The sequence below is a fragment of the Amphibalanus amphitrite genome, unplaced genomic scaffold, assembly GCF_019059575.1.
Source record: "Amphibalanus amphitrite isolate SeventyFive unplaced genomic scaffold, NRLGWU_Aamphi_draft 001317F_arrow, whole genome shotgun sequence".
NCBI lineage: Eukaryota > Metazoa > Arthropoda > Thecostraca > Balanomorpha > Balanidae > Amphibalanus > Amphibalanus amphitrite.
In genome coordinates, this window is record NW_024882810.1 from 93,209 (window position 1) to 164,202 (window position 70,994).

Below are 70,994 nucleotides of genomic sequence, written 5' to 3' on the forward strand. Positions count from 1 at the left end.
CCAGGTCGTATAGGTCACCACGTCACATTGGATCGGCCTGTGCCACACTTCTACTAATTCTACCCATACCACTACTCCTACCACTACCCCTACCACTACCCCTACCACTACCACTACCACCACCCTACCACTACCCCTACCACCACCCTACCACTACCACTACCCCCTACCACTACCCCTACCACTACTCCCAACACTACCCCTACCACTACCCCTACCACTACCCCTACCCCTACCCTACCCCTACTACTACCACTACCCTACTACTACCCCTACCACTACCCCTACCACTACCCCTACTACTACCCCTAACACTACCCCTACCACTACCCTTACCCCTAATACTACCACTACCCCTACCGCTACTCCTACCAATGCTACTACCACTACACCTACCACTACCACTGGGTCATCTGAGGTCACAGACTATCAGATAAACTGATAAACTAAAAAAGTGTTCCTAGCCTTGCTCCTAATCTTGTCGCTCCACTATTCTTGATCATATTTGGTGGAAATGTCGCTTTGTGACAAATGTGGCGCATTACGACAAAGTGGTGCATTTTTAATTGTCGTTTTGTCATGCATCCTTCCACCGAATTGCACGTTTGTCGGACCATATTTGACAAAGTTGTGCGATTTGCGACAAAAATGGCACATCGTGACAAATGTGGCGCATTGCGTCAAACGCGGTGCATTTGTGTAAGCGCATTGAAAACTGTCTTTATTTACCGAAAATCAACACCTTCATTCGCCTCTGTTTATCAAAATAAATAAGCTGCCAATCCGGAAATGAGAGGCACCCGCCGCCGATCGTCATGCATTTTAGTTGCAAAGTCCATCAAACCCGGCTGCCGATGCCTTGAAGACCGAGCAAATGTTTGAGGAAATGCGCCTTTTTCCAGCGCGTGCCACGTGCAAACCATCCACCCCCGAGCTTCGAAACACGCCACTGCACGTGCGCGTGACATCATCAACACCCTGTGAAAATTTCAGCCTCATCGACCGCACCGTTTGGCCTGCGCACGGCGTCAAAGCACCCCTCTGCACGGTGCAAACACACACACAGAAAGACAGAGTTTCATTCTACAAATAGTATACTATATAGGGCCTTGATAGTATAGTAGATTTCAGTAACCCGTGGTGTCACTAGGCAGCTTTACCACTCCATTTGTAAGCTCCCCTCCCGAAATCACTATTCGAAACCGTTATCGCGACGTAAAATAAATACATTTATAGAAAGAACACCTTTCTAATTTTTCGAATACTTCTTAACAATAAGCCAAATATTTTTTTTTAAAGAAATAGAAAATTAAATTAATCCTGGAATTGTTAAAGGTGGATTCAGAGCCCCTGATGACCCTTGAGACCAAATCTCGTCAAATTCCGAGAGATGAGGGTGTCAAATTGGAAAAAGTGGTACGATCTATCGTGGAATGCCCCAACAGTTAAGTAACAATTAAGTAAAAATTTTACCGATTGTTTTGGCTTTCCGAACTAAGAAAGAAACTACAGCGCCCTTGAACAACAAATTGTTTCAATTGACTACTCTGATAATGCATAGCACCTCCTACTACTCTTTCCGTTATTTCTGTGAACCCGCCTCGTCTCGTCGGTTTACGTCCACGGAAGTCCACAGGAGCAGCGGCGGGACGGACGGCCGTCTTGGCCGTCAGCTACCGCTCATACCAGAACGGGACCGAGCCAAGATTACTTTACTACCTCAGAGCTGTACTGCAAGTGCAGGGACCGAGTTGACCGGGGTCGAGGGGAAAAACCAAAACAGAATAAGGATTAAATCGCGCAGAGGCACACACTGGCGGATATAGAAAGGCGCTATTGGACGCTGTAGGGGCATATCCCCACTTCACTTCAAATTCCAAAAACTCCTCTATCGCAAAGTGGACAGGGGACATCTAGGGAATGGTCAAGAGCCTTGCGCCTGTTAACATTTTAGTACGTTAGGCCCTATCAACACTCAGTAAACATTGAACAAGGATACAGATGGATACATACCTATATCCTGCGGATTCATATGCTATCTTTATCATGCCTCCATCCCCCATCTACGCAGTATTTTGGTGATAAAGCTAATCATCCCTAACCATACCTGACCACTACCTATGACTAACCAAGTTCAACCGGTTGACTTCTATCAACTAATTAGCAATCTTTAGAAACACTCAAGGCTTGTAATGTTGTGCGGCGATATTGCAGCCAATAGTCAAGCAATTGTTTGAAGTCAATGGATGCTTTTTTGTTCCCCCGAATATTGTGAGCTCGGGCCTTACTGAACTGCTCCATTTCCCCCTCAATGTAAACCACAGCCCATCGTCAGGACCAGGGTCTCCCGTGATATAACCCGTTTCTGTGTTCGTGGTCTAACCACACACGCAGAGACATATAGTGCCGCGGGCGGTATGGCGCCGGCATGGTGCACCGAGACAGGTCACCACGAACGGCCGGACGGTAATGCAACGGCAATGTGCACCACGGCTGTCCAGCCGTATAGAGAGACTGTATTGGATAGACTGGTTTACCACAGCCAATGGTATGCGAACGGCATGTTTGAAACGGCCGAGATGTGCAAACACAAAACTGTATTGAACAGATGAAACTATAAAACATCAATACAACGCTCCATGAGACATACCATTGCAATATGAGCGAGCCATTTATCGATAGGGTCCAGTAATATAATGAATAAAACTAATCACAAAATAACTCAATAACGTAGCGCAATGCCATCGAGTTGCGTGCGTGCGATTAAATCCAAAATTGATCAATTAGCGGCATGCACCAACGCCCCCAATCAACGATCACAGCCAACAGTGACTTTGTCATAATAAGTTGATCCAGAGGCAGTTACATGCATTATAAAATCACAATAAATTCGTAACAATCACCCCGCCAGCACAGCTGCGCACACATCAGCTGGTCACCGAACACCTCTCACTGTGTTTCCTCAGTAGATCAGGTCTCACAAATCCCTTACCACACCGCTCACACCTGTGTCGGTAGTCGTGTGTGTGCCGGGCGGTGACGTGTTTCCTCATGACCGACTGATCCGTGAACCGTGCCGGGCAGAAGGAGCACCCGTACGGCCGCTCCCCCGTGTGAGTCCGCATGTGTGTGGTAAGGTTCGCCTGGCTGACGAACCGGGCCGAGCACACCTGGCACCGGTGCGGCTTCACACCGTTGTGTGACTGCATATGTTTGGTGTAATTAGACAGGACGTTAAACACGGCGCCACACTGCTCACACTGACGCACCTTCTCCCCGGTGTGGATCCGTTTGTGGTTCGTTAGGTTAACGTTCTGTGTGAACGCCTTCCCACAGACGTCACACACGTACGGTCTCTGGCCGGTGTGTATACGGCGGTGGTCGGTCAGATGACCGCGCAGAGTAAACGCCCTGCCGCACTCATCACAGCGGTGGGGCCGCTCTCCCGTGTGGGTGAGGCGATGGTTATTGAAATGATGTATATCGTTCGTCGAGTACTCACACCACTCACACTTGTGCCGTCCGTTCCTGCCGATGTGATCGTGCCATGTCTTCACATGCCTGTCCACCAGCCGCTCCTGTCCCAGACAGGCGTAGTCGCAGTGGACGCAGCGGACCGTGGAGCCACCTGGCGAATGACACTGATTACCATATACCAACATACATGGATGTGCGTGCTATCAAAATGTGACTTTATGTGCAGTTTGTTGAAGCTGTGCGCTTGTCTGTCTACTTATCTATTAGATGAGACGGCCAGTAACATAGATGTCGCCCCAGCCAGTCTGCCTTTGGGGATGGCAGTCAACCAGTTATGCCTCGCAGAAATATAACGTTTTCCAAGTGTTTTACTGATTGGCCAACTACTGAGCATTTTGTAATATATCTATTCTATCGGAAATGCTATATTCGGTCGTTCACCTGACACGAAGGCTGCTGGCGGCGGGGCGGCGGCCGGAGCCTTCCTGAACGTCTGCACGTTGATGTTGAGCTCCCGGGCGTAGGCGTCTCCGTAGTAGACCAGCAGCTCGGAGCCCTTCACAATCGGCTTGTACGTTCTGTGGCGATAGCAAACGGTGAAACTATGAGTCAGAAAAATGACGCGCGAGCACTGAATTTTGAATCTTGTGCGCACTTACGCTAACTAACAATCACGTACCGAATGAAATCACCTGCCAAAAAGGGTCACAGTGCAATACAAATTGACACATCACGAATGACCACAATGGAAAGAGCAGTTATACAGCTCAGCTGTTATATTACCGAGTAATGTTCCAATAATTCAACAGTTGTTTCTGATTGCAAAGAACCAACACCCACTGACCAATGAGGCCGATAACTGTAGAGCTGAATGACGGCAGCCGTGAGAGGCAGCCAACAAGTTTCTATGGGGCAAGGTCTGCGCTAGACACGTTCACCGTATTTACCTGTAGTACATCTGGCCCTTGTACTGGAAGGCGATCAGGTTCTGCTCCTGCTCGAAGCGGGCACAGTTGACCAGCCGCAGCCAGTTGCTGGAGCTCGAGTCGCCGGCGTTCACGTAGTGGTGCACGCGGCGACACTTTTTGATCTGCGAAACCGTTGGTGTGCGTCAGTCATTGGCCGTTTAGCGTTTAATTGCGTATTTACAACACAAGAAGTTAACCCGGCCCCAGTAAACATGCCGACGTCGGCCCGACGTCGGCCGACGTCGGGGTGACGTCGGCAACTCGGCATCAGCATGCCGACGTCGGCCCGACGTCGGTCCAACCTCGGCACGACGTCGGCTGGATGTCGGATATGCCCGCATGTTCCGACGTCCAGCCGAGGTCCAGCCGACGTCGGGCCGACGTCGGACCGAGATCAATTGCTGAGGTCCAGCCGACGTCGGGCCGACGTCGGGGCGACGTCGGACCGACATCGGCCGCTGTTTTGACCGCTAAAATAATATAAGATACATGTTTCATGTTTCATAAAGAGCTTCTGTATTCAAAATATCCTCAGGAAACTCAAATCTTCCTCCACGCCGCAACCCCCTGATCCGGACTGGACGGGAAACTTTATCCCATTTGGGATTGCCCGTAAGCCGAGCTCGCCCGTAACCGGGTGCGGTGAGTGCTTGGGGGCTGCTCGGCCTATCCTTTGGTCAGGCTCAGCCCCGGCAACTCACCAGGGCCGGGCCCAGTTCATATAGAAAGGCTAGTCGGCAAGTGTCACTTTGCCAAAGTGCCACTTATCAAAGGGACACTTTGGGAAACGTTGGTGCAGGTGTGTAAGAGTGGCTATATGAATCCATTGTGGGGTCGCCCTTTCCAATAAGTGTCACATAACAGCAATGGGACCAGGGACTCTATATGAACTGGACCCAGGGTGCTCGCCAAGAAGACCAATGTCTCCATCCTATGATCCTTCCGGCTCTGAAATGGTCTTGTCAGACCGAAAGGGGATAAGCCAACAAAACAAACCAAACACGTCAGCTGGCTGCGTGGTGTAGTGGTTAGCGCACTATCCTCGCATACGAATGACAAGGGGTTCGAATCCCATCGCCGGCTAATGCTTTTGGCGTGTTGTCCCAGTAAACATGCCGACGTCGGCTACTGGGGGGCTCGAATCCCGCCGCCGGTTGATATTTTTGGCGCGTTGTCCCAATAAACATGCCGACGTCGGCCCCGTCGGTCCAACGACAAACGATCTCGTCAACCTCGGCAAACGATCTCGGCCCGACGTCGGCTCGACGTCGGCTGGACTTCGGCTGGACGTCGGAACATGCGGGCATATCCGACGTCCAGCCGATGTCGGGCCGAGGTTGAACCGACGCTGGGCCGACGTCGGGCCGAGCCTCGGCCCGACGTCGGGCCGACGTCGGCATGTTTACTGGGGCAGTTGCTGGGGTATTTCGCCACCCACCGTTTGCTGGGGGGGGGGGGGGGGGCGTTAAACGCCCCCAGCCCATAACTCGAGAACCAATAGGCGCAGCGAAACGCACGAGGCGGCAAACGAAAGAACGCGACGAGACGCTTCAGATGAGTACTTTAAAGTTGAATTTTGAGGTCACAGGTCAGGTCAAGGTCAGGTCAAACACCTGAAATCGGGCTTTCAGTAGCATGGACTTCAACTTCGCAATGGGCGCCTCTCGTCATAAACTCTGTTAAAACGGTGCACAATCCATCATATTATGCCTACGAGAGTGACAGCTCCATGTAGGGGTCAGTCAAGCATAGGTCAGGGTCAAGGTCAGGTCAACCGGGTAGGCACATATCCCCGAAAATCAAAACTGATATTCGCAGCCTGTGACACATGTTTTATGGGTAATTTGGGGCGTAGAACACGTTGGTCACATTCATTTTATCATACGAGTACGTGTTTGGCTCAAAAAGTTCAATTTAAGAAATGCATGTACCATGGTCGTGAAGTAGTCACGAGAAATTGCCAAGATTCAGTTCAAGATTTTGGAAAATGCGGAACAATAATCAATAATCGAAGATAGCCATTTGATTGGTCATGGTATTGGCAGTCTAATGGCGTTTACCGCATATCTGTATGTCTATTCTGTGATTTTATATGATTTTTTTAGCATGTGCCGTTTTTGGTTGAAAACTGAGAAATCATGACGTCACTAAAACCTCGATATCTCAAAAATTTTCCGACCGATTTTTTTTTTTGAAACTTCGTCACAATAACCTTCAATCAATTCCCTACAGGTACCCAAAATTTGTAGGCGCGCCGTTTTTATGCTATGGCCCGGCGAAAAAAGTGGGGGCGTTTAACGCCCCCCCCCCCCAGCAACTCGCGGGTTAAGAGTTACTAGTTATCGAGGGTGTCAGCATCACAGAGATGTCGAAGACTGTACTTCCTCATCCATGACAGCAATGTCAATCTGGCACCAGCTTTTCTAAGCTTTTCTAACATCAAATCAGTAACACGACGTGGGGATTTGATATTTCATTTCATTCTGTTCATAAACCACACTAAAGACTGAAACAGACTCTTTCCGCAGTCAGGAAATCGCATGCGGATGCGATTGATGCGGGAAGAACCAAGAACTATAATGTAGTTGAATAGGCTCTCGCATGCGATTTCTTGAATGCGGAAAGTCTGTTTCAGCCTTAACCGGCGCCCTGCTGGGGGGGGGGGGTGTTTGAACACCCCCCCCCTTGTGTTTTTTTGCAAATATCTCAAAAACGGCGGCGCGGAGCGCCGCCGTTTTGGGTACACCTTATCATACATCAATTCTACACATGTTGTGAAAATTTCAGACCAAGGTCATTCAAGGTCAGGTCACCAGGTCACTTGAAGTGACCTCACCTCATAAAAAGTTTCAATGTCTGTCATAGCTACACAGAGTGACCGATCGCTTTGAAACTTTCAGCGATTGCTAAGAGCAATAGGATGAGCAAAATGTATATCTCAGAATTTTGATATCGATGACCTAAGGTCAGGTCAATTTTGCGACCTCCCCATTATAAGTCAATGGGAGAAAATTGAAATGCGCCGCTTTTGGACGAAAGCCATTATAAACACTCCAAAACACCGAATTACAAGTGGTTTAGACACGCTGAACATGAAAATGGTGTCCGTGACCCTTGTTTATGCCCTGAGGTCATCTTAGGTCACGAATGGTATCTAAGTTTTTCGCAAATAACTTTTGATAGAGGCATGCTAGAGCGATGAAAACGCCTTAGATGTGTTCAGCTCGACGATACAAATCGACTGATATGCAACATGACCCTTTCCGGTCAGGTCATGACCTTGACCTGAGGTCAAATTTTCAAGTTGACCTTTCAAGGTCAAGTAATAGTTCATTCGATGCGTCTTGACGAGAGGAACACGATGCCGGTGAAAGTAAGCTCGTACAAGGCTTGGGTCAAAAGTTATTGCAGAAAAACTGTTTCCGAAAAAATCGGCTATTTTTGCAGTTTTTGCCCCCTGTAGGCAAAACCGTTGAAGTTAGGTCAAATCTGAGAGAATTACTCAGAAAGGGCGTTATTAGGGCTATCGAATGCGCTTTTCCGCAGCGCTGTAGCTCTATTGGTTCCCGAGTTATGCGTTGGCTTCTTGGAAATTGTCGACATTCGACCTGGAAATCGGCGAAATTTTGCCTTAAATGACCTCTGGTGACCTGACCTTTGACCTGACCAAAAAATTTACCGAAGTGATTTCGTCATTATTTTTGACGCTCTTTCGAACGCCGCCTTCCGCGTATCGCTACGTAGCCCAGGAGCCGAGTTACAAGGGGGGTGTTCAAACACCCCCCCCCCCCCCAGCAGGGCGTGGAAATCCAGGACCCCCAGCCGGGCGCGGTTAATGCAAATATCTGAGTTGGTTCAAAAATGCTTTTCTCTCAATTTCCCTGGCTGGTTCCGTTTTTGTTGTTTCCCAATAGGCTCGATCGAAATTTAGTTTCAAAAATACATCCCACGCAGACTCACCACAGACCCGCGGCTGGCTCTCACCTCCCAGCTGTAGCCCGAGTCGGTGGCCTGGCGTCGGTCGGCGGTGACGATACCCTCGTAGGGTCCGAACCTCAGCCGCGCCGGCAGGTCCTTCTCCGTCCAAATACCTGTGTGGACCGTGGGAATACAGGAGTAACATAGGTGAGCTGTCATAGACTAAACACAGCTGCAGCTCAGTCTGGTGAGGGCGGAATGGAAGCAGTCGGAACGCCATAAGGAATACAATATGACAGCAACAGGAATCCAATACGGTGGTACGGAATTGAGTGAGAAACTAAGGAAACTGCATGACAGCGACTTATTGACGCTCTATTAGAGCAATATCTATCAAAACAGCCATAAAATATCGCAAGGCATAAATCAGGGGATCGAAATGAGTAGGATAAATAATGAGGATTTTACCGGTGTTGGCTCCGGGAATTTTGGACCGGCCCGGGTTGAGGAACTCGGGACGGGTCTTGATGTCTCTCTCAGGATCGCCAGTGTCGAACGGGACCTGTGCAGTGTGCAAGCGTGTTGCGGTGATCACAATAAGTAGTTAACCGCTGAATTGCTCAATGATTGCGTAAAGAATGATACGGAACACTTTTCAATTGAAATAGTTTAGCGGCCATTGGAGCATGACAAAAAGAGTAACTACCACTCGAACCACTTTTTACGGCAAGATGAGAGAAAATAATGAACGGTAGCTCGAGCTGTAGCTTACTTAAAAACACATCGCATGATTTATGAAGTGATCGACCGGAGTTCAAAGCTACACAATTAATGCCAACAGACGTAACAAACGGAGCGAGAGCAATTAGCGGTCCCCTCCCGAGTTCCGTACCTTGTTGTCGGGTACGACCTCCAGCGGACCGTGCACAGGACAGTCGCCCTCCCACTCGCGGTCACACTCGTCACAGACTGGAACAACACGAAATAGAGGTTATCTCTACTTGTAAAAAGACTGAAGACTCGGAAAACAAGAACACGTATTGCGGCCGATATGACCGTATAATACACAGCAGAATGTGGAGGCTGACAGGTTTAGTGTAATTTGTTGATGAGACGGTAGCTGGTTCCTCACAGATGTAGTCGTCGTCGTCCAGGTCCTCCTCCTCCCGGTAGTTGACCGTGTTCCGGCGGCGTTTGAACACCTCCCGCTCGGGAGGCTCTGTGGAATTTGACATTACATCACGTCATGCCCGCACACTCAATATTGTAACATTCATGGCCACAACAGCACCAGCTGGAATAACATCCAATTGCTATCGCATAAAGTGAAGGACAAAGCTTTTGGTCTCACGATAAACGCCAAAACCGATAGTGACCGTAAATGGTGTCTTTTCTAGGACATGCTATTCATACCAGTGACAATGGTGATTACGATCATTACCTTCTCCCAAGTCCTTGAACTCGGCGATGATGTGGTTCCACAGCAGTTCAGCTTTCGTGTCCACAGCGTGCCGGGCCCTGAAAGTCGCGTCAAACCATATATAAAGTGGTATTGGAGGTTCACTTATTGGCGATAAAAGGCTCTTGAATCTTGCCTTGCAGAAGGTGTGCGGAAAGTAAACCGGCCGCCAAACAAACAGTAGATATCCGACCACAAACGATACGCTAAAATGCAAATCTTAAGTGCCAGTCGTTGTAATTACAGCAAAATATTGCTAGTTTTATAGGTATCGCTAGATATAGATAGGTATCTTGAAATTTTCACAATAGGTAACACTCGCTGTCGTCACTTACTTGAACTGATCCTCGAGCGTAAAGCCGATGAAATCGTACGGCGGCGACGGCGGCCGGTGCGGAGACTGGTCCGCCTCCTTTGCTGCCTCCTCTGTGGTGACCCGCCGCCGCTCCTCTGACTGGACGTGCTCACCGCACACGGCCGAGGAAGCAGCGGGCGCCGTCTGAAATATAGTGACAGGTGCTGATAAGATACTCCAAGAAAGCCAAGCGATGACCCTCCAGCCTCGGGTATATTATTGAACGGGAAATGACTCGATACCTAGCAAGTAGGAGCGTAAATTACTACACAATTAAATACTACCTAATAATTACTACCATGTCCCACAATTATCACAAGCGTGTAAAATGCTACTGTACCTCACTGGAGAGAAATGTTACATGTCCCGTGTTTTGCAGAGAAGACAGCCACCATCACCCCAACAGTTCCCCACCAACCTCAGCCGATGTCACCGTCGCCGTCCTCTTCGCCGGCGGCTGGAACCTGCTCTTGGCGGCGCCACGTCGCACGGTGGAACGCGACCGCCGCTGGGCCGGCCGGACGCATCGCGACGGGCTCCAGTCATCGTCGCCGTCATCGGCTGACTTCGCTGGTCGAGAACGCTTCGGTCGGGCCGGCCGGGGCGGCGGCGGCGGTGCGCGCATGAACGATGGCGGCTGGCCCGCGATGCCTGTGTGGGGACCGACACAAGCACTCAGCCGACAATGGAACACTTAACTGCTTCTCCTGGATTTCTGGCGGAGTCGTCAGCCATAAATGGAGGGCTGGGGCCGTGCTCTAACCAAATGACAGCAGTCTTCGTGTGTATAGGTATGGGGGGGGGGGAATTACAGGGCGCGGTAACACCTTTACGGCGTGGCGGACATAGTGCATACTGCATACCTTCCTTTCTCATAGCTACGACTGCCGCACCGTTCCAGTGGCAACGCCGATGAACAGTTTGGCTAATCGTACACAAAACGGGGCTTAATGGGCATCAGCTCCTAGGCACGCCTATCTTGGTGGTGTAACTATGCGTAGCCAAACGCCGAATCAGATCACCACGGTGGTCAAATACTAAATAGAGCCGGGAAATCAAACCAAATCCTGTTACCAGTGGCGCAGCCAGGATTTCGTTTCGGGGGGGTCATCGCCTTCAAAGCGGGCCCCCTAGTGTGCGGGCCCCCCACCCATTTTTTCAGAATCTCCATATTTCATACGCATTCTGCTGAGCGGGCCCCTTTAACTGCACGATAACCCTGAGCGACTTTGAATCAGAAAATTTGGATGCAACCATAGCTTGGTAATCACCCGGTGTTCCATTTTTGCGCAAATTGACCACGACAGAAATATGCTACTATGACGTATAAATTCGCATCTTTCGAGGCCGAGATGTGCCCCTTCCACAATATGCATAGCATATAGGCAATCGGAATTCGGAACTGTTGCCTGCTTCTGTCGGACAAGATTTAACCCTATTCCTGGCGGGGGGGGGGGCCTCAGGAGCCCCCCCCCCCTGAGGTTTTTTGGTTATATCTCCCAAACGCGTTGAGCTAGGAAGCTCAAACTTTCTGACTTTTCCTAAAAGGCTTCTACGCAACATGTCTGAAAATTTTGAGTTGATCTGACCTCAGGTCAGGTCACCAGAGGCGGTTTGGTGACGCTACCTCAGAAAAGTTTGCAATCACGCCAGAGCTAGAGTTTTTGACCGATCAATTTCTTCTCTTCAGGGTTTAGTTAGGGTACCAGTATGTGCAATTTGTATATCTCGGAATTTTGATATCGGTGACCTAAGGTCAGGTCAATTTCGCGACCTCCCCATTATAAGTCAATGGGGGAAAAATCAACTCCCTGTTTTTACCACTAAAACGGGTCGGAATGGCCCCATATACCATACATGACTTCATATACGATCAACCTTCACTACCTTGAGGTCTGTTTTGCTGTTGGGCAGCTGTGAGGTCATGTGACGTCATCAAAGGTCACCAAAGGTTTTTGGCCAATAACTCCGTACAGGAACAAGATACAGACGCGTGGATGGTATCATTGTGTTCAGCTCGTCAAGACGCATCGAATGATATACATGATGACCTCGAGGTCACGTGACCTGAGGTCAACCTTTGACCTTGACCTTTCGAGGTCAACATATATATTATTCGATGCGGATTGACGAGAGGATCACGATGATGCCCTTAGTTTGTTCCTATCTTGACTAATTCGAAAGTTATTCGAGAAAAACTCTCTCCATATCTAGTGCCGCCATTTTGACTTTTTCGACCCCTGTGACGTCATCTTTGACCTGACCTGAAAATGACCTTTGTAAAAATTGTAGATCTTGGCCGTGCGTATCCGATGCCGTTTACCGCTTGTCGCTATCTTACTTCGTTCTCGAGATCTCAGGGGGGGGGCCGAATCGGCCCCCCCCCCCCGCCAGTTTCTTGTCCCGGCGGAGCCCGCCAGGAATAGGGTTAAGTAGTCCGATGTGCCTGTCCTAAATCATCTATTAGCTGCTGTAGTAGATTGTGCCTTTATTCTTCTTCATTACGTGAGTTCGCTCATATAAGAAGTTTTAACCCTCGCCGGCACAGAGGAGGGGGAGGGGTTGATGCAACCCCTAAGGCTTTTTCACGAATAACTCGCGTAAAAAGCGGCTGATCGCGACGTAACTTTCAGTACCCTCGCGTTGATCAATTTTACACCTACCAAGGAAATTTAATGACTCTGACCCAAATGACCTATGACCTACTTTCCGAGACCATGTTTGGCCAGAATCGCGGTTCGGCGTATGCCGGCTCGCATTAGCCGCACGTTTGCAGTCCTTTCGTGGTTTCAAGCGTTCAAACATGTGCTTTGATGTTGCTCCCATGCATAAGGGTGATGTCAATGTCACCTGAAGGTCAGGTCAGGTCATTGACATCTGATGACCTCGCTACACTTTTTCAAGTTATGCATGTTTCTAAGCTAGTTTTTTGGAGCTGAGTTCGATTTTAGCAACCATTTGAACATTTAAGAAGTGGTTTTGGTGACTTCGTAACATGGTACTACGAATACCCGGCAGGACCCCTACTGGTTGACCTGACCCGACCTGAATGAACTTCAATATCAGGATATGGATTTTATTATAACCATCCGGAGTCACGGAGTTGGAGTTGGAGTCGGAGTCGGAGACGATTTTTGAAGCCGGAGTTGGAGTCGGAGTCGGAGTCACCCTAAAATCCATCGACTCCGTAGCCCTGGGCCAGACCGTTGCACCTAGTCCGCTGAAATTTGCGCAACTTATAGAACAAGGATGGGCAACGTGCCTGTGAGGGGTCTCAGTTCGATCGGGCTGCTGGTGGTGAGCACATGGCGCGTGCTCAAAAAGTGCGAATTCGCGTCATAGACTTTACATGTATAAATCGGCTTGCAAAATTGAGCGAAAATGGCTAAATTTGCCCGACACGAGTCCGGTCTCCGTGCAGTATCTCGGTAACCGTGGGTCCGATCGGCATGGGAAACACAGTATCGTGTATGAGAATCGAACGGGCTATCGAATGGTGAGCGGTGCAGGGATGGCACGCGCCACGTGCACCCATGAGGGCACTTATGCTTGAAAAATTGACGTTTCGGACGTATTTTGGACTTAATGCTATTTTCGGGTGACTGTCAGACGGAGCGGGTGCCGGGTTCAAACACCACCTGTTGGCAAGAGAAATGTACCGCCTCTCATGGATATTGCGAAAAGCTAATTGATCAAAAACAAGGTGGAACAAATCGCTGGAGAAAATGGTATTTGTTCATGACTTACTTAATTACACGGGTATTGCTGCACAACCTGGTACGTTTGACAATTGAAAATCGCATAGTTGGAAATAACATTCAACTTTGTCCAATATCCAATCATCGCTTTTGCATGACGAGCAAGTAGCAACAATATTCTTACAAATAGGTATAAATGTTTCAAACCTCTACATAGTAATTCATCAATGGCTTTCATTTTTGAATAACCTACGTCAACCTATGTTATAATACACTTGGCATGTTCTATGTAGTAGAACGCATGGTTATCAGATACGAGCACCTCGATGCGATGGATATTTTTTTCCCAAACCAAAATGCTTAGCTGTCAAAAAGCAATCGACCGAAATGGATACATAACCCACGGACACGACCAACCAAACGCCCACCATAAAAAATACCCCTTATTCGCGTTGCAGAGCAAGCGGGTCACCCTATGCGGGCCCCATTCACCCGGGGGCCCGGGCCCTATCCACACGGGGCCCCGAGCCCTATCCACACGGGGGCCCGTGCCCTATCCACACGGGGGCCCGGGTCACGTCCACCTGGGCTCCGGGCCCCGTCCACCCGGTGCTCCGGGGCCGGACCCATCCACCGGGGGCCCGGGCCCCGTCCACCCGGGGCCCCGAGTCCCATCCACCCAGGGGGCCCGGGCCTGTTCTCCCAAGGGCCCGGGCCCGTTCTCCCGAGGGCCGGGCCCCATCCTCCCAGGGGGCTCGGGCCCATTCTCCCGGGGGCCCGGGCCCCATCCACCCGGGGGGCCCGGACCCGTTCTCTCGGGGGCTCGGGGCCCGTTCTCCCGGGGACCCGGAGCCCCGGACCCATCTGGCGGGGGCCCGGGCCCGTTCTCCCGGGCCCCATCCACCCGGGGGCCCGGACCCGTTCTCCCGGGGGCCCCATCCACCCAGGGGGCCCAGACCCGTTCTCCCGGGGCCCGGGCCTCATCCACCCGCAGGGCCGGGCCCCATCCACCCAGGGGACCCAGACCCGTTCTCCCGGGGCCCGGGCCCCATCCACCCGGGGGCTCGGGCCCATCCACCCAGGGGGCCCGGGCCCGTTCTCCCGGGGGCCCCGGGCCCCATCCACCCGGGGGAGCCCAGGCCTGTTCTCCCGGGGGCTCGGGGCCCGTTCTCCCGGGCCCGGACCCCATCCACCGGGGGCCCGGGCCCTATCCACCCGGGGGCCCGGACACATCCACGGGAGGCCCGGGCCCATCCACCCGGGGCCCGGGCCCCGTCCACCTGGGGCCCTAGACCGACCCCTCACCCGTGGTGTCCCAGTAGGCATTTCTCGAAGCGGGCTCGTCCGATTAGATTAGGACCTCTCTCCCCCTCTCTCTCTCTCTCTCTCTCTCTCTCTCTCTCTCTCTCTCTCTCTCTCTCTCTCTCTCTCTCTCGAGCGGGCCCCTGACAGAAATTTCGGGGGGGTCAGCTGACCCTCTGACCCCCCCCTGGCTGCGCCACTGCCTGTTACACAGCCAGTCCCGGGCCGACACAACAGCAAACTCTCATGCCTGAGATATGCATAAAATAGACGATTATAATCTTACTCTCGCTTGCCTAGACGTTTTCACAGCCGCTGACGCATAGGCGGGCGATTGGCCGCCGGCACCTAAGCTCACTTAAAGCAATTTGACCCTTGTCCGATGGGTGGATGGGGGGGGGGGGGTCAAACGGACCCTCCCTCGGTTTTCGCGAATAACTCGCGTAAAGAACGGCCGATCGCGACACAACTTCTAGTACCCTCGCGCTAAACAATTTCACTCCTACCCTGAAAATTTCATGACCCTGACCCAAATGACCTGTGTCCGACGGTTTTTTTCTATTTGATTTTATCAGACTCATTTAGCAGTCTATTGGCTTTACGGTGGTTTAATCCTATTGACCCAATCGTTCAGGACATTTTAACTCGGGTAACTTCGGTGGAGCAGTCCGGAAAAACTATCCGTTTTTGCTGGATTCCCACTCATGTTGGAATCCAAGGCAATGAGCTTGCTGACGCCACCGCGAGACGCGCTGCCGCAGCGCCCTACACTCGGCGATTTTCTCTGCCTGCCCGGGATTACTATCCCGTCGTACGATCTTCCATACTCTCGCAGTGGCAGGCAGAGTGGGACTCGCGCGCGAGCCGTAAGCTGAGAGATATCAAGCCAACTCTCGAGCCTTGGTCGTCATGCATGCAAAGTAACAGACATAACGAAGTCGTCTTATGTAGGCTGCACATCGGCCATACGTATGCCACGCATGGTCATCTCCTCCGCGGAGAAGAGCAGCCCACCTGTCGCAGGTGTACCGTGCCTCTCACTGTCTCTTACGTGCTTTTATCTTGTCCTCTCGCTGAACCGAATCGAACACGCTACATCGGGCGCATCGCTCCGGGTATGTACCACTATCCGCCGCCTACTGGGTGACGAGTCACACTGGGTTTTATCCGGCAATATTGTTTCCTTTATCCATTCGATCAACGTCCATGTGATTTACTCGACCTGACCCCAATCCAACTAGTCCTCTATAGTCCTTACATCTAGTCAGTTGTCTTGGACGACACCTTTGCGCTGTTTTTTTCTTACGTTGCTGTTTTATATCGAGTCTTTTACTTTTTAGTGTTCGTATCTAGAAGGTTCTTTCATTTGACACACTTGTTTTATTAGTACGACGTTATGGGCGCAAAATGACATTAGAAGTCGGCGCGCCCTTAAGCCTCAATTAACAACAAAAAGACCCAAATGACCTGTGACCTACTTTTCGAGACCATGTTTGGCCGGAATCGCGATTCGGCGTATGTCGGGCCGACATACGTCGCATTAGCCGCGCGTTTGCAGTCTTTTCGTGGTTTCAAGCATTCAAACATGTGATATGATGCTGCTCCCATGCATTAGGGTGGGTGTCAACTGTCAAGGTCACCTGAAGGTCAGGTCAGGTCATTGACCTTTGATGACCAAGGTCCACTTTTTCGAGTTTTATATGTTTTTAGGCTGCGTTTGGGAGCTGAATTCGAATTCAACCATTTGAACCATATGAAGTACTTTGGTGTCTTCATAATATGTTACGAAGCTGTCAGATGCGGTTGACACCTACTACGAGACTCGGCAGGACCCCTCCTAGTTGAACTGACCTGACCCGACCTGGCCTAAATGCATGAAGACATTATCTGTGATCAAAACAAACATGACATTCGTGATAAGCACCCCGAAAAAACCCTTAGCAGCCACACTTAACGACGCTTTAACAGGTCCCGATCTTCCCTGCTGTTGGGTCACTTAGTTAATGTTCAATTCAAATGGTTGCTAAATTCAAATTCAGCTTCTAAAACTAGCTTAGAAACATGTCAAACTGGAAAAAAGAACCGAGGTAATCAAAGACCAGTGACCTGACCTGACCTTCAGGCGACCTTGACACCCACCCTAATGCATGTCACAGCATCATATCACATGTCTGAACGCTTGAAACTACGAAAAGACTGCAAACGCGCGGCTAATGCGAACCGACATCCACCGAATCGCGATTTCGGCCAAACACGGTCTCGAAAAATAGGTCATAGGTCAAAGGTCATTGGGGTGGTCAGCCGGGTCATGACATTTACAGAGTAAGTGCAAAATTGATTGACGCGAGGGTATTGAAAGTTTCATCGCGATCGGCCGCTTTTTACATGAGTTATCCGCGCAAACCAGAGGGGGGGGAGAGTACGTTCGACCTCCCCCCCTATATACGGGCGAGGATAAACTTGGGTTCTCCAAATAGCCGTTCCGTATGGATGGATTACACTTTAAAGCAGCTCCATCCTCCCGCTAGAGATACAAACTACCGAATAATGCACGTTTAATTCATACCATAATTTAATTCATGCTGAATACCGGTAACATGTAAACAGCTTGCTTAAAGGTAGACTGTCACCTTTTTTTCACTTACCGGTTTTCGTAAGAGGTGCCCGCCCTCACCACAGATGTCCAGTCCATTTTCCGTTATCCTCACCCTGTAACGCGCAATCGCCTCCCAAAGTTCCATTTGATGCCATCTTTTTCGCCGGTGAAAATGCTCATCACTACGATAGCATGTATGACACTTTTCATTACATTTTGGCATCATAGAGATTCATTGTTATTTTTCTTGAATGTTGTGACAAATTTCGTAATACCAATATTAATTTCAACAGCAAAGACGTACATTTAGCAAATTAATGTTGAAGGTTTCCTAGTATACTAGCATGAAGAAAGGCCGATCTCTTAGCATTGTGAAGGATTTCAGGGAAAGGAAAAACTTTGTCGAATTTAATTAAGAGCATTTTATACAAATTTTAAGGAAGAACTCGTCAAAAGGGTTTTATTTATCTTTTCTTATTCACACATATTCAATTCAAAGGCGATAAATTGTTAATTAGCAAATTTGTGGTAGAAGACAATGCTTTTTTTTACTTGAAGGGAAGTGGTAAAGGGAAGACCTGAGGTCCGATCTCTTCAACACTAGTGAAGGGAGCAGACCCTATGACAAAGGTAAGTGGTAAAGGATTTTTGGTTTGCTACCATGTTCTGCATGTTTCCACCTCTGTTTCAAACACGACGCGATAAAATTGAAGACTTTTTCGGGGCACGTGTCAAATGTATTGCTAATTCATAGGCGATGCTGAAAGTGGTTTCATCCTCATTTCTACGGTCTCTGTGCGCTAATATTTAATGGTTTTCATCGTGGTAAGTTGATATACAACGGTGCCGGAATCTCTCAAGTAACAAGTAACGGGTGTGCACTTAGTTTTGGAAAAAGATCGATTATCTCTTTTTTGAACTTGAAGTTATAAATACAAATGCTGGCATAGTGAATACCTAATCATGCAATTGAGGATGAGCATGCCAAAATTCAAATTTATACAATTGACTTGGGGAAACTACCCATGCTGGAAACTGCCAGTCTGCAAGGTATGGCAATTTCGACAAGATCTGGTCGGTGCGGGCTTGTTCAGCTGTTGCGGCGTGGTGCGGATTTCGCTTGGTGTGCAGATTTAGTGGATCACAGTGCAGATTTGGCTTGGCGATGGACTTGACGGACAAGACGATATTGATGAGGCAAATCGAAAAACATTGCTGGAGCTTTTATGTGTAATTCAGTGTCCCCTGGGTTTAAATGAGTGTGCAACTGCTGGTCATTTTTGGGTTCTGTGCGGATCTTTTACCCTCAGCCCACATTGGGGTGGATTTTCCGGTTTTGAAGGGTTGGTGCGGATTGTGAACTTGGGCTAGTGCCCTTCGTCGACATGCGAGCGATACTTTGCAGCATGGCTGCGCACGGCTGCAAAGTATGGCTTCAGCTTCAGCAATGTTTTTCAATTTTCCTCATATATCTTGTCTGGTCTGTCATGTCCATCAACAAGCAAATCTGCAATGTGCTACACCAGTGTCCCAAAATTAGGGATATTTTGGCTTGGGTGTTCGAGGGTAAAATTCCTCACTACAAAGAGGACTGAAAGTGGAAAATTGCCAGTCAGAAAGATACAAAGAAGAATGAAAACATGATCACCATTTTCTATGTGAATGTTACAGGATGTGGGAGCTGCGATGATTTAATGGAATTTGAATGTAGGTACAAGCCAGCCAGCAAATGTACATGCGGATGATCTTAGTTGTTAAAGTTGGGAGGGCAACTTGTCCTGGAAAATTAAAGGTGAGAGTGGACCAAGTGGACTATTCAATTTCACAAGGATTTCACTTTCCACCCAAATCTTGGGACACTGGGCTACACTAGATCTGCACCCTACCAGCCAAATCTGCACCACGCCGCATCAGATCAGCACCAGCTGAACAAGCCTGCACCGACAAGCTTTTGTCAAAATTGCAATGCTTTGCAGACTGGGAAACTACTAGGCGCAAATCCAAATATTGATCGACCAATAAACAGTTGAAGTGAGCAGGGCTATGACCAAACTAGGAATAAATAATTTAAATATGAATGCTTATAATTATAAATAGTTATAAAAAATTAGTATTTGTCAATCACCATTCAGCGACCGTTGACCTGACTCAGTCTGAAAAACGTGGCAGCCACGTTTTTCAGACATGCTGAAAGCTGTCATGCTGCACCTCTTAATATTAATTGTATAACAACTTTAAATGACAAATACAGCTTTTCTTTTACAGCAGCAACATGGTAAACCATTGTTGTGTCAAGACATGCAAGCAACACTTTGATTACAAGCCCCAACATAAGCAGGGTGCAAAATGGAAACTACACAGGTATGTGATCTCGCCACCGTCATTGCAGTATTTGAAATGCAGTATCATGAGGGTTATATTTTACCAGATAAACGCCTTTTGGGCGAAGACCGAACGAGCGAGAGAACTGTAGCTTTTCTTGACAAGGGGTCCTCTGACTTCGGGAATTTTTCAGCTATCGACACAAAATTGGCACACTGCTAGAACTAGACACACTCTACAGTATGTTATGAAAATGAATGAACCGGGGTGCTTGGGACATTCACTTTGCACGTGCAATGAATTCATATCCTATACTGTAGGTTGATTTCCATATCAATTTCACGTGCTTTCAATAATTCTTTAGACGTTTCAGTTCGTTACAGTCTCAAAAGGTCTCGGTTATCTCTCAGTCTACCCCCAAGACCTAACTTATTGTTTTTTCCCTGGCCCGGCATGCTCTCGGCACCATCCCTCCAATTCTGGCCCAAGGCAACGCACGAGCGCTGCCTGCATCTAGTATTGAAAAGACTTCGCTTCGCTTGCTTGCTCGTAACAACCTATGTAGGCTGTCGCCATTTATTGTGGCACAAATGTAAATGCACAGAGAAACCACCTGCTTTATTACCAAGAATTTGAGAAATCAAGCGATTACACCCCAAATCGCTTCCTCCAGCCGGAGGCTGTACCCTCGAAGGTAAGCGCGCTCCGTGGCCGAGAGAATTCCAGCGGTAGTGTTAGACGCGAAAGCAGCTGGTGCGGACGGCCATATTTTGCTCGAACGCGTAATCGCGTGCCGGTGGGGTGGTTCTATTATTTGTCTGAGTGAGAGGCGGCTTACCCATGGGGCGGTATATGGTGCAGAGCTGGGCGCCACTGACAAAGAGAAGGACGCTTATAATGTGACACAATGTGTTCTAATGTTATAATATCTTTTTTCGGCATGGGCCAAGTGCATGTGACCTTGGGGTGGTGCGTCAGTCAATAGTATGGAGATGAGTGCCTGTGGGCTGTGACGTTATGACGTTGTGCGTTGTTTTGTAATTGTGCCGTCTTTTGATGGGGCGAAGGCTTGCAAATCCGCCCCATTGGAACAAAAAGACATTATTGGCACGCCCCCCCCCCCCCCCCCAGCAGGGCACGGGTAAACACTCTGGTAGTTCACCAACCTCTCTCTGCACTGTGATTTCAGAACCTTGGTACGTCACCTGCGACGGCGACGTCACCTGCGAGTTCCGCGGAACCCCTGACGCCGTCACCAGCTGGACCATCCGCGGCACTGGACCATCCAGCGACGGCCGTGACGCCGTCACCAGCTGGACCATCCGTGGCACTGGACCATCCAGCGAAGGCCGTGACGCCGTCACCAGCTGGACCATCCGCGGCACTGGACCATCCAGCGACGGCCGTGACGCTGTCACCAGCTGGACCATCCGCGGCCCTGGACCATCCAGCGACGGCCGTGACGCCGTCACCAGCTGGACCATCCGCGGCCCTGGGCCATCCAGCGACGGCCGTGACGCCGTCACCAGCTGGACCATCCGCGGCACTGGACCATCCAGCGACGGCCGTGACGCCGTCACCAGCTGGACCATCCGCGGCACTGGACCATCCAGCGACGGCCGTGACGCCGTCACCAGCTGGACCATCCGCGGCCCTGGACCATCCAGCGACGGCCGTGACGCCGTCACCAGCTGGACCATTCGCGGCACTGGACCATCCAGCGACGGCCGTGGCGTCGACTCTGCCAGTGCCGGAGACGACGGCGACGTCACCTGCGAGTTCCGCGGAACCCCTGACGCCGTCACCAGCTGGACCATCCGCGGCCCTGGACCATCCAGCGACGGCCGTGACGCCGTCACCAGCTGGACCATCCGCGGCACTGGACCATCCAGCGACGGCCGTGGCGTCGACTCTGCCGGTGCCGGAGAGGTCGGCGACGTCACCTGCGCCGCTGGTGTCAACACCGCATGGACACCAGCTGCGAGCTGGTAAACGGCGGTGGAGTGGAAGCAGGTGAGAACTGGCAACCTATTTATGACAAACTTTTCTTTTTTGCTTGAGGGGTGATTCTGGTGTCTTTCTGCTAGAATTATTCAAATTGGGCTTTATCTATTATTTTGACCATGGACGTGCCTCAAGCATACTGCAGCAAAATTTTTACATTTATACCCCCCAAAACCCCCCTAAATATTGACCTAGAGCAACCAAATTTGCGCAGGGGCGAGAACTCCAGGGGGCCCACCTACCTACCAAATTTGGTGTTTCTAGGTGCCATAGGAGCCAATCGCGAGGGGGGTCGCATCACCCCCCCCCCTGCCAGGCCGTGTTATGAAAAATGTCCTGCCAGGGCGAGGGTTAATGTAGGAGCTATGCACACATAAAGCATGTGTTGTTTACAGCATGGTACTTCGGCTGCAGGCTTGAAATGGAACAGACTTTAGTCTTATCTGCATGTGGTAGCTCGAGCAGAGGTATTACATCTGCTTACGTGTCCCGTAGCAGCATTTTACACCTTGTCCTGCTCTCCCACAGAGCGCGCAAGCCACCAGCCAGCTGACTCAGAGCCCAGGGGGCGTTCGCCACCAACATCCGCACGGCGCAGCTGCAGAGGTGATTTCTGCCATGGAGCAGCATCCGCGGCTCCATGACATCATCCTTCCATCATTCTCCATCATCATTTCCGGAGCTCACCCGACGGCGGAGCTGGCCTTTTGGTGTTTTGTATGATGGTAAAACGTGCTTATACCTTTTCTCTGTTACCAATGGGCCCTATTAGGTACTGCATCTCCTGCATTATTAGGTAGAGATGCAGTACCATTATTAGGTACTGCATTATTAGGTACTGAAGGAGATGCAGTACCTAACAGATGCTTTCAGTGAACTTGTAGAGTCGAGATTTAACGTCAGGTGTTTGGCGTATTTAGATGATTTTCTTTTCATGTCCAAGGACGCTGAATGGTATCGCTGCGTTTCTGACTAGTGTTGGGTTGTGTATTAATTTCAATAAATGAGTTCTCGTTCCGTTGCATGTTTTTACGTTTCTTGGTGTGTCGATTGACTTTGGGCGTGATTCTGCGCGTGTTCAGGATAATGCCTTGTCTTGTCACTATTGCGGGATGGCCGTGGTCCAAGCACAGTCGCTGTGACAGACGGTTCGATGTGTCGACCAATCATGTTGCTTCGTTTTTGGCGCCTTGTGTGTTGTCCGGTCTGTCAAGACTCAGCTGGCTCAGTCTCGACTCTGGCTCTGGCTGGCTCAGTCTCAGTCTCATCAGAGAGCGAAAGGAGCTGCGCGCGCGGCTGCAGCAATTCATCGGCGGCGGCGCTGTGAACGCTGTGTCGGCGGCGCGCGAACAGGAGAGCTGATCGCGCTAAACGAGGACCGCCAGCAGCTTGTCCATCTGCAGCAGCTGGTGTTGCAGCTGATGGGCGGCCAGCAGCTGGCGGCGGTCGCTACCCCCCCCCCCGCCGGTCCTGTGTGCGGGGACCGCCGCGCCCGGCAGTGATGGAGGGTACTATGGCGGTGTTACATTCCTAACTGTTGTCACATATCAACTGAGAACCGTCCGGCCGGAGGCAGTTAACGCCGGCCGGCACCTACTCACCGTGGCCGTATTTTTTATATGGAGAGAGGAGAGAGGAGAGAGAGGACATCAGGTTGTCAGAGAAATAAAGTGTATATTTATTATTTGAATCGAGCGAGTCGCGTGTTCCACGAGCGGGACTTGGAGCAAAAAGCTGGCATTGAGATACAACGAACAGAACGTGGCGTCGAGCAGGAACGCCCCCGGCTATGTACACGGTGCTGCTGGGCGCGCGACCAACAAAACACGAGAATGCATCAACATCAAAGACACACGGTACATCAAAGCCCTCCGCGCCATCGCTGGGTCCGTCGGCACCGCTAGCGCTTCTACAAAACAAGCACGCACATAGAGACGCCATTTCCAAACGCACGCATACACAGAACAAAAACGCACATGCACGTCCATTCGTTTCGCTCAGTCACCCATGAACGGCTTGGGTTTCCGGACGGTCACCAGCCGGCGGGGCCGCGCCGCGGCAATAGGCGTGAGTCTCCTCGTTGAGCTTGCTGAGCGCGCTGCCACCGGAGGCGGACGGGGCGCCGCCGGCCGCGCCGTCCTTCGCGTCGCTCACCTCCACCTCGACCCCACTGTCGGAGTCCTCGGCGGCGGCGCGCCGGCGCAGCTGCTCGCAGATCTCCTCTGTGACGAAGGTGGCGCACTTGGGGTCGCGCATCAGCGGCGTGAACTCGAGCTCTGGCCGGCCCTGGTGCAGGCTCCGTCAGCGGCCGCGGCTGCACCACGGCAGCGCGCGATGCTCGCACAGCTCGCACTCACGCTCCACAGGAGCCGGCGCCGACTCCGGTCGCCGCCGCTTCACCGGCGTCGAGCTGGCCTGAGACGAGCCCTTTGCCGCACCGCCCGAGCCCGTGTGAGGGATGATTGTGAATTGTGATCTCGTTGTTGATTTTGATGGGCTGTCCGGTGGCGGCCGCCGCCGCAGCTGCCTTCCTACGGCCAAACGACTCCATAATCTTCTTGGCGACGACAGAGTGAGGGCTGTAGACGTCATTCTCGAACTGTTTGTATACATATGCGAATGTGGCCGTACAGACGGTGCACTTGTAGGGAAAGGTGCACCGGGTTCAGCATCACAAGGTGGTCCTTAAAGACGTGGTGCAGGAGCTTCCACTGGTACACCTGGCGCACACAGAGAAAACACGTCACCGGTAAATCCCAGTTTGAAGTGAAGGAAGATGTGCATGAAATCCTAGGACCAGACAACTCGCAGGGGGGAAGTCCACAAATGACGCAACATCACTAGGTACAACCTCGTATCGCACAGCAATGTAAAATCTTAATGGTACCTAATGGTCTCCCTAATAACCAGTGTACGTGTATCTCCAACCCGAGCCGCCTCCCACGATAAGATCAAGACTTGTGTCAAGACATGTGTCCTAAGTATTAAGTAATAAGTTCACCTGTATCAAGTTCACCTAGCACCACTTTTCTGAAAGAAAAGTGGTTCATGTTTTAGTGCCATCTTTCATTATTGAAAGACAATGATGTTGAATGTGTTTTCTGATGAACCACAAAGTGAAAATCAGTGATTTATGGGTGCATTGTATTTAAGAATTCCTTTTGAATTATCATGAGCAGAGTTGAATACCTCCTTTTGCACTCTTTAGAAAATGAAGAGACTCAAAAATTAAAACATGATTAGAAAGAACACATCCTTAGAAATGTTTTGTGTACTAACCATATTTTTTTCACAAAACATTTATAACTTCCACCAAACCACACAATGAGTCAGGTGAGATTATCTTACATTAGGTAAGGTTAGGTAAGGTTAGATTAGGTTGTATTATTTCTGCTTGTAGTGTACCTGACTTTTCAAGGTAGGTACATGATAATTTTAATTGCAATAATCACCTTAAAATATATATTGGCTAGCAACCTAGATAAAGGCTAGGCCACACATGGCAATTAAATAAATATTAACAATTGTTTCATACTTTCACATCGCATCGTAAGAAACATTCAGTTATTTACCTTTGGGGCTCGGGCTGGGCGGTGGGTGAAAAGTTGAGAATTCTTCTTGCCCCTCGACCACCTCCTCTCCTCACCCGTCCTCGTCCTCTCCCTCGCTCACCAGGCATCTTCACCTGGAAGGTAGGCATACAGAAATGGGCCAGTCTGCAAAACGTGGCAGGTCTTGACAATATGTTGTCAGGGCACACACCACAGGTTGTGGCAGGGCAGGTTTGAGGAATTTTGGGGCAGAAGCAAGGAAATCTGGGGCAGAAGTTGAAAGCTTGTCACAGCATTGATTCATTTCGCTTCTCATACTTATTAAATGATGCACTTCATCATTATATCATTTTCATCATATTCATGAGGGGCCCTCATGAAAGGAATTGGGTTGCCCAGGTCTCGGCATTCCGCTTGGGGCAATGTTTTGACTGTCCCAAACATCTTGTCACGGATTGAGCTCCCTGCCACACTTTGAAGACTGGGAAATTGGTGCTGGAATGGAAACACTATCAGATTCATGACAATTTTTCCAAAACCATAGGTATTTGTTATTCAAATAGCACTTGTCTCAACTTAGTCTATCACTATTCATATAAACCTGGAAATAGTCTAGCTTTTAATATCACATGCCAAAATACATGTATATATATACCTATCAGATGAATCAGAATTGGAATATTTTAAGATATAGATAACATAACTCATTAAAACAGGCAATTCCAAAAGCGTAAACACGACATACATAACCAAAGCAAGGATCATTGTATATTTCAATTGTAACATGCGCGCCGTTTATGGCGACAAAACCCGCTTCCATATCTTATGACCTTGAAGTCTAGTGATGTGTCAACATTGCCGCTAGACATTATCCGATTGATAATTTATGATAATCGATAATTTTTTTACGCGATTCACGTGATGATAGCTTGCCAGGTGAATTCTAAAATTTCGTTTTATCCAGGGAAAAAATCATGGGCCGATCTGAGAAAACTTTTTGAAGGTGGCAGTCTTCCTTTAATCCGTAATCCTAGCACACCTTTTCCGTGGATTAACCCTCGCCCGTGTTGGTGTTTTTCCAGCCGTGAACGTATAAGGGGGGGGGGGCGTTGGACCCTCCTTGCCGTTTCGCCCCTGATCGAGCTAGAGCTTCGCGGTAAAAACGAGCGTGTTGCCCATGACGAGAAGCCGATGATACCCAATTTTAAGGTCCTAGGTCATTGTTTGACCTTCCAGGTCAGGTCAATGACCCAAAAGTCGGGAAAATCGGGACCTGTTAGAACGCCGTAGTGTGGCTGCTATGGGGTTTTTCGGGGCGCTGATCACGAATATCATGTTAGTTTTGATCACATGCATTTAGGCCAGGTCGGGTCAGGTCAGGTAAGGTCAGCCAGTAGGGGTCCTGCCGGGTAGTCACAGGTCAAGTGTCATTTGGGTCAGGGTCATGAAATTTTAGGGTAGGTGTAAAATTGATTAACGCCAGGGTACTGAATGTTTCGTCACGGTCAGCCGCTTTTTACGCGAGTTATTTGCGAAAAACCGAGAGGGGGGTCCGTTCGAACCCCTCCCTATTATACTGATACGGGCGAGGGAGGGTTAACGACACCTCTATACTGATACCTTTCAAGATTCCTCGTTGATGGAGCCAGGGGTAGCCAGTAACAGTTGGTAGCATTAGGCCAAATGGGCGCTCAAAAACTACTACCCCATAGGGTTTCCATGTTAAATCGACCTTTTACAAGCGAGCCTCACACGTAAGCTGAAAGATAAAGTGCCAATATTATTGTGGGGAAAGGTAGCCTCAAGCTTCCTCTACAACCTTTTTATCTAGCGTTTTTTGATGCAGAGGCCATAACAGGTCCAAAAAGCATTGGGCGCTGCCCGAGGTACCAAAAGCCTCTCCATGAAAGCACAATTTCCTGCGCATGCGCACATTGCCTCAACCCTGTACTGGCGTACATTAGTGATACTGCTCACGGACTTCGTCAGCCAATCAGCGTCGCCGATCACATTAATAGATGTCGCTAGCATCACGCAAATCCTGCTTGCGAACACATTTAAAGAATGAAACAGCTGCGCCATTTCCGCCTTCCGTTGATTCCTTCCATCTTAGTATCAACTATACGCTTTTCAACTAACTTTAGACTAAGTTTTAAACTATGGTCAGTATGCTATTTCTGGTACATATAATTTAAAAATAACTGCTTTATGAATTTGGCTTTACTCGTCAGAATAGAATACTTTATTTTTTCCATATTCAAAAAATATATCACCTACCATGTAACTCATCCAGGTAAAATGGGCGCTTTCCGCGTCGTTGGTGTACCCGTTGTTCTATATACCCTGGATGGAGCTACACAGCACACATTACCCGGCCAGAAACTGACGGGGTGTTTGCCATTGGTTTTGTTTTGTAGGGTTAAATCTTTCGGTTCGACGAGACATTCAGCATACGTATACTGCGCGTATACAGCAATACGGAGCCTTCATTAAACATATAAAAACGTAAAAAATGGGTAGCTCTGACTCACCGAGTTCAGATAACTTGTCATAGTTGGACTTCATGTTACAATAAACTTGCTTCTCGAGATCACTTAGGGCTTCCCAGGCGTCCTCGGCAAAAAACTGTCGTATGTGTCTAAACTTCCCATCTTCGACTTCCATCTTACGATATAATCAACGGTCGCAGCAGCCAGCAAGGGCGAAAACAACACAATCGCGATATTATAGGAGCTTAAATATCAATATGTTGCTTTCCAATATATATCCAAGCGATCTAATTTAATTATATCCTTTGTTTCAAAACCCTCTTCTTGGCCCTTGGCTTCCTGCCCAAAGCGGCCAAAGCCATATATTTCCTGCCACTTCCTGCTTCTTGTTTGTTGCTGTTTAGTGTTTACATTCATCTTCTGCTTGGGACCGGAAGATACATTCAAGGTTTCATAGAAATAAATCAAATATTTATTGAGGCAAGATTCCTTTTCTACTCCATTAAGTAAATATTTAATTTATTATCCTGTAATTTTGTCAAGATGATGTAGTAAAATTTAAAATAAGGATGAAAAATTCACAAGGAATATCACAAGAAAGATTGTAAATTTGTCATGAATAAAGTTATCAAAAAGTTTTACGACAAAATTGCACATGCTATTACAACTTTTGCAATTTTTAAAAGAGCATATGTACTTTAAACTAGTTTTTCCTATATTACCTGGCTGCTTTTTGACTTGAAGTATGCATCAAATGGCATCAAATCATAAAAAACCTCGCATAGTCTTTAATGACGTCATTTATGTTTGACAAATTCAATGTGCATTTCACGCAAATTTCACGCCAGGTTTGATCAGGGTATGAACAACGGTTTGATGGGTTTGATGCCAAGTTGATGCCAAGTCAAGTTGATGATAACAACGCGTTTTGAGTGGTGTTTTGGGCGCGCGTGTTGGTGGTTATTGTTGTATGTGGGTGTAGTGGGTGTTTCTCGATGATTGTTGTGAATGGCAAGAGTCTTTTTATTTCTCAGTTCGTATTTCCGAGCCGTATGTTAATTTTTACCAGCTAAAATTCAAAGGTAACCCATGGAGCATCCGTCAAATTGCGCTGCAAATGTCGCGGTTGCGTCATATATATCTGAGGGCTGTTCACGGGCTCCTGTGTGCGGTCGGACCGTACACAGCCTCCAAGCTCCACCCACTGTGTCCCTATGTCAGCCTTCCGTCACCGCTCATGGCCGGTCGGGACCGGCCACAGCGGACTGTCCACCGCACGCAGCCGTGACGTCAGAACCGCCTACCCATCCCCTACCCCCGGCCCCACGCCTGCCGAACACAACGCACACACCGCACTCAGCAGTTTGCGGTGCCCGTGAACACCCCCTATGCTAGCTCAGTTGTTTTGCTTCTTAGTTTTTACATAAAAATATAAGCACACCCAGAGCACGGTATTACCGTATTAGTATATAAAAACGTTTTTTTTTGCTTTACTTCTTACTTTAAGTACCTTACCAGTACAGGAATTTTGATGGCCACCATGGCCATTGGCCTCAGGCCTGTAGGGTCCCTATGGCATCGAGCTCCTGAACTGAGGACTCTGGTGGGAGCTAATCTAGGAATTAGGATAGAGTATCTGATTCGGTTTCAGTAATTGTCCAGTCTGGTCTTGAATTGGTTGAGAGTGGATACCAGGATCACAGAAGGAACCAAATCACAACCAAACTGAACAAACCAGAACAGAACAAATCACCTCTCATGAATTAACCAATTGCTGCCTTGCCCCTGCTCCACAGCTGTCCAGGATGGACTCTAAGAAGTTCTGCCTCAAATGGGACTGGTTCCAGGGCAGCGTCACGTTTGTGTTTGACCAGCTCTGCTGTGGAAGGGAGCTGCTGGATGTCATGCTCTGCTGTGAGGGACAGCGTGTCCGGGCCCACAGATGATGCTGTCTGCCTGCAGTCTGTACTTCAGGGAACTGCTCAAGGTGGGTGATGGGGCAATGCACCTACTAAAGTCCTGGAGAGTCATATGGGGCTGATGACACTGACAATTGACTTAAAAACTTTGAATGTAATGATTATTGTCAGTCGAATATGATAGCAGTGGCATTTAGTTATAATACTGACAAAATACCTAAAAGGCTTTGAACTTTGAAGTGTAATTGTAGTTTACCTTGCAGTTGTTGCGCCCCTAACCCCCAGCAAACAAACAAATGCAATTGTAGTTTTGCTTTAAAGAGTAAAAGACATGCTTTAAATCTAGCAGAGGAATGCATTTTCTTCATAGGCATCCTGAATAACTTAAATAGCGATTCGGGACGTCAAAATAACAAATATTACGCTTGTTTAGTAGAACAAGAGCAGAACGTTCCTTCCTTGGGCGGGCAGGCGGGCCGAGAGTGGCGGGGTCTGCAAGCCAATAAGGGTCATTTCATGCTTCTCTGGGTGGCTGCCTATGTTCTTGCAGGTAGTGGTCTTGCACCTGCAGCTCAGTGCTAATCCATAATGATAATTAAGTAGTACCTATAGCCGTAAAAACACTGACGCTCATTCCCCTTCCCTCTCAGGCTCGGCGGCTAATGCTCCGGGCTCCTTACCGGTGACGGAGGAGGGTCCTTCTCTCCGCCTCTGAAGGAGCTCACTCAACTACCCTCTCGCCCCGCGCCATCTGCGCCGTCCTCACCGCCGGCCGACCCGACCAACGGGAATGACAGACGCCCTCCGGCACTGCTGTGAGAGGAAACTGAAGGAGAGCGTCGCTGCCAGACTACCCGGTGAGTGCGGGTTCGAATCTCGAGAGGAGCGGAATTTTTAAGAGTGATTTTGGATTAGGGCGTAGCTCGCCACCGGTCTATATTGATAGGTGGCCGGCTTGTTAGTGTTGGTAGAAAAAGCAGTCTATTTGCAATCAACTGAAATACCACACCATGGTCCTGGATTTGAGTAGTTTTGTTCTGTGTCGCTGTGCTAAGATTTTACCATCGCGATTGAAATCGAGAGACTTTAGACGGTTTGAATTCCCAGCAATGTGGATATTTGATAGCTTTCGTTCGTAATGCTACTGGTGTTTGTGTTTCGAGTGAACCGTTTTAATTTACGTGTGATTTGCGAGAGTTATTTATCAGATTAATGGCTGTTACTGGCGTCTTCAACTGCCCGTAGTCGGGTGCCTGGCGCCGCCCATGGCGCCTCCCGGTGGGGCGTGCCTGGCACCGCCCCTGCCGCGTGGCCCGGGGCGGGGTCAGCGGTCGGCGGTCGAGGCACGGGCGTGTGGATGGCTTTGATTAACGGCTCGCTCCCCCGTGCTCTTGGGGCGTCCCGTCAGAAATAAATTCACCACATTGAGTGCAGGTGTTATTGGCTCCCACTATCAACATGTTTTAATTTGTATGTGTATGGGCGTGTAACATGGTGGTACGTGATTTCCTCGCTACGTGTTTTCCTGATGGACGCCTTTTATTTTGAATGATATTGAGGGTTTGTTTGAAAATTGTGTGGAGCCCCATTATGATTAAAAAATAAGGAAGTAATAGCCTTTGGCTCATTGTGTAATTGACAATGAGGACGCCTTTTCTCTTCAACAGAGGGCGCCTATCTGCACCAGCCGCCGTCCCGGTACATTTTCCCCGGAATGGAGGTGCTGGTCGACCCGATGACTCGGGCAGTGACGCTGGGCTCGGAGCGCGGCAGCGACGATGAGGTGAGTTACTGCGAGTGAGTGTGTTCGATTCTAACCACAGGATGTTGTGTTGTACGATTTTTTCGTATTGCGACAGTTTTTATTCAAGTTTAAAGAATCAGCGTTGTTAAATGCTGTCATTCATATCGAATGCTGACTTTCAACTCCTGAGTTGCGTTAAATATGTTCGTGTTCGGGACTTTTTATGTTGGAAAACGGAAATAAATCTTTTCGCATTCCATATGTTTGTAGGATTCCTATCAATATTTTCGTTTTATTATGGTTCGTTTTTTTTTCTTCTAAGTTTGACCCTCACTGTAAACATATTTTTGAACACAGCACGAATTACGGTCGTGTATTTTGTGTCATATTAGGTCCACTGTATTGATCGGTCTTATTAGGTGTCTTTTATGAAGTGTTCATTGTGTGCCCATATTGCATTGTATATGACGAAGGTCGCAGAATAGCCCTGCACCAGTGGAGCGACCTTATTCGGTAAATACATACATACATACATACATACATACGAGAATTGCTAGCTGAATTACTGAGAAAACTGGTCAGCGCGCATTGTATGGAAGATCTAAATGATATATTCAAAATATGGTTTGAACACCGATGATGGATCGTTATGTTATACGCCGTGCGATTTCTTAATTAGTTCAGTAATAGTTCCTGACAAGTGTTATATCCCTGTGGGGTCATAAATAAGGCCAAATACGAGCTACGAGCCTGGGAAATGTGAGCCAGGTATAACTAATTTTGATCAGGTTGATCGTCTGTGAAATCAATGTGCGCCAATCAGTTTTCTCAGTAATTCAGCTAGCAATTCTCGTGCCGTGTTCAAAAAGATGTTTACAGTGGGGGTCAAAGAAAGAAAAACAAACGAACTATAGCATGCAGCTTCATCATCAGAGCGCATAATCTCTCGGAAGCGCATCATCTCTGGACACATCAGGGCACGTCGGGACAATAACACTCCGCCCCTTCTCTCTCTGTCTGCAGTTGGTGACCGCTGACGACCATCTAAACCACTCCTCGGACACTCCAGAGACGGACGTCACGCCTCCACACACCGACTCATGTCCTCCAACTCCTCCCGGACGGGTTACTCCCTCTGCGGCATCATCAGGAGCGGCGTCTTCAACATCGGCTGCTGCAGTGGAGACTTCAGCCAGACGGACGGTGACAAACCTTTGTCGGAGGATGCCGGAGTCGGAGCCAGTCATGGTGGGTTGTTGGGGGCTGAGCCCTGAAAAGGCCGATCAGTGACACACTAGCAAAGGACGAGGGGGATGTGAAGAGACGTCCGGCGCTCGGCGGTGGTGGCGAGCCTGATGATTCTCCCATCACCGCGCCGCCAACGCCGGGGGCAGTGGTGGCGCGGGAAGTGCGCCGGAAAATGCCACCGGCGCGACTGACGAGATCAGCTAATCTACCACTGAGGTCCGGGGGTCGGGTAAAACACACCGAAGTCGGGGTCAGTTCAGTGAGAGTTTTCATGCGCATACCAACACAGATTGGTGACCATAAAGATCTATTTTCATACAGTGTCTGCACCTAATGTTGTGCCTGGGTGACTGATGCGGTTAGACTGAGTTTGGGGCTAGGAAGTGGAGATCATGAATCAGACTGATTCGGTTTGAAAGCCATCATGTGAACTGTTGTGGAGCTATGAGCCAATGGTGAGCTAATTTAGGGCTACGAGCTCCATGGAGCTATGAGCCAGTGGTTAGATTTATTTAGTTATGAGCCAGTGGTGAGCTAATTCGGAGCTGGGAGCTCAGGGTGAGCAAATTGGAGACTATTAGAGATGAGCTAGTTTGAGCTATATGAAGCAGGAGTGAGCTATCATGAAGCGCTAAGCCAGTGGTGAGCTAATTAATCCCATTTGTTGGCGTGTATCGTTGGACAAATACCTCATTTATTTGTGACATCATTAAACACCAGAAGTTTTCTCTCTTCAGTGCAACACGACAACAACACAAGAACGCATGGCGGCGGCCATTACGGACAGGAGGACCTTAGTGGTGAGGGACCGTCCAACCAAAGGCGTCCAACCAACTTCTGAACTCCGGTCCTCATGCTACACGTGCACTTCTGCCGTACAAAGGCAAAACCTCCTATGTTTCGATTTTCGCCGATATTTTATTTTTCACTAGAGCAGTTTTTGTGTTTTTGGTAATTGTCGACGTAAGAAACAACAGATGTCACAAAATCGTATATCCTCGGAATCCTTAGAAAACGAGAAATTTCATTGTTATAAAATAAAATGACAATGCCAAATACTATCCATGAAAAGGCTAAAAGTAGGTTATGCCAGTGTAATTTTTATGAGCGATGCAAAGGCAAAAACACCTTTGTTGCAAAATGCCGTCAAAATCCCCTATGTTAAGAAATTATACCTTTCCCTTGCGAAGACAAAAACCCCTATGTTGCAAAAGGCCGTCAAAATCCCCTATGTTAAGAAATTATCCCTTTCCATTGCAAAGGCAAAAACTCCTATGTTGCAAAATACTATAAAAAAACACTGTGTTGGGAAATTAGGGCGTTGGAAAGCAAATACCTACGCGATGCTCATGTGGTGCGATTAAAGGCAAAGTATCAAATACGAATACCAGTGATATTGAAATATCAAATAATTTATTGCCAGTACGCTTCGTCGATGAAAAGAAAGTATGCTAGTTGTTATAAATCATTCTAATGCGTGGTTGTCATGTCCTCGCGAACATGACAGAAAGACAAAGTCTAAACAAAGCATGTATTCGTTCGTCAAAATGATCATACACGCAACATTGCGGTTACACAAAACGCATCGTCTGACGCTTATATTGCAGATTGATTGATCACATTGCGGTTACACAAAACGCATCGTCTGACGCTTATATTGCAGATTGATTGATGATTGATGATTGATTGATGATTGATTGATTGATTGATTGATACCACAAGCTATACCACAAGAAATCATCAAGACTGTGAGCCGATACAAATGCATCATCACAACACCAGGCAACGCTACGCCTATGTCTTCATCATGTCCCGATGTTCATCGGGTTCGTCGCCTTTTGCGTGACTGAGTTGTGGTGGCGAATGTCGTCCCTGCAGGCGCGCTTGTGCCGGCCGCCATCGTCTCCCAGAAGGCACGCTTGTGCTGCTCGAGATGAGGCACGAGCGTCTCGCAGATGGCCTTGATCTTTGCCTTCTCGATACCAGATATCTTCGATCTCATTGGCAGCGGCTCTTCTGCTGAAAACGTGCTCTTCGTTAGCTTGTATGCCATCCACGTTGTCCCTTTTAGGTCAGTCTTCATCATGAGGTCCTCGGACCCCCGCCGAACTCTCAGAGCCTTCAGGTCCGCCAGATATGGCCGTTGTTCGTCGCTTGACAGCGCCGCCAGTCGCTGCCGGCTGATCCCGTCCTCCACTTCTACCATGTTCACCTGTGGCCTCATTTGCATGGTTTTTGTGCCACTAGCCTCCGTAGCCTTGACATAGTCTTCAAAATCTTGTATCTTCCGTTGCTTGAACCTCTTTGATATCGTCTGATGTACAGCGTCAGCCGACATGGACGTGTGTCCTGTTTCCAAAAACTTCACTGTGATCGTGCTCGTTCTCGTCTTCGTAGAGTTGACCGTCTTCAGAAGAGCGCTGCACAAGGCCCAACTCTTATTCTGCGCACCACAATTATCCGCCCAGATGGTAACATGAGCGACGTCCCGACAGGCGGACTCGAGGTACAGCACATATGCTGCGGCGACCTCTTCTGCGCTCCGTCCAGCGTGTCCTTCGTGCCAGACTACGCACATACTGTTCTCCTTCTGGAGAGCCCTTCTGCTTGATTTATCTCCTTTGTCTGTCGGCATGAGGATGCTGAAAGTTTCATTGTAGCAAATTAGTCTCTGTGTGAAGATGGCTTCTTTCAAGGGAAGAATCGGAATTACCATGACTTTCATCATATCGGCTGACAGCACGATCTCATCATCACTCCATGTTCTATCTGCGTCGGCACGATACTCGTTTCTAGCTATCTTGGCTAGATCCATGTGTTCAGCGTGAGCGCAGCACTCACTACATCCTTCGATGTGCTCGGAGGGTTCCTTCGCCTGCCTTCCATGGCAGTCCTTCAAATGCTGGAGATGAACGGAGCATTTCGCACACTCTTCTCCCGCGAGTTGTGCGAACGAGATGTTCATCTCGCGCACGACCTTCCTGTATGTCTCGTAAGAGCACTGCCCACCACGGCGGGTGTAGTCTGTGTACATGTCACGCACAGTTACATCTGAGGGTAAGTACATCCTCTGAGGCGCATGCATATAGCGATAGTGGTGCTTGATTGGGTGGTATAAGTTGACGTGATCCTTGATCATATAGCGGTCAGTCTTGTTCGAAGGGCAGTGACACCCCCGCTCGTCTCCTGCCGGCCGGATCGAACCATCTTTGACGGCTGATAGGACAGCTTCAGCGTTATCAGCCGCGAACCCGAGTGTTGTCAGATAGAACGATCTGCACACAGTGACCGATTTGTCTCCAGATGGCAACGACCAGGAGAACGCCCTGGTACGCCTGGGATCAGATTCCCTCCGGTGTTCGGGACGACGAACATGCACGTCTGTTGACTTGACGTAAGTTCGATACCACTGTTGGCGTGCCTCACGGCTGAGCTGGTTGACCTCAGTGTTAATCTCGATCCGAGTGGATTCCAAAACCTTCTTGAAACACTCATTGCGGCATCCATCCTTGCACTGTTTTGGAACATTTAGTACCGGATGCTTCTGCGCGAAGTTGGCGACTTTCTGTGCGGAGGTTCTCGCTCTCTTCTTGACTGCCGTTTTTCTTCGCTTAGGTGGGGGTGAGCTGGTCGCTGGCGAGTCTACTTCTCCTTCTGCTTCCGGAAGATCATCTGGGTCAACAGTTTCCTCGGTCGTACCTTGCATGTCGCCGTGTGTGTTAGTGGCGGCTCTTGGCGTGAATATGCCTACTAACGGGGACACTTCAAGCAACAGCTCGTCTTCGCTCAGAAACAGATGTTCTACCGACTCCATGTTCGCGTCATTCATGGAAGTCAGTGGGTTCAAATATCTTTGCATTTCCGATGTCTCGGGCATTGCTTCCCTCTCTGGCTCCAGATATGCAAAGGCTTCGTCACAAAACAGCTCGTCACCAGGTCCGCCCGGTGCTCCGTCTCCGCCTGGTCCACTCGGTGTCATGCCTCCGTCCATTCCACTCGGTGTGCTGTCTCCGCCTGGTTCACTCGGTGTCCTGTCTCCGTCCGTTCCAGTCGGTGTTCCGTCTCCGCCTGGTCCGCTCGATGTGCTGCCTCCGTCCATTCCACTCGGTGTGCTGTCTCCGCCTGGTTCGCTCGGTGTGCTGTCTCCGTCCGGTCCAGTCGGCGCTCCGTCTCCGTCCGGTACGCTGGGTGCTCCGTCTCCGCCTGGTCCGCTCGATGTGCTGCCTCCGTCCGGTCCAGTCAGTGTGCTGTCTCCGTCCGGTCCAGTCGGTGCTCCGTCTCCATCCGGTACGCTCGGTGCTCCGTCTCCGCCTGGTCCGCTCGATGTGCTGCCTCCGTCCATTCCACTCGGTGTGCTGTCTCCGCCTGGTTCGCTCGGTGTGCTCTCTCCGTCCGGTCCAGTCGGTGCTCCGTCTCCATCCGGTACGCTCGGTGCTCCGTCTCCGCCTGGTCCGCTCGATGTGCTGCCTCCGTCCGGTCCAGTCAGTGTGCTGTCTCCGTCCGGTCCAGTCGGTGCTCCGTCTCCATCCGGTACGCTCGGTGCTCCGTCTCCGCCTGGTCCGCTCGATGTGCTGCCTCCGTCCGGTCCAGTCAGTGTGCTGTCTCCGTCCGGTCCAGTCGGTGCTCCGTCTCCATCCGGTACGCTCGGTGCTCCGTCTCCGCCTGGTCCGCTCGATGTGCTGCCTCCGTCCATTCCACTCGGTGTGCTGTCTCCGCCTGGTTCGCTCGGTGTGCTCTCTCCGTCCGGTCCAGTCGGTGCTCCGTCTCCATCCGGTACGCTCGTTGTGCTGTCTCTGTCCGGTCCAGTCAGTGTGCTGTCTCCGTCCGGTCCAGTCGGTGCTCCGTCTCCATCCAGTACGCTCGGTGCTCCGTCTCCGCCTGGTCCGCTCGATGTGCTGCCTCCGTCCGGTCCAGTCAGTGTGCTGTCTCCGTCCGGTCCAGTCGGTGCTCCGTCTCCATCCAGTACGCTCGGTGCTCCGTCTCCGCCTGGTCCACTCGGTGTCGGTGTCACCGCCTCATCTTCGACCTCTGTGAAAAGCGGGTTGATGGGATTCCTGAGTCTGTAATTACTATTTTCAGGGCCGCTGAATGAACTGAATGTACTCAATGTATGAATGTACTCAACAGACATGTTCGTGGATCCTAGAAATGGATCTGGAGATCTGATCCCATGGATCTGGATCCGATATCATATGGGATCATAGATCCGAGTCTCCATTTTGTCGAGAGATCCACTCGGATCATGGATCCGGCATTCGGTTTTGTCGAGAGATCCACTTGGATCATAGATCCCAAGCTCCCCAACCTGCTATCATCCAAGAACAAGATAGCAGGTTCAAGACCGTGATTCAGTGCAATATGTGACTAATGATGCCCAAGTTCAAGCTTAAATTGGTTAATTAACCGTTATTAACAGTTATAAGTGTCAAAAACTGTTTTTGTCGAGAGATCCACTCGGATCATGGATCCAACCTTTGGTTTTGTCGAGAGATCCACTGGGATCATAGATCCGACCTTCGCTTTCGTCCAGAGATCCATTGGGATCATGGATCCATGATTCCATTTTGTCACGGGATCCACCGAGATCATAGATCCACAGTTGGGATCCAAGAACATGTCTGGTACTCAATGAACTGAATGAATTCAATGTAAACAATTGATCCTAAAAGAAACGCTGATTGTTGTCTTTTTAATGTTTTCAAATACAGTCAAACATGGTTCATGTAATACGTATGTACTTGCACATTTAAAAGTATTTACCTTGCACAAGGCCGAAGCTTTTCGGTGGCTTGAAAACTATGACTCCGGTCCACAGTTTCTTCCCATGAAGCATCGTGACCGCTGAACCGCCACAATGTGAACCTCTAAGAGACGAGAGAGGCACGTAGTGCGATTGGCCCTTGCTGACGTCTTCCCACTGAACAAGAACATGAGGTCTTCCGGCCACTTTCCTGTTATATGCATAGGGCACGCCCCCTTTGCGAGGCTTCATGGCGATAGGTTACCTAAATACACATAAGTGACAATGATTATCGATTAATGTTTTAAATTCGTGAGGAAATCACGGTGAGAAAATTGAATCACAGTAACTATTCGACCGGTCGCGTCGGCAGGAATCAAAGCCTAAATCAACGCCAAGATCAAATAAACCGCCCGTTTGAGGCGGTAAAACTCGAATAAAACTCACCTGCGTTGTGAAATAGTGTACCTCCAAATGGAAGATACCGATTCCACATGGGCAAATTCTCCTATGTTATTCTGAAAAATGGGTTTGTATACAAAGGAGATTAAACAAAGGAGATTTCGCCATTTATCAGAACATCAGTGGTTTTGCCTTTGCTTTTCGGTTGCATTCCCAGAACATAGGAATTCCAAAAAAACTTAAGTCAAAATAATTCTTAAAATATACATTTTATTAATGGTCTGACAGCACCAAAATACGCGACATGGGAACACGAATCGAATGATATAAAAAACGCCAAATCGGCCAAAAATGAACATAGGAGGTTTTGCCTTTGTACGGCAGACTTGGCTCGAACTATGAAATAATAATAACTAATGGCGTTCCACCAACTCAGTCTCTGAACAAACGTAGATAAATCATGGTTAATCCACGCCATAGCTGTTCAAACAACAATACGGCTCATCACTAAACTAAACAATCGCAACATTGCGCGGATCAGAAGCATGTGGCGCATAGCCACAACCCAACAGAGATGACGTCAGCAACTGGGTCTGCAGTCGTTGCATCGTCAAGGTACCATATGTTCAGTGGCGATTTGAGGCTGCGTGCGCATGTGTTGACTGCCAGCACGAATGCCAGTCGGCATGGTGGCACGGTTTATTTACCAATGTATCCACCCCTCTCCTTCACACACGCCTGCATGCACTCAGGCATGCCACTGATCAGGTTGTCCAGCGTCTCGCGCGGGATCTTCCTCCACTCCAGGCGAGCTTGAGGCTGTCTACCAGGCCGTCCCTGGAGGTCGCAGCTCCAGCTGCCGAGCGTCGCAGCGTGGAACCACCACGCTGCCACGCTCGTTGGTGCTGCCACCCTCTAGATACACGTCCTCGTCGTGCTCGGCGCGTATCACGTGGTTGATGAAGGCAGCGGCGCCGGCGTTACACTCCAGCTCCAGTGGTGCAGCGGCGCATCGGCATGTCGACGTAGAACATGTTGGCGTCCAAATTGAAGACGTACGGCTGCTGTTGGCCGAGCTGCGAAGTTGTCGGCCGCGTGCACACAGTCACGCGGAACCGGTGCACGCCCGGCCACGGCTCCAGCGCCGGCAGCGTGATTGACGGCGGACTCGAAAAAGCCGTCGCCGGTCATATGCACTGGCAGCGGCACCGGCTGCTGCGGCAGCATGTACTCAGAATACGCGTCCAGGCGGGCCAGTATAAGCGGCGGGCACCGGCGACGAATCACGAACGACGAATGAATCGCTTCAACTAGCTGGATAAGCATTTCAAACATTCGAATTTATTGTTTTTTGAATGAGGCAACTCTCTGCAATAAACGAACAGACCATTATGTTGAGTGCACAGTAGGTACATACGGTCATGCTCAGGTATGCCCCCACGGAAACGAGTGGATGCGAAACGCAGGCACGAGATCTTGTTGCGGAAGGACACTCCTTCTTAAGGAGGGCGCGGAAGGGGAGGAGTTTAGGCTGGGTGGCATAGAAAGCCGACACTTGATTGACCAGAGCCATGAATGATCGAAGGTCGGTCACCGAGGTCGGCGTCGGAAACGACCGAATAGCCTCCGTGTGGGACGGCAACGGTCGGACGCCGTCAGGGCCCAGACGAAAGCCGGCCCAGTCCACGGTCTTTTCACAGAACACGAACTTGTCGCGGTTCTGGAGGATGCCGTTTCGGCCACAGAGCGTCAGATACTCCGCCGCATGTTGGAACATGCATCGAATCGTGGGCTGGTACAGGATGGAGTCGTCGATGACCCTGTCACAAGACTTCACATTCAGTGTGACCCGATCGAATCGGTGAGTGTAGGCATCTCCGGAGACCTTGTACCCTTGAGGGACGGTTTTGTAGCGGTACCTGCCCCATGGTGTCAGAAAGGTCGTGAGGTGGTGGTCCGATTCGCTATTCCAGCCCGACAAGAACTGGAATAGCACCATCTCCTCTTCGAAGCTTACTGCCCGGTCACAACGGCACTGTACGACCAAGTGACACTGTCGCGCCACCTCAGGCAGCCTCGCCGCGAACTGCGCCACGGGCTGACCGGGATCGTGCTTCATCCGCTGGAGCTTGAGGATGTGGGATAGCCGGTTCTCAGGTCGGTCTGCGATATGAGTCAGGAGTTGGTGCTCACTCAAGGATGTGAGTCCAGCACCAAATCGGGCGTACAACAGGCTGTACGCAGGCGAAGGCAGCGCCTGCAACACAGTGTCTGGGTCATCGCCAGATATGCCGGCCCTTCGCTTGTAGGTCGTGAGCTGCTGCCTGAAGACCCCCAGCGCCGTGTCTGTTACAACACCATCTGGCGAGACCTCCAGTGTTGGTAACTTGGCCTTCTCAGGGGCGGCAGCAGCGGTTGGTGGGTGCGACGCTGTCTGATGCATCTGCAGCAGCTGAATGCCCACTGACCCGTCAAGCGCCGGAGTCTGGAACCCACAGTTGGGCCAGCGGCACTGCAACTGGATTGCAGAGGGCATAGGTTGAACAGGAGTGGCCATAGCTGTAGTTGCAGGCTTGTCGGCTCGATCAGATAGCAAAACTTCAGTGGAGTTGCCTCATAGCTGGATAAGCATTTCAAACATTCGAATTTATTGTTTATTGAATGAGGCAACTCTCTGCAATAAACGAACAGACCATTATGTTGAGTGCACAGTAGGTACATACGGTCATGCTCAGGTATCAACCAACAGACTGTATCTCCGAACCGGCGACACGCCGGCCTCTGTCCTGGCAGCCCTCGAAACCGCATATCACCTCCTGCAGCTGTCCAGACGTCTCCCGACACCGGTCCGGATCAGCTGACTGCAGCACCACCGGGCCCCGGCGGGACGGCTCCGTGCAGCGCGTCCCACGGCAGCGCACCCACACAGCGTCTCCGACTGTGTATGGGCCCGTCTCCACCGCAGGGAGCTCCCGCGCCCCGGCCCCACCGTCCGCGGCCGTCCCTGGCGAAGCAGCCGGCAACCGCACACAGTCACTGGGCTCGTACCTGTACACGCCACAAAACGGGGCGCTGGCCACCGTCTCGCCGTCGCGGGGCGTCACGTTATACAAATGCACCGCCTCGGCGATATCGCACCGTTTCCGGGCGGCGATGACTTTCACTGTCCGGTGGCAGCGCTCGATGACACCGTTCCCGCTCGGTGCATGGGCCGCCCGGAACCTCACCGCCACTCCCCAGCGCGCGGCGAGCACGGCAAGCGGTCGGCCGCGGAACACAGGATCGTTATCATACAAGAGCTCCGCTGGGGCTCCTCGATCAAAAATTTCTCCTCCAGCCGCTGGATAACGCACACCATACAGTGAACCGCGACGGCCCGCAGTCGATCACACTGAGGTACGGATGGCCCCCATAATGAGTTATATCAATGGCCAGTCTTTGCCACGTCTGTGGTACACCCAATGACCCGTGTCGCCACTTAACTGGAGCGGGTCGATCGCTTGACAGACATCACAATTTTTCACCACAGCGCGTACCTGGTCTCTCGAGAAGCGGCCGATACATCGACGAGCAAAATACAATGTCCGTCGGACGCCCGGGTGACCCAGCTCGTTCGTGCACTTCAGCCACGCTCTCTGCACCATCGAGGCTCGCGTTTACAGCAGGCGGCTCGCCCGCTATGGCCGCGCTTACTGCCGAGGGTTCGCCCACCGCGGCCGCGCTCACTGTCGACGTCGGATCGTCTCGGAGCCACTCCCTGGGCACCCGCGTCAGTGCATCAGCGCGATTATCCGCCGATCGCACGAGCGACACGGTCAGACGGACCTCCAGCTCGATGACCAGCTGACGGATAATCGCCACACGCCGTCGGATGAGCAGCTCACCGCTGGCTTTAGTACGGAGGCGCGCGCGGCCACTGATCGCGTCGTCGATCCACCGCTTCACGGTCACCGAGTCGGTTCGGAGGTCGATACTCCGTGCCCCCCACGCAACAGCCAAGCTAATGCCTCGAATAGCGGCATCGAGCTCGGCCATATTTATATGTACAGTGTCGTCTCGCCTGAGCCAGCATGCGTCCTCGATCACCTCACCGTCTGTGTTCTCCAGGACCACTCCGGTGGCCAGCGAGCTGGCGTCTGTCCAGGCGACCACCTCGTCCCCGTCGACACACCACACGCCACGGGCCGGGTCGTCACTGGCGAGGCGACTCGCGATACAGTCCATCTGCTCACGCAGCGTGGCGTCATCAGTGATGTCATCCCATCCACGCGTCAGCTCATTTACACGCCGCTTGAGCCACGCGACCGCGGAACAAAGCCACCCACTCACTGGTACGTGGGCCACTAGCCTTCCGCACCACGCGAACACAAATCGGCGAGTCACACGTTCTGGCAGCGCGCTCACGGCATTGTCTCGCTTCCACCGCAGCTGTCCGTTCTCCTCGTGCACCCGCAGGCCCAGGAGCCGCGCTCCACTGGCCGCCCGCTCCGGCGGCTTACAGTCCAGCCCAAACTTCAGTGCTTCAATGGATCACAAACTTTCTTCAAGACAGGACTCAGAAGGTAGTGGTTCATGACCAAGAATCTAGAGAAGAGGCTGTGACCAGCGGAGTTCCGCAGGGCTCAGTATTGGGACCCATCCTGTTTGTGATATATGTCAATGAATTGCCCACTTTGATCCAGTGCGACGCTATCAATAATGACATGGACAACAAATAGCATACTGCTACCCCAAGTCCATTATCTATATACCTATACCTAACTGCGCAAAATGCGTCACCACGCGCTCGGCACTGACTATGTCCTCATTTACGAGAAGATCGTCCACATATGGGAGGACGGCACGCCCGATGTCGGGGTCCTGATCGAGCACAGCACGTACGACAGCCTTCATCACGAGGGGCGCGATATTCAATCCAAAACCTAGGCGGGTTAAGCAGAACCGCTGCCCCGCACCATCACCGTCTGAAACGGCCAGAGTCGCTCCTCCAGGTGCAGCTGAAGGTAGGCGCGCTTCAGGTCCACGACCGCCACATTTGCGCCGTGCTGGCGCCACTTGCGGAGCTGTTCCGCGCACACGTCGCTGTCAGCAGTGTGAGCCGTCACAAAGCCATTCAACTCCCGGTAGTCCATCACCGGTCGAACTTTCGCCCGATTGCGCTGCTCCACATCCATTAGCGGCACCAACCCTTTCGGCAGCCCCTGCCGCCGCTCGTCATACGGCACGAGCCACTTCCGCACTATCCAGTCGTCAAGCTCTGTCTCGAACTCGTGACGTGCGGCGGGCGGCACAGCATCTGGTCAGCACCTGGTCCGTTTTGGAGGCTGGTATCGTAAGTCGTAGGCTGCCTAGCTTTAGGGTCAGGTGGCGCCATTGGCACGTGCGGCGGGGGTCGTAAGTGTGGGCCGTCGGGGAAAGGTATTCGCTGCCGCGCAGCGCGCCAAAGAAGCCGAGCAGGACAGGCTGCGCGGTCAACGGGGTGCATTTGAGTCCGCCATAGCTCTGAGTGGAGCCGTCGCAGGTGGGACGGGGTCGCTGCTACACGAGGGGCTCGAGGGGCTCGCGGGATTTTGGCCGCGCCGCGCAGCGCTAGGCGAACCTTCTCGGTGCGTCCAATCCACGGTGCCCCGCGACGCACGTGCTAATGGTACACACCGGCCAGAACCGTTGAAATACGCGCGGCGGTGAGCCCGCAACGAACGAGGTGGGCGATGAATCTGAGCACTGTTCGCTCATCAGCGGGCGTGGCGACGAGTCGGTATGTGCGGCAAAGCCGCCGGTATCGCCGCGCTCCCGCGTCATACAGGCGCCGCGCCAGCCCCGCTATGACCAGCTGTTCCGCCAGGCTGTCTACATGACGCAGCCCGTCGCTGCGTGGCAGTCCTCCGTCGGGTTGGCCAGAAACTCCCGAATGGCTGCCGGCGTTCGCGTTGGTGTGGGCCGTGCGGTCGGCTGCAGGGCCCGGAACCGCTCCAGCTGCAGACGGGACAGAGCGTCAGCTGTGCTGTTATCCCGTCCCGCTACGTCTAGCGGTTGGGCTTCTCCGTCAATGACGTGAGCCCCTTCCTGGTCCTCTTTCGGGCTAACGTCGGCTGTTGCCACTCCCCGGGTCGCCCGTTTGGCTCCGCTTCTGCCACTCCTCCTTGTTCGTCCCATGCTTCCTTGGGTGTCAAAACGCAAATGTCTTACTGTCTCGAACACTTTTTCCCGCTCCAAAAACAACTCTTCTCACTTGATCGTCACTCGGCGGACAGGGAATCTTGCCAGCGTTGCCAAGCGTGCGCTTGATTTCTTAAGTCGCTTTTTACGACAAATTACATACTTGACATTAATGTTTTATTTTTTATATTTAACCAGTTTCGTTCACTTACCCTCGCAAATATTTGCCATCGCCGACACGAATATATTACGTTTTGTACCAGCAACGTAAGTTCGCGGCACCCTGAGGCGCCCCCGTAGAAAACGGCGATGGTGGCGCCGCCTGTTATTGGCGGGTTGTGCCCCCGCCGCGGGGTAAGGTAGAGGGCGCTGTCGTCGCCCGAACCTGAAAGTGATTTCATTCGCCCGGCAGCTAATGTCAAATGCACTAGAGTGAGTTGACCATAAATATACTTCCTTTTGTTACAGTATAGGTAAAGCTTCATCATTCAGCTTCCCATGCTTCTTGGCTCTGCACCCTTTTCCGTAGCTGTCATCATCAGAAGCAGAAGAATCATCGGTGTCTGTTAGCTACCAAGACACTCGTGTTGTTCAGCTTCCAACACCATCTCTCGGTGGTGACTGTAGTGAACATTGTAAATAGTGTTAACGGGATTCATACAGGGTATCGTACAGGTTCTGCATCTCCTGGCGTGTCCCCCTCTGCTGCAGACCGAGATGAAGTTTCTTGGGAAGTGGTTGTCTTGGGAGGGACGTCGGCTTCTTATAGATGTCGTACAGCCACAGATGGCTCCATTGCAGCTACGGGTGGGAGGAGGAGGGTGCCCGCGCTACGGCGGTCATGGCGGCCTCACTGGCTCTGTTCTGACCTCTGTTTGACCTTGAGGGCCGCGTTATTTTCGTCGTTGATCTTCCTCCCGATGACGTCCCTCACCTCGGACTCGGGCATCTTCAGCCGTTTGACGAGGAACGTTAAAAAAAGAAACACGCGCACAAAAATATACAAACATAAACACAATGCAGTATTTATTTTTTCCACAATTACTCCATATAATTAGTGTGGATGCCACTGCGACCGAGAACGTGTGTGTCGCCAACGTGTGAAAAGTCAGACGATGATCAACTCCCCGTCACAGCTTCTTCAAGAACGTGAAGGGCCCCAAGAGCTCCATGACGAAGAGCGGATGCTTCTTTCTGGGCTGGCCGAGCTTGTAGTTACTGGTCCCGCAGAACTGGTGCAGGCTGATCCAGCAGGACTGGTGCAGGTTGGTCCGGCAGGACTGGTGGTTGGACCGGCAGGCACACATGTATGGTAGCATCACTGAGAAGTACACTCTGTGAAGAACAAGCAGGAGGCCCTTCACAAATGCATCATCTCGGTCCACCCTTATCACTGCCACACCACCCTGTCCCAAAATGCAGAGATCACTTCTACTTACTGACAGGATTGCCATGCCCAGCTGGACCTGCCCATAGTATGGGTGGTGCTTTTTAGACTGGCATTTTCCCCATCAAAATCCAGATAGTTTGTGGCTTTCTGCTGAAGAATCTCTAGAGCAGTGAGCTCCTTCCCACACACAGGGCTTTTGATTTCAACCAACTTTGCTGGCTTACCGTTTTCCAGCACTACTGCATCTGGTGACACTCCCAACCACGGGCACACCACAGGCACAACCATACCACACTGAACCACTTCACCTGTAGCAATGTGCTGTTTGTAGATGTCTAGGGCCTCTCGTTCATGTTTCAAACCATATTTGGTTGCAGCATTGCCACCAAATCCCTTTGCTTTTTCCATGCTCGCTAGCTTTTTCTGACAGTCAGGATTTGCACCATTTGCATAGGTGAATATTCCATAACACTTTGATCCTGTGATCCTGACATCTCGCTCCTCATGCCACTCCCTAGATCCTTGTGGAATACCAGTCTCACCTCAGGTGAACCTGAAGAGAATATGGTCCACTTGCTTCTCGTGGATCAAGATTTACTGAATTCTAAGCTTTCGTATTTATATTTTATTAACCCTAGGGTTGTTGCAAGCTTACTATGTTCAAACAAGCTAACTATGTTCAAACATCAATATCAATTTCAATGCTACGTGGCGAATAACTTTGATCTGCAACACTGCTTGTAGATAAAAAGACATTTGAAAAAGTTGGTCTATATTGTTGCAGCTTCGGTTGCTGCTGCGCTCTGCGTGCCGCATGGGCAGCGGCTCAGGGCTCAGGGCTACTCGGCCTGTGCACGCACTGCGCGGCTCAGGGCACAGGGTTACTCGGCCTGTGCACCCGCTGCGCGGCTCAGGGCACAGGGCTACTCGGCCTGTGCACGCACTGCGCGTCTTGCCGTGGCGGCGGCACGCTTTTCTGCCAGCCACTCTGACGTTTGCCCGGCTGCTGTAGCCGGGCAGTAGATGTGGCCTCCGTACCGCCTGTGGCCACCGTCGACACTGCCGCCACAACACCGGCACCGATAGCTGCGCAGCGGTGCAGCCTCAGCTTCGGCTATTGCAGCCGCGAGCTGGTGCCGGGTAAGGCCCTGCTCGGCCGCGTCCGCCCTGGCTTTTTGACGCCGCCGATAGAGGGTGGTGCGGGACATGGGCGGCTGTGTTGTGACTAGAGTTGCAAAATTTCCCTACCGCACTACCGGCATGCCGGTAATTTTTCACTACCGCAGGTTTTTTCGTGGTATTTGGCATATCCTGCCGGTAGCATGCCGGTATTTTTGATTTTGCACAAAAAAAATATCAGCATATGATTCAAACTTTGGACACTAAGAAGGCTATTGAATTGTAATAACAGCAATCTTAGCCACTGCAAAATACATTTTGTGGTAGAAGTTCCATTGGTAAGGGTTCCATTGGTGTGGTAGAAGTTCCAATTGTACACAATACATGAACCTCAGCATTTCACAGGTTTGGCTCTAATAAGAATTGTCAAGAATCTACTTTGGTCTATCAAAGGAAGATTAGAATACTCATTCATGTTGCAAAAGCACAACCAATTAGTAAGTCTAATGGTAGGTAATAGGTATAATACAATAAAATAAATTAATGTTAATGGCAACATTCCCTAGGCAAAAGGCAGAATCAAAACAACACAAAACACATTGTTTGGAAACTGGCCTTGAGTCCTGAGATGTGGTCTGAGATACTCTACAAAGAATTTGACACTGAAAATCCAGCTGAAAAGGCAGGTGTTAGGAAGCCCTGATCCTAACTTCAGTCCCAAAATGAAATGAAAATGAATTAAACTGGCATTTTGTCTTATCTTTACAAGAAAACACAACATGCAGACCAAATGAATACAAAGTGGCGCAATATGATCAGCTGATCAAGCAACCAAGGATTGACTTTTAAGATCCTCTGTCCCCTAAAAAAAAGATGTAAGCTGATGACGTAATATTTATTCATATGCCCTTTTGGTTGAATTACTCAAGAGAAGTGGATTTTCTTGTAGTGAATAACACTCACAGTGTTGATTTTATTGGATTTTAATATCGTGTTGGATGATTTTTATCAAAAAAATCATTCACGATGCAGTAGTTTGCAGTCCTAAAACTTTTTTTGCAGTGTTTTAATCAGCTGGTTAAAAACTGTGTTATGGCGCATCTGTTTCGATCCTTTATAACCTGTGTTTGTTCCCGCGTTTTTGAGATGGGAGAGGATATTATATCGTTTTTATACATATTATTTGGTGACTTCTCAGGACAAGTGAGTTATTAACACATATTTTTACATGATTCGTATCTTACTCACGAGCCAAGCCATGGCGGATAGGAAAAAGCAGATGTTGATCTCGCTTCCTCAGTTAGGAACATGGCCAAATCTCAATCTGTAGTTTTTTATATTGTGATTTATGACTAGCTATAGTTCATTATAGGGTAATGTGGAAAATAAGAACGCTTGTGGTAAATGTGATTGCTGCTCACTGTGCAGTCTTCAGGAACACATTTCAGTAATTCAAGTTCTTTTTGACCTTGCTTTTTTGATGAATGTGTGTAGGCTTTTTGTAGGCAATACCTCTTTGATTACAGGTGATATTTTAACAGCTGTAAACTGGAATTGAGTTTCAAAATTGTGGTATTTGTGGGGGCAACTCAGCCAAAATCAGGCTGCTGGAGTTTTGGTTGCACAATGGGTGGCTGCTGGGTGGGGCGGTAACTGAAATTGCCAAAATGTGGCATCTCATGTAGGGGTGGGTAAGCCAGAATCAAGAATGCAGGTTTTTTAGTATGCCGGTAATTTGGCGGTGTCAAGCCAGAATCAAGAATGCAGGTTTTTTAGTATGCCGGTAATTTGGCGGTGTTTTTGCTTGGGGCGTGGTAGCATGCCGGTATCCCAGAAAATTTTTGTGGGGCGGGGCGGTGCCGGTAGCAGCCCATAGGGAAAACTTTGCAACTCTAGTTGTGACCTGTGGCGGCTGCTGAGGGTGGTGATCCGGAGCCGGCCACTGCGGCTGCTGAGGGTGGTGATCCGGAGCCGGCGGTAGTGATCCGGAGCCGGCCACGGCGGCTGCTGTGAGGGTAGTGATCCGGAGCCGGCCACGGCGGCTGCTGAGGGTGGTGATCCCTAAGTCCGAGTGCCGTTCTGCCTCTTCAGGGCATTGCTCTGGATGTGGCCCTGTCTGAGGCCCTGCGAGAAGTAGCGCCCCACGCAGCACACATCCGCAAAGGATGGAGTCAGATTTTCTCTGTGTAACATTTTCACGATCAGCCGCTCCGCCTGATACGCAGGGGTGCGCTCCCACGGGAGCCCGCGATCGAAGCGGAAACGCGGGATGGGGCCCACGATTATTACGCGTCTAGCGACATCCCGCAGGGTGCGCAACACCAGCAGAATGTGGGCCTCCTGCGCATCCAAGCCGATAAGCGGCTCCAATGTGCTTCTGACTTTCAGCGTCCGGCTGTTGAAGTCGAGCTCTCATCGATTTTCTATCAGGTAGTCCAATCCGAGAATGCAGGGTTCTTCAATTGCATCCGCTACATACACCACTTGCTGCAAGCGATGCCCATCAATGTCCAACTCTATTGTGGTCGTGACCTCGGGTCAGACGTCACCACCAGTCACAGGTCTGGTTCCAGTGGGTCGGGAGCCGTTACTCTAGACGAGCTGGCCAGTGCCACTGGCGGGCGACTGGTGAAATCGTCGCCGCTGTCTGATGCTCCTCCACCATCGGCGGGCTCTGGGGACGGGGCAGCGTCTTCTGCGACGGTGGTTGGGCGCAGCGCTGGTTCCGGACCGGGATTCCTCAGGTCCGCCAACCAGTCGGGAGACATATCTTGTCAACCTGAAACAAAACCAGTGGTTGTAGCTTGTTAATGTAGGCATTGCAAGAAACAATAGTTTATCGAAATGGTTCATTTTTGACCGTGCCCTGATTTGATTAAAAAAAAAAAATAGTACCCGCGTCACCGTGTGTTGGTTTGACAAGATGTACATGGTAAAATAACATGGTGTTTATTATTTTTATCGAGTCATGTTGTGCCAGGTCAGGCTAAGGAGACTGAAAGGTCACATTGTATGTCATTCGATTGGGATATGCTATCAATTTTTTTAATACACTGGAGATGCCTTTCGCGATAGGTGGGTGACGACACTTTTAACTTAACAAATGACGCCATATTTTAGCGATACTCCAGCCTCGAAGCGTATCGGTGACCTGCAATTCCGTATTTTAGTAATCTAGGGTTTATATGGATGACAATGATATCCCTTTTAAGACGGAAATCGGGGTTTCAATATGACTCTTTTGCTTACAGTGATGAGATCACGTAACTGGCCAGTTGCCAGACCTCGAATCCTGTGTCCTTTAGCAGGCGTCGGACAAGTCCACCATCGGGACTCCTCGACCCCGCTTCCCCCGTACCTTAATGTGACTCAGGTTCTTGCAGAGCTCGCGTTCAAGTGGCGAAAGATGTTGAGTAACATCTTCGTTGACGTCGCGGCTTTTCTCCTGGTAAGACTGGACAGTCAGGCGTTCCGTTTCACCTGGTCTCCGTCGATTAAACAGAATCAGCGAGGCTAGCGTTGCTTGGGCCAGACTGACGTAGTTGACGAGATTAGGTTCCTCTCGTAGGTTCACCTTGGCCTCTTCCATTGCTCTGTCCAACTCTGTCTGCATACGCAGTATGTCGTCGTTTTTTGGCAGCTTTTCAACCTTATTCCACCGCCTCTCATGCAAGGTTCCCAGCGCGCGGCTGGAAACCATCACGTTCCAGTCAGATTTGTAGAGTTCGACGAAGTCCGCCGCAGTCTGCTGTAGAGTGATGTTTCCCTCCATCAGCCCTTCAGACTTCAGGATGCCGGCGCACTGTACAAGGGCGTGACCCACCTTCAGAGTGATTCTCTACACTTGTCACAAATGCCATGGCTGATTGCACTTTGGGCTCTTCTTTATGTTTCCTTGTCATAATGTGTCGCGAGTTCCTTTGCTTTGTTCTACAGAAAAACGGTATGTGTTTGCCCTAACGCAGGTGTATTAGATCCTTAACTAGTGACTTCCACTGGATTTCCGTCATTTGGATCATCGGGCTCAGAATCACTTGATGAAGACTCTTGCGTGTCAGGTACGGTGGCAGCCTCGGAACCATCCGGACCTGTCCGCGCACAAAATCACTTGTAACAAGGGACCATGAGCCGACCGAACCAATCAACACGTAAGCCTGTTAGGAACACAAAAAAAAAACGATATAGAGGCAGGAATAAAATATGGGGTATGGAGCACCGGAAATGCATTTAATGTTCATGGACGTACGCAACTGTTGGAAATGTGTGCTACACCATTGTCTTAATGATAAAAAGATAGCAATGTTATATTCGTCCGGGCTGGGACATTAAGAAGAGCTGAAAATTGTTGGCGACAGAACAGAATTATTGTGAGAAGAGTAACATGAGGTAGGAGGGCGTGTTGGAGAAACAGGAAAACGACCAAAACAGAAAGAAGGGAGAGGGAGAGAGAAAGGGAGGGGAAGGGGAGACTCACGAGATGTCGGCATTGCCACCGGTCCTGGCAGCGTCATCATCCCCGTGAGGACGTCGGACTGGGCGCCAGACTGATCGTCGGACTGGGCGCCAGACTGATCGTCGGACTGGGCGTCAAACTGGTCGTTGCAGTCGACGCGCCCTAAAGCCCCAATAAACAACAACAAAAACTGGTCGTCGGACTGGACGTCGGACTGGACGTCGGACTGATCGTCCGACTGGACGTCGGACTGGGCGTCGGACTGAGCGCCGCACTGGGCGCCGGACTGGGCAATGGACTGCACGCCGGACTGGTTGCATCCTGCCAGGCTACCGGTCTCTGACACGGTGACAGCCTCGGAACCATCCGGACCTGTCCGCGCACAAAATCACAAAATGTTAGTTTTACAACAGTACTATCTCAGGTGATACGCATGACACGTCAATCGTCAATACTCCATTTAAACAGCAAAACTCTGGAAGTTATGTATTCATGATTTGCACTTCGGCACCCCTCAAGGGCTTTCTACTGTGTCGCCTCGTCTCCGGAGACAGATTTTAGCCCGCTTACGAAGATAGCGCACCGCGCGCCTCACGTCTTCCGCGCACAGGCTTCCAGCAGCTGCGCACAACACGCAGTAATTTGTCCTCTACGTCGTCGAGGTCATCAGGTGCCACATTTCTCATAAAGAGTACCGAGGTACCCGAGGAAGCACGACACCCTGTCCTTTTCTGTGAACTTTGCTTGCTTCCAGCAGTCCACTAGGTCTTTGCCAGGACTGTTGGCTGGCTCCTGCGTCAGCAGGTGTTCTCTGGGACGGCTGAGGCAGCCGCGGGTGGCCAGGCTCGGCCCCTGCCGACGAACGTCGGCCGGCGTGCGTGGTCGACTCGGGCATCCTGTAAACCTCTCTGTGGACACGCGCGTCGTGCCCCAAGAAGGTCGCCAAAAGGTCAAGTTCATTGTCCTTGAGGCTTAGCACTTGGGACATCTTAGCGATATGTTTGCGGAGCTTCGTTGATGTTACAGCGCCTGGGTTTTGCAGCCCACTGAGATTAGCAAACTTCTGCAGACAGTCGCATCCGCGGAGAGGTCTACCATCTACAGAACTACTGTTTACGAATACGTAAGGCGACGAGAGCACACCAGCCTCCTCACGCATATCCAGCATCAGATCTACGCGCGCGCGCGCACTGACTTCGAAAACAGTATTGGAACCCCTCTGCCTCTTTTCCCCCCTTACTATTACGCGAAGGAGATAGCCTGCGAGGTGTTTTTCGAAGTCGCTGAGAGCGTCTGTTATCTGGGGGTGTTGTTCTGCTTGGCCCGTAGCTGTTGCTGCCATATATGTGTCGACCCTCAGCGTGGATGCCTCTCCCTGCCTCCTTCTGTTGAACAGAATGAGGGATGTCAGAACAAGTTCGGCCTTGTATGTCCCCGCTGACGGCTGCCTCTTGAGTTCCTCTGACTGGCCCACGTCGCGCCACGGCGCGCACGGTTCAGGATCCGGTCGGACGGAGACCGAGAACGCAGTCCGGAGTGACGGGCGATAGAGTGGTCTTGCTTCCCAAACTATATTCCAATAGGAACGCGCAACTCGCGTCAAACATGGGTATATTCCGAAAAGATAGTTGTCGCCTCACATATTTTTGGAGTGTGATGCCAGGCTATCTGTTGAGCAAATATCAAGCTCCTTTATTATGCAACGCATCAAAAAACTTCTCTTTGAAATGTTTGTGCATGTCATTAGCAAGAATGCGACCCCATTAGCCCCTACCAGCACATTGTTAGTAACGAGATATTACTGTAGAAGATTTCACGATGAAAGCTTCTTTAATTGTCCATAATTTTACCAAAACATTGCCGAACCGCGGCCCGTACTTCACCAGGCAGGCTGCATCAGTGTCATGCTTGTTTTGGTAACCAATATGAACGATCATATACACGATGCTTTTATGATCATTACGGAGCGAGCGAAGCGAGCGGAGTCTCATACTGAATTAAGGGAAAATCCTGAGTATGAGCGGCCGGCCGGCCGGCCGGCCGTGGGGACGCTCTTCAAAAGCTAATATCTTAGGAACGGGACATCCGATTGACAAGCGGTCTTCTTTACTGAATGTCACTTGGACGTAAAAGTTATGTGGTGTGATGGCCACCATGCGTTCTTGCCAACCACCGCACGTGGCGCGTGGTAAAGTTGGACATTTTTTAAGAACCCCCAAAATTGCAACCTCAATAACGGCACAACGGTTGGGCCGATTGAATTGAAACTCGGTACACAGTTAGGTCTCCATCAGATAATTCATCTGCATGTGTTAAGGTTGGGGTGCTACAGCACGTGCGCACGTGCAGGGGGCGCTCCCAGATCTCGAGAACGGCTGGGCCGATTGCGCTCAAATTTGGTACACAGTTGGGGACCAGTTAGTAGGGTGCAGTGCAAAAGTCAGTTTGGACCCCGCTTGCACGTGCGCACGTGCAGTGTGCCGCTTCCAGATCTCGAGAACGGCTAGGCCGATTGCGCTGAAATTTGGCACATCGCTAAAGACCGGTTAGTAGGGTGCAGTGCACAAGTTAGTTGGAGGTACCCCCTCGCAATTTCGCACGTGCAAGGCCCATCCTCTCGCTCGCTCCGTTGGTCGCCCAAAAGGCGTTTTACTGGTGATTATGGAGCTACACTGAAAGAAAAAATGACACCCTGTACGGGGTCTTGACGGTCATGTCAAAAATAACACCCGAGTGGGGTGTTTTGAGGGGAGTCGCTGAGCTATTATAAATGGGGTGTTTGGCGTACACCCCAGGAGGGTTTCGACGCATAGTGGGGAGTCGCAGCCGCTAAAGGGGGGTCAGCGCCGGCCCACATGGGGTTCCGTTAGACTCCAGGTGACACCCCTCAAATATCAGCCGAGCACCCCTTTTTGGTCCCTAAGCACCCGACAGGGTGTCAAACTCCCAAATTAGGGTGTAAAATACAGCAGCTCGACTCCCCTGTTCTTCTGATATAACTCCCCATATTGTTCCTGACCCCCCACGCGGGGAACCACGGGCCTTCAGCAGGGAGTCGCTCAGAGCAGCTCTACTCCCCTATACTTCCGAAAAAATCCCCTCAATTATTCCCGACCCCCCATGCGGGGACCAGTTACCACCACACACGGTGTCGGACCCCAAAATTAGGGTGACGCAGAGCAGCTAGCCTCCCCTGTACTTCCGAATTAACTCTCCATATTGTTTCATTGACCACCCGTACGGGAACCCGCGGCTCTACGACAGGGTGTAGGGCCCAAAATTAGGGTGTCACTCAGAGCAGCGCGACTCCCCTGTACTTCCGATTTAACTCCCCATATTGTTCCGTTGACCCCCCGTACAGAAACCAATAATCCATTCCCCATACCCCCAGCCCCACCACTCAACCAGTTGCTCCCTTCCTGTTCACACAGATTCTACATACGCAACAAAAAGTAGCTCCTTATATTTAAACTATGCTTCAGCAAAGCTAAACGTCCGTCCATCCATCGACCCGACAACATCTCGCCCGGCCACCGTCATCTGACCACCGATCTAACGTCATCTAACGTCGCCACAGAACCGAACCGGCACTTGAGCACTTGAGCAGGGTGTTACTTGAGCATCTCGCGTAGTTTTCGCACCATCCTATGCTCTTTTGCTCTGAACCCACAGATGTGGTTGTATGTTAGCTGCCCGATCTTCTGGTGTTTTCCAACGAACAGGACACCATACACCGCATGTGCTAACGCCCATGTCGTCAAACTTTGTGCCAGGTCAGCAGTCGGGATGTCCACCCGCACACCCCCCACGGACACGCCTCCTTCCTCGCGTCTGATGGCGCAGCCACACTCCGTGGTGCAGAAACCAGAGTCTTCGTGGACCATGGTCGCCAGATGTCGCAGTCCCTCCTCTGAAACAAAGAAACGATTCCTACTGTAACTTAAAACCCAAAGAAAAGTATTAGAACGGGGGAAGAAGACGGCCGGGGACGTTAGGGTGAACAAGGGAGAGGGAGGGGGAAGGGAATTGGAAGTTCGCGATACTGTCCAATGGGACATTTAACCACCGATAGAGTACACCTCACATGAGACAAGCCTCCGGTTTTCACACGCTTGCTGAATTTTCGAGCCAATTTGTGAAAACTAGAGCACTCAAACTAAAACACCATGTTCTCCGCACTCGCAGAGGTAGTGCTGCTATCGCGACTACGACCACCATCAAGAAAGTCATCTAGACAGAAGGGCTGTGCTCGACTCGGATTTTCGGACAGATTCGACTCTTGATTCATGTAACAATCTAGGTGATTCATCAACACTGACTCAACAGTCAGGGACGTAGCCAAGGTAGGGGCGGCAGGGACAGCCGCCCCTACCTGGGGGTTATCGGGCCCTGGTCGGCGAGAGGACAATGATGAACGATCAGTCACAAGACCCTAGTCAGTCAGAGGGCCCTGATCGGTCAGAGGGCCCTGCTCGGCCAGCGGGCCCTAGTCAGTCAGAGGACCCTGGTCGGTCAAATGGCCCTGATGGGTCAGAGGACCCGGGTCAGTCAGAGGGTCTTCGTCGGCCAGAGGATCTCGGTCGGCCAGAGGACAACTATCAGAGGGCCCTGGTCGGTCAGAGGGCCCTGATTGACTAGAGGATCCCGATCGGCCAGATGACAACTATCAGAGAGCCCTGGTCGGTCAGGGGACTCTGGCGTCTGGCGTGGGCCCTAAAAATCCTAAATAGTGAATATTTAGTAATTACATTTTTTATTTGAATATTTTTGGCACTTTTAGAGATCACACAGACAAATAAATGACTTTTTTAAATCCTGGGATGAAATTGTAACAGAAAACATGCTTTGTTTTGAAAATGTCAAATTTTGACCCCTTTTTACTTTTTTTGCCAATTTTCGGGGGTCAAATTTTGGGCGCCGCGCGCCCTTCTTCACGTCGTCTGGTCGGCCGCGGTTCAGCAGGATGATGGTTGACGCATTCACCTGCGCGACTCCGATGATGAAGAAGAAGATAGCTGTGGGCCAGCGGTTGACACTGGGCTTCAGCATGTAGTATTCAGTGATTGCGTCCATCACTTCCACGCCCCCCTTGCTTGCATTGTAATAAAGCACGATCTCTGGCTTCTTGGTGCGGCTGTCCACGCACGGGGCCCTGTGCTGTGTGGACACAGCTAGGACCAGCTTCCCTGGTTTGGTGCACTGGGACACTAGCGTCACATCGTTGCGGAAGCAAAAGATGCTGCTATCCACTTCCCGGCCACTCGCTTCGGTTAGCTCCTTCGGCAGGAGCTGGCGACGTTTGTCACAGGTGCCGACGATGGTCAGCAGGTCCTCGGTCAGAGGCACTGATGTGAAGTACCGGTCCATGGTGATGTTGCGGCCGGTGCCGGCGACATCTTCCACCATGTACTTGACCATTTCTGGGACCGACTCCAAGTACGTGGCTGGTGGAGAGCGCTCAGGTTCCGTCGGTCGACCGCTGTACGGCCATAGTTTCCACACGTAGCGGTAGTTAGCATCTGCGACGGTGCGGAGCAGCAGGCCGTACTTGCCGGACTTGCTCCGCATGTACAGCTTGAAAGGACAGCGTCCTCGGAATCGCACCAGACTCTCATCCAGCGTCAGACATTCGGACGGCCTGAAGTGCCGGCGCAGGTTGCTGTCCACGTCGTTGAAAACGTCTCGTATGTGGCAGAACTGGTCGCCGCGGCGCCGCTCCTTATGAATGCCGATAGGTTTCGCGAGGCTACACCGGCCGGATCGCCCACTGTGCAGCGGGGCGCGGGTTAATCATGTGCCGCATGAGGCCACCGCTGCAGGATGAATGGAAGAATACCGCCTGGAACTGAACTTTGAACTGCTCCTGTTTGCAATTCCTACCTTCTTTTTTCATAGACGGGCTTTATTGGAAGTGGACAGCTTCCGTTTTCACTTCATATTCGCAGATTTACAAGCACTTTCATTCCATGCCATCAGAGTTAGCGCCTGTGCCGAGCGACCCCGACCACGGCAGATATAACTGCCTCGATAGGTCATTTGTCCTGACCACAACTGTGATAGTCTGTGGAGCGCTGGATAGTCGGGGTGTGGTGTTGGAAGGGGATCTCGGGGCGGGGATGGTCGTGGGTCTCGTGGCGGGAATGGTCCTGGGTTTCGGGGCGGGGATGTCCTGGGTTTCGGGGTGGGAATGGTCGTGGGTCTCCGGGCGGAGATGGTGACGGGTCTCGTGGTACCTATTGAATACCAAGTTTATCAGCGTTTCTCTCCACGAAAGACGATTCCAGGGTCTTGTCATCAAAGATGTTCATCTTCACGGTCGTTCTATCCGAGGGTCGGACACTTAGAAGCGCCATCCTGACTGCAGCCCCTTGGAAGCGCTACACCTGCTTACCCAGCTTCTTCCTCATTTTTACTCCTAACACTAGACGTCGAACGGCCTCCTCCCACATTATTCCACAAACAGTCCCCTGCCGGCGCACTCCGCCGCCTTCACGGCCGATTTATCACGTCCCCCAGACCAAGTGGGCTGCCGCAGTAGTGGCACACGCAGGCTCCCGTCTCCTGCCAGCCCCCTGTCGCCTTCACCAATCACCGGTGGCTAAGTACCGATCTGAGGTCGCGCGCTGCCGCAGTAGCGGCACACGCCCCCTGTGCAGACCGGCGCGTCTCGCCGGTGGACAACGAGCTTCTGGGCCGGGGACTGGTCGGTTCCTGAACTTGGCTGCGGCGCAGCGGCCATAGCCGTCTCCTCCACGGCCGTCCGGATGGTGCGGTAGTTGAGGCCGTAGAGGTGGACTCCTTCAACGCCGGGGACTGGTCGGTTCCTGAACTTGGCTGCGGCGCAGCGGCCAAAGCCGTCTCCTCCACGGCCTTCCGGATGGTGCGGTAGTTAAGGCCGTGGAGGTGGACTCCTTCAACGCCGGGGACTGGTCGGTTCCTGAACTTGGCTGCGGCGCAGCGGCCATAGCCGTCTCCTCCACGGCCGTCCGGATGGTACGGTAGTTAAGGCCGTAGAGGTGGACTCCTTCAACGCCGGGGACTGGTCGGTTCCTGAACTTGGCTGCGGCGCAGCGGCCATAGCCGTCTCCTCCACGGCCGTCCGGATGGTGCGGTAGTTAAGGCCGTGGAGGTGGACTCCTTCAACGCCGGGGAGTGGTCGGTTCCTGAACTTGGCTGCGGCGCAGCGGCCATAACCGTCTCCTCCACGGCCGTCCGAATGGTGCGGTAGTTAAGGCCGTAGAGGTGGACTCCTTCAACGCCGGGGACTGGTCGGTTCCTGAACTTGGCTGCGGCGCAGCGGCCAAAGCCGTCTCCTCCACGGCCTTCCGGATGGTGCGGTAGTTAAGGCCGTGGAGGTGGACTCCTTCAACGCCGGGGACTGGTCGGTTCCTGAACTTGGCTGCGGCGCAGCGGCCATAGCCGTCTCCTCCACGGCCGTCCGGATGGTACGGTAGTTAAGGCCGTAGAGGTGGACTCCTTCAACGCCGGGGACTGGTCGGTTCCTGAACTTGGCTGCGGCGCAGCGGAAATAGCCGTCTCCTCCACGGCCGTCCGGATGGTGCGGTAGTTAAGGCCGTGGAGGTGGACTCCTTCAACGCCGGGGAGTGGTCGGTTCCTGAACTTGGCTGCGGCGCAGCGGCCATAGCCGTCTCCTCCACGGCCGTCCGGATGGTGCGGTAGTTAAGGCCGTAGAGGTGGACTCCTTCAACGCCGGGGACTGGTCGGTTCCTGAACTTGGCTGCGGCGAAGCGGCCATAGCCGTCTCCTCCACGGCCGTCCGGATGGTGCGGTAGTTAAGGCCGTAGAGGTGGACTCCTTCAACGCCGGGGACTGGTCGGTTCCTGAACTTGGCTGCGGCGCAGCGGCCATAGCCGTCTCCTCCACGGCCGTCCGGATGGTGCGGTAGTTAAGGCCGTAGAGGTGGACTCCTTCAACGCCGGGGACTGGTCGGTTCCTGAACTTGGCTGCGGCGCAGCGGCCATAGCCGTCTCCTCCACGGCCGTCCGGATGGTGCGGTAGTTAAGGCCGTAGAGGTGGACTCCTTCAACGCCGGGGAGTGGTCGGTTCCTGAACTTGGCTGCGGCGAAGCGGCCATAGCCGTCTCCTCCACGGCCGTCCGGATGGTGCGGTAGTTAAGGCCGTGGAGGTGGACTCCTTCAACGCCGGGGACTGGTCGGTTCCTGAACTTGGCTGCGGCGCAGCGGCCATAGCCGTCTCCTCCACGGCCGTCCGAATGGTGCGGTAGTTAAGGCCGTAGAGGTGGACTCCTTCAACGCCGGGGACTGGTCGGTTCCTGAACTTGGCTGCGGCGCAGCGGCCAAAGCCGTCTCCTCCACGGCCGTCCGGATGGTGCGGTAGTTAAGACCGTGGAGGTGGACTCCTTCAACGCCGGGGACTGGTCGGTTCCTGAACTTGGCTGCGGCGCAGCGGCCATAGCCGTCTCCTCCACGGCCGTCCGGATGGTGCGGTAGTTAAGGCCGTGGAGGTGGACTCCTTCAACGCCGGGGACTGGTCGGTTCCTGAACTTGGCTGCGGCGCAGCGACCATAGCCGTCTCCTCCACGGCCGTCCGGATGGTGCGGTAGTTAAGGCCGTAGAGGTGGACTCCTTCAACGCCGGGGACTGGTCGGTTCCTGAACTTGGCTGCGGCGAAGCGGCCATAGCCGTCTCCTCCACGGCCGTCCGGATGGTGCGGTAGTTAAGGCCGTAGAGGTGGACTCCTTCAACGCCGGGGACTGGTCGGTTCCTGAACTTGGCTGCGGCGCAGCGGCCATAGCCGTCTCCTCCACGGCCGTCCGGATGGTGCGGTAGTTAAGGCCGTAGAGGTGGACTCCTTCAACGCCGGGGACTGGTCGGTTCCTGAACTTGGCTGCGGCGCAGCGGCCATAGCCGTCTCCTCCACGGCCGTCCGGATGGTGCGGTAGTTAAGGCCGTAGAGGTGGACTCCTTCAACGCCGGGGAGTGGTCGGTTCCTGAACTTGGCTGCGGCGAAGCGGCCATAGCCGTCTCCTCCACGGCCGTCCGGATGGTGCGGTAGTTAAGGCCGTGGAGGTGGACTCCTTCAACGCCGGGGACTGGTCGGTTCCTGAACTTGGCTGCGGCGCAGCGGCCATAGCCGTCTCCTCCACGGCCGTCCGAATGGTGCGGTAGTTAAGGCCGTAGAGGTGGACTCCTTCAACGCCGGGGACTGGTCGGTTCCTGAACTTGGCTGCGGCGCAGCGGCCAAAGCCGTCTCCTCCACGGCCGTCCGGATGGTGCGGTAGTTAAGACCGTGGAGGTGGACTCCTTCAACGCCGGGGACTGGTCGGTTCCTGAACTTGGCTGCGGCGCAGCGGCCATAGCCGTCTCCTCCACGGCCGTCCGGATGGTGCGGTAGTTAAGGCCGTGGAGGTGGACTCCTTCAACGCCGGGGACTGGTCGGTTCCTGAACTTGGCTGCGGCGCAGCGACCATAGCCGTCTCCTCCACGGCCGTCCGGATGGTGCGGTAGTTAAGGCCGTAGAGGTGGACTCCTTCAACGCCGGGGACTGGTCGGTTCCTGAACTTGGCTGCGGCGCAGCGGCCATAGCCGTCTCCTCCACGGCCGTCCGGATGGTGCGGTAGTTAAGGCCGTGGGGGTGGACTCCTTCAACGCCGGGGACTGGTCGGTTCCTGAACTTGACTGCGGCACAGCGGCCATAGCCATCTCCTCCACGGCCGTCCGAATGGTGTGGCGTGTTCTGCCCGTCATTGTCGCAGCAACGGGGTCACGGACTTCTTAGTGCCTACATTATTGCATGTTTTGACGAGAGCTGTGTATGTACATACACATGTATCTACATGTATCTACATACACATGTATACACATGTATCTACATGTATCTACATGTATGTACATGTATCTCTGTGTTTATGTACAAGTCTGTGTATGTACATAACACAGACTTGGATAACGCATCTTTACAAAGCGGCTGTGGGCGCTGTATATTGTCGGGCCAGCAGTGGGTGTCGGAGCCGCTCCGTCAGCGCAGGCAGCACAGCGTGCGCCAGAGCTCGTAGAAGGACGGCAAAGAACTGAAAAAGTAGTGTGACGGCCCGACGGCCGAACGGACGCATCAGCACAATGCAAAACACGCTTTGTAATCACACTAGATTGTCGTACATTACAACGTACCAGGAACGCGAGGTGAATCTGCCCCGCTGCTGACCGCGGCTGTTCGCGTCATCGATCAATCACAAAAAAACACATCAATCGCGCTCATAGCTCGTCTTTCAAAGTGTCTCTGTATGCCTCTTGCCTCTGTACCACAGCTTACAACTCTCCGAGCACCTGCTTGAAGCCGGTGTAGTTATTGTCGGGTGTCGGGTACCGCCGCCTGATTCCCCACACCACGCAGGAGGGACGGCGCGGCGCACACCCAACCAATAATCAATTATGCAGCCTCAATTATCAGTTATCAGGCTGCAACCTAATAGCTCCTAGAGGGTATCTATAGCAAGCCCTTTAGGGGGCATCAGGATGTCCGTTTAAAGTATCAGCACAGTTGCCACGTACGTGGAGCATTTTGTGGCTTTGCGGCTTGGCTTCTGGGTGAATACCGCGAAGGCGGCGCCCCATGTCAGGAACTGGTCGATCTTGTTCAGCACTTCAAAATCGACAACCTTCTCGCCCTCGACCCAGAGGGCTCCCTCAGCCCATATCACCACGGGTCCTCCGGCTGTGGGGGCTGCCTAAAGAGTATCCTCCTCGCGGAGCTCTGGTATGAGGTGCTTCAGTGCAGCGTCTAAAAACCAGAATCAGAATATATTTGAAGCTCATCCAGACAATCACTGGTTTTTCATGTGCTCGCGTCAGCAATATGGACAAAAGACACTTAACCGGTAAAAGACACGATATGGGTAAAAGACACTTAAAACATGTAAAACAAAAGTGGAAGTGCTAAGATCACAAATTTCAGGGCTTCACAACCGGGAAAATGACCGCTCTGGTTCGTCGGCGAGGCCAAGAGAAACTTATTGTCATTCCGTACGTATTTGTCCCTGACTTCAAGCAAGGCGACGATGCCTGCCTGAGCGTCGTCCGGTATCAGAACCGGCACTTTGTTGCCTCTTTTGCCAATCGCCATAACAACATCGAGCGTGTTGAAGAGCTGTGTTTCCAGCCTGGTCATGGAACTTTTGATTTCTTGTATTGTTTCACATGAATATCCTGTCACCGGCGCTACGCATTGCCTGCAACATCTTCTTGGTCCTCTCCAGCCGCTTTGCTTTTGATCCTCGCGACATCAGGTGTCGGCGTAGTATCTTGAATGGTTTCATATCCAGATCCTCTGTAACGATCTTGCAAATTGTTCAATGTGAATTTTGGAGGTCCTTTGCCTTTTTTTTCGGGTGCTTCTGTGACGCTTCCTGGACACCCTCTTTGTTGTGGACACCTCGTCGGTCGTCCAGAACGGGGTTGACGGCCAGGGCGCGAGCTTCCCGCGCCATCTTATGGATATCATCTTCGGTGAAACGATGAAAATGCAATATGAAGTGCCGACCCTGTTCGCCGGCTCTGTATGCAGACAGAGCCGGTAGGGCGAGGAGGTTTGCGGAAAGTTCTGGCGCAGAGCCGTCTGCCGTCGCAGCTGCTGCATATGTCGCCACCGCAGCGGGCACCACCTCTGGCAGTTTCCTCCATCATGGCCCGCAGCTGTGTCGCTGAGATGGTCAGCGCAGCCGGGGACGAGGTCGCGCTGGAGGTGGCGGCCGGAGGCTCCTGGTAGCGCGAGCTCGATTGGGGCCTCGCCGCCGGGGCCGGTGTGGCGCCGTCTGAGGTGCTGGCCGGTGGCTCCGGACCCTGTGATGCTCCCCCAAACCCGATATTAGCGACGCCGAGGCCGTCCGCCTGTGGCCCATTGACCTCATGCGAGGCATCGTCGCGATTCTCATGGAAAAGAAGAAAAGTATGACTGGCGTTGATTTACGTGGCGTTGTATTGCACAGACGAGAACACAAAGCGACATATGTGAGGTATGTGATGAGGAACACGTCGGAATTCACACTAGTGTTGCTTAGGCTTTAGGCTGGTGCCTCACCTCCTCCTCCAGTGGTTGATGCACCTGCCGCACCTTCGCCTGAGGTACTGTCTGCATGTCTCAGAGGTGGCAATGTGGAGGCCAGAGCGCTTCATAACCGCGATTTGCCTCACTAGGGCAGCGTATGCTGGATCACGGAGGTCAGTTGCCCCAAGGGCATGACCGACCACCAGGTTCAGGTTGTGGCATGCGCACTACAGTCGCATATGGTCTCTGGATACGCACAAGATCCTACATATATCGTCCCCAAATTATGCATCCTTACGAAAATTGAATGATAATCAGCAATGAAAACAATTCCGACAGTAAATCGCGCGATTGCCGTTGAACGTAGTCCCCCCCCCCTAGTTTAACGTGTCAATCATCCTAAATAATTACCTTACCTGTACCCAGACCAAACTAGGAAGGAATTTTCTTTAATGTAAGATCAGAGAGAAACATCAGTGGGTCGGAGCTGGGCAAAAGGATAGAAAGGTGAGCAGCCCAGCACCCGACCAGATCATGGCTAAACCTTGCCTGATGGTTAGGCTGCGTTGGTCGTTGGAGCTGCTAGCAGTCCGAAGTGGTAGGCCGTCCAGCCAGCACGGGCCGCCGGCCCCGACCGGTGTCCTCCGTCGCTGTTGAGCTGCAGACACGGACTCTTCTTCAGCGCCGTCCGGCCGGCGGGCTGTGCGGCGGGTAGGGCCGCCCGGACCCCGCCGACGTCCTGGCCCGTCGCTGTCGACTCCCCCGTCCAGACTGTACGGCCACACGGGCCGTCCGGCCCAGCCGACGTCCTGACCCGCCGCTGGTCAGTTCCCAGTCCCGACTCTGACTCTGTTCAACCCTCGGCTCAGGCTCCGACTGCAGGGCCGTCCGGCCACACGGGCCGTCCGGCCCAGCCGACGTCCTGACCCGCCGCCGTTCAACCCTCGGCTCATAATGTTCTCTTCTGTCCTCCTGGCCTCATTCTCCCTCGGCTCCCCAGTGCAGCTGCCTCATGGCTGACAGAGGCGTCCTCAGGTACTGGTGTTCGTCCTGCTCTTCCCGTGGTCTCCTCCTTCCACCGCCTCTGCGCCCGGGTTGTTTTGACGGCCGGGTCCCCTCTCGCCCCGGCCATACCCTTTTGGTCCGGCGTGGCCCGGGGGCTTTTTGCCGGCGCGGCGGTGCGGTCGCGTCAGCGCCGGCGCCCAAACCCCGGTGCACACGCCATCGTCGTCGTGAGAGAGGTGATGGAAAATGCGCGTTTAAAATGTAGCGCGTCAGAGTTACAGACACATCTGAGCGAAATTCAAGTCAACTGTTATAAAATTCACCGAACTTCAATTCCTTCAACCGAGCGCACGGACTCTACACAGCAATGCCGTATATAGGTCACACAGTGGGCGCAATAGGCGCATTCGCCGCCACATTTTCTGTGTCCAAAAAAAGGCAATGCTGTCACCTGGTCAGGAAATAAGCCGAACATCCCCATTATGAATGTTCGAGAGTTGCGGCCCATCGAGTTCCGTTTCAGCACTAGCACATCAAGGGCGTCCTTGACGTATGGCGTGATAATGATCGGCAAGCGCCACTTTCGTTTCCCGATGCCTTGGAGCAGGTCGAGTTTTTCGGCCCGTTTCTGCTCGAGGGGAGACAGCGCCTGGGGTATATTACGGTTTGTGACTTGCCTGGATTGATCAATGTAGGCGGAAACCAAAATCCTCGCAGCCTTCCCGTCTCGTCCCTTGTTAAAGGCTACATAGAATAGCCTTTTAGGTGAGGGCGGCATGTCTGTTGTATGGCCCGTTGCACGCTTCTTATCAACGGACAGTCTGTCAGCTCGTCCACAAGACCAAACATTTCCTCCTTGTTTTTCCGAGACACACGGGGTTCTCAAAGCTGCCATACTGCTTCTGACTGGGAGAGACTGACAGCTTTCTGGCTACATCCATGAGGTGGGGCTTTCCGCTGCCACTGCTTCTGACTGGTAGAGACACTGACAGTCTTCTGGCTACATCCATGTGGTGGAGCTGTCCGCTGCCACTGCTTCTGACTGGGAGAGACTGACACCTTTCTGGCCACATCCATGTGGTGGGGCTGTCCGCTACCACTGCTTCTGACTGGGAGAGACTGACAGCTTTCTGGCTACATCCATGTGGTGGAACTGTCCGCTGCCACTGCTTCTGACTGGGAGAGACGGACAGCTTTCTGGCTACATCCATGTGGTGGAACTGTCCGCTGCCACTGCTTCTGACTGGGAGAGACGGACAGCTTTCTGGCTACATTCATGTGGTGGGGCTATCCGCTGCCACTGCTTCTGACTGGGAGAGACTGACAGCTTTCTGGCTACATTCATGTGGTGGGGCTGTCCGCTGCCACTGCTTCTGACTGGGAGAGACGGACAGCTTTCTGGCTACAGCCATGTGGTGGGGCTGTCCGCTGCCACTGCTTCTGACTGGGAGAGACTGACAGCTTTCTGGCTACATTCATGTGGTGGGGCTGTCTGCTGCCACTGCTTCTGACTGGGAGAGACTGACAGCTTTCTGGCTACATCCATGTGGTGGGACTGTCCGCTGCCACCAAACGCCGCCACCCGTTCGGGACGTGTTGCTCCCTTTCTCGTCACTGACCTCGTAAGTCACCTGCCATTTCCGTTCCATCGTGTTCCTTCACAACGGGAGCGGCTACAACAAAGTTGACCAGCATTTCACTTGGTGGCGAAGTGGGAACCACCAGGTCAATGGCAGTTATGTCCACTGTGCGCTTATTGAGCGTGACATTGTCAGCAACAAGTGACACACAGGGCTGCTTTTCAACAAAAGCCTTCATTTCATCCAGCATAATTTCATGAAAGGTGTCCCTTGCCTTCACCATCATCCCACTACTGTGGTTCTTGTCACCAATGTCTGCTCCACTTTTGTGCAGAAGAACCACTTGTCCCTCGAAAGAGCGGTGAGAACCAGATTCAACCACAGTGTGGTACGCGGCTCGCAACACGCGTTCTGCAGCCGTATCGTCGCGCGCGGTTCTCTGCCCATCCTCTCTGGCAGTTTCCCTCACTTTCTCTGCCATCACTGCATGCGCCTTAGAGGAAAAATGTGTTCGCACGGACGTTCTCAGTGTCTTGAAGGACGTCGAGAGCAGCTGTCCAACAACTAACTCGGTTTTCATGGATATATCGTACCTCGGGGATCTCAAAGCCGTCATACTGCTTCTGACTGGGAGAGACTGACAGCTTTCCGGGCATCAGGTTCAGGTGCAGGCGAGCTGAAGCCCTCCGTCTTTTTTATTATCACTTTACCGTTGGTGGTATACGCTGTCTAGAGCGATTTCCTCTGCTTCAGTTGCCGGGCGACGTACAACAGATGTTGGTTTTTGGGCGTCAGACACTCGGAAATGAAGTTCTGGCCGACGACAGATCGAGTTAAAATGGGATGATCTCCCACCTTGTGTGCCGCCAGCTCCTTTCTTTTGAAGAACAGCTTTTGTCTGAAGTTGAAGGATGCAAACTTCGCGATGATCTGCCTCTTCTTGTCCGGTTGCGGTCGGCCCAGACGGTCGGATCTGTCGAGGCACTCCGCTGACAGTCGAGCCCAGCGGCCCGGCCGACGTCCAGGACCAGCCGGTCAGTCGCCTCGTCAGCTGCCTCCGGGATGCCGCTAATGATTAGGCAGTTGCGTCGGCTGTACGCGCCTGCGTCCTCGATCCGCCGTTCCGTCTACTCCAGCTTGGTTTTGGTGGCTGCCAGCTCGTTCTCCAGTGCCACAATCCTCGCTTCCGTCGCCTCGTTTGCCCGGTTGACTGCCCAGCCTCGTCACGATATCCAGTAATCGTGCCGTGAAGGATTCCTCTTTCAGAATGCTCATCACAGCCGCGTGGAGATCGTGGTCACTCTGTCCTTTGTTAGCCATAGTCAATTTTGAGTCAACACTATATGGTATGGTCACCCGCCGCCGGCCGCGCTGTTCACTCGCGGTCGCTCACAGTCTCTGACACGCTCACAAAGGGTGGTACCTGGCGCGGAGGGGAGGGGACACGTCCGCTCCCACCGGTGATCGAGGGTCAACTGATGGGAGATCTCGTCTGCCATACCGGTAGGCTGAAGTTTAGCTCTTCGGGCAATGGAATCGCCCAGAGCTAGGTGCATTTTACTAGCTTCTTGAGAACGTAGGGGACTCTGATGGCAAAGGGATTTCAGGCACAGCTTCTGCGAACCCGGCAGCTGTCTTTAAAATGGCAGCAGTTGGGCACACTGCAGCTGCTCCAAGAACCCCGCCATTTTTTTCTCAGAAGGGCTTGGTAGGGGATCAGGAGCAGAGCTGAACACTTTCTTACTGCTTTCCAGCCTTGTGAGAGGACTGGTGAAATCCGCCTCAACTAGGCGCTGTCCTTTTTGCTTTGACCCAGGTGCCAGGCATGAGCAGGGTAGAGATGTCCCTGCAGTTCCCTGGACCTTCTCCCAGCTGGTGCGCATGAGCTGTGCGCACCTGTTTGGGAGAAGTCTGAAGAGCTTGTTTCTTTCACCTTCTGGGCATACAAGGTCTTTGGGTGGCTTGGGCTATGCATCTCCCGTGTATCTTTGAACGACAGATTTCGGGTAGTGTTGGTGATGCTTATCTCTTTCTCCTCGGCTCACGTAGAGGAGGGACCTATCACTCGCGGAGTGAGGCGCCCCCCCCCCCTCTCTGCAGTTAATGCATTGAGGGGTCCCGAGCGACTGTCCTGGTTGGGCGTCATTCCGGGACGCACACTAGCTTACCTTGGCTGTTGCCCTCGCTGTGGCCGAACATTTGGCAACGGAAGCAGCGCGAGGCATCGGAGACACGCGCACAGTTATACTTAACCTCGACAGTTCTTCCTCTTGGTCCGAAGCAGGATCATCGGCTGCATTTGGGAAAGTACAGTGCATCTGAGAGGTCTGTAGTGCCTGCTCGTCTGATACCGCATAGAGTTCTTCCTCTTGGTCCGAAGCAGGATCATCGGCTGCATTGGCGATTTCCACAAGACACGATGGGCTGGGCGTTGTGGTTTCACTACTGCACCGGACTGGTAAATGCAAGAATAGTGTTAAAACAAGTAATCAAAGCAAAGTTTACGTCACCGAGCATCCACTGCTGTTTCTTCGACAGCGCCATTAGACGGAATTTTTTCGGAGCCATGATATAGCTGGGAGAGACTGGTGGCCTTCTGCATTTTGGCGAAGAGCCACATGTAGCCACCCAATCCATCAACTGTTTTTATTTATTTATTTGATAATTTTAGATGGCTCATAATTATCAAATAAATAGATAAATAAATACATCCAGCCTTTGTGCTTAACTCCAAAAATGATAAGCAAAAAGGTTGGTAAAAATAAAATTCATCCAGCTCCCTTGAGGTCGTCAACACCTTGCTGAAGGTGTGACCAATTTTCAACGTCAACGAGGGATAGCCTAGCCGCGTATTGTCAGACGAGAACACAAAGTAACATATGTGAGGTACCTATGCGATTAGGAAACAACAAGAGCTGCGAGCGACACGCAGGTGCAGCGGGACACACACAAAAAGCATCACGTCTGCCGGCCCTGGGGACGGACATGTGAGAAAGCCCGGCGATTTGCGCGTCGCGGGACATGTTGGTCATCGCCTCCGCCAGGGCCTGCCATCCCGCAGCTGGCGGTGCACGCCGTCGGGGCAAAGGAAGTCATCTGCAAACGTGGACTGTCCGAACGTGACTTCGGGGCTGACGCTGGGGCGGGAGAACTGTCGTCGCTGCACCTGGTTCGACAGTCGCCGCCTGCGCTGGTTCACTGCAACCAATAGATCACGGGCCCGAAGGCGAGAACGCGGCGGGAGCGGCATCACGATTACCCGGCCAGCACCGGCTGCCAGCATGCCCGTGGTCAGCTCTTAATGCAGTACAACCTCCGCGGTACAACCCCTCGACAGTTTTGTTAACCTCTCCCGGCACTGCTGGTAGGTGTTCAGTGGTCCGAAGTTCCCCTCCCAGTTCTGCTTCTCCTTCCGGTCCCTCTCTCGCCACCAGTCCATCTTCCGTGGCACGGCCTCACTGGGGGCCCGCTGTAGCAGCTCGTGCTGCAGCAGTAGCTCGGCCCGGCCGGCGGCTCCGCCGGCGGCCGCAGCAGCTGCCGACCCCACCAGGCGGCCACCGCAGCCGGGTCACCCAGCAGGGACTCCAGGTCAGAGTCGATGAGGAGCCGGGTGAGCGGCGTCACGTCGAGCGTGACGGCGTCACCGACCGGTGACATCATCGGCTCGCCGTCCGCCAGGTCCGCCGGGTACACCACGCTCCAGGCCATGAGCAGGAAACACTGCTGCCAGTGTGTCCCCGACATCATGTGGTGGTACCACTGGAGCAGGCGGGGGGGGGGACCAGGCGGGGGATGGCGTAACTCCACCAGCTCTCTCAGCAGGGAGCCTCGCGGCGGAAACGGATGCCTTCAAACACAGCCAGCCGGAGGAGCAGCCGTCCCAGATGGAGTCGCAATTTGCGTTCTGAAAACGGCTCCGTCCCGCCCTCCAGCAGGATGTCCAGGTCCCAAAGCTCCTCACAGGAGGCCATCAGGAGGGATGTTAGGTGCTCCCTCACCAGTCGGAGGGAGCCGGTGATGGTCCGCCGTTGGTCCGAGAGTGCAGCGCTGCGCCGCCCAGAAGGCGAAGCTG

At 52.0% G+C, this 70,994-nt stretch overlaps 2 protein-coding genes and 2 long non-coding RNA genes across 8 annotated transcripts; 2 read left to right on the plus strand and 2 right to left on the minus strand.

Moving 5' to 3' along the window:
* Window positions 1–2,587: 2,587 nt before the first annotated feature.
* Window positions 2,588–28,526, minus strand: LOC122372103 (histone-lysine N-methyltransferase PRDM9-like). Its single transcript, XM_043348976.1, has 11 exons — window positions 28,182–28,526; window positions 10,596–10,828; window positions 10,158–10,321; window positions 9,805–9,881; window positions 9,496–9,582; window positions 9,256–9,332; window positions 8,832–8,925; window positions 8,430–8,536; window positions 4,425–4,567; window positions 3,919–4,055; window positions 2,588–3,628 (listed from the first exon to the last, which is right to left on the minus strand). The coding sequence occupies exons 1-11, from the start codon at window positions 28,312–28,314 to the stop codon at window positions 2,928–2,930; spliced, it is 1,953 nt and encodes a 650-aa protein (XP_043204911.1). The 5' UTR covers window positions 28,315–28,526; the 3' UTR covers window positions 2,588–2,927.
* On the plus strand, window positions 18,310–23,120 carry LOC122372105. Its single transcript, XR_006254820.1, has 4 exons — window positions 18,310–18,598; window positions 20,039–20,134; window positions 21,285–22,108; window positions 22,628–23,120. It is a non-coding gene; the product is annotated as an uncharacterized LOC122372105 (long non-coding RNA).
* LOC122372104 lies at window positions 23,754–26,403 on the minus strand. 3 transcript variants are annotated; one of them, XR_006254818.1, is made up of 3 exons: window positions 26,306–26,403; window positions 25,672–25,784; window positions 23,754–24,819 (listed from the first exon to the last, which is right to left on the minus strand). It is a non-coding gene; the product is annotated as an uncharacterized LOC122372104 (long non-coding RNA). The 3 variants fall into 3 exon arrangements; XR_006254819.1 differs by having other exon boundaries at window positions 25,969–26,389; XR_006254817.1 differs by having other exon boundaries at window positions 25,672–26,389.
* A 483-nt stretch (window positions 28,527–29,009) lies between the features above and the next one.
* Window positions 29,010–39,084, plus strand: LOC122372106 (collagen alpha-2(I) chain-like). Of its 3 annotated transcripts, none has more exons than XM_043348980.1 (6): window positions 29,023–29,221; window positions 29,936–30,126; window positions 30,709–30,915; window positions 31,726–31,841; window positions 32,826–37,931; window positions 38,040–39,084. In XM_043348980.1, the coding sequence occupies exons 5-6, from the start codon at window positions 36,915–36,917 to the stop codon at window positions 38,082–38,084; spliced, it is 1,062 nt and encodes a 353-aa protein (XP_043204915.1). In that variant the 5' UTR covers window positions 29,023–29,221; window positions 29,936–30,126; window positions 30,709–30,915; window positions 31,726–31,841; window positions 32,826–36,914; the 3' UTR covers window positions 38,085–39,084. The 3 variants fall into 3 exon arrangements, with proteins under 3 accessions (XP_043204913.1, XP_043204915.1, XP_043204914.1); XM_043348979.1 differs by having other exon boundaries at window positions 32,826–37,499; window positions 37,608–39,084; XM_043348978.1 differs by having other exon boundaries at window positions 29,010–29,221; window positions 32,826–39,084.
* Window positions 39,085–70,994: the final 31,910 nt, after the last annotated feature.

Coding starts and splice junctions, on each gene's coding strand:
- LOC122372106 (XM_043348978.1), top strand. CDS start 36,755: ATGTCGCCGTGTGTGTTAGTGGCGGCTCTTGGCGTGAATATGCCTACT.
- LOC122372103 (XM_043348976.1), bottom strand. CDS start 28,314: ATGGAAGTCGAAGATGGGAAGTTTAGACACATACGACAGTTTTTTGCC. Junction 10,829..28,181: donor TGACAAGTTATCTGAACTCG/GTGAGTCAGAGC, acceptor GTCCCCACACAG/GCATCGCGGGCCAGCCGCCA. Junction 9,333..9,495: donor GGACGACGACGACTACATCT/GTGAGGAACCAG, acceptor GTGTTGTTCCAG/TCTGTGACGAGTGTGACCGC.